The 72,089-nt window shown below is 42.5% G+C and overlaps 1 long non-coding RNA gene across 1 annotated transcript; it reads right to left on the bottom strand.

Annotated features, from left to right (window-relative positions):
• Positions 1 to 20,154: 20,154 nt before the first annotated feature.
• LOC130144947 (uncharacterized) lies at positions 20,155 to 53,261 on the bottom strand. The gene is made up of 2 exons (XR_008820319.1): positions 52,846 to 53,261; positions 20,155 to 25,791 (listed from the first exon to the last, which is right to left on the bottom strand). It is a non-coding gene; the product is annotated as an uncharacterized LOC130144947 (long non-coding RNA).
• Positions 53,262 to 72,089: the final 18,828 nt, after the last annotated feature.

Here is a 72,089-nt window from a genome sequence, read left to right as displayed (position 1 = left end):
TACATCTGTGCAGCATATAGTGAAACCAAGTGCTCCACTGCCACTGAAAAAACTCCCACTTGTTGCTGTTGCCACCTACGTGGCACCAGGGTGGCAGAACCACCTTCCTCCCTGTAGACCCTGCCCAGCCCACTCATCACTGCCAACATACCCTCCTGTGGACACCAAAAGCAGAGGCCTCAAGGCCAGGGGATAGGTTCTGCCTGCCACGAGATCTTCATGGCTCCTCAGAGGAGCACTGCCTGCAGGCAGCCCCGAGATGCTGGTGAGTGACAGCAGCTGGGGTTGAGCAGCCCTCAGGGAAACAGCCTGCTCCCAAATGTGGGGAGGGTCATCCATCCGCAACCCGGCATGTCGTTGCACCAAGATACGTTCTTCTTGATCACTAAGGTAGTTTTGCTTGTGTAATGAAACCAAGCGCAAGTTAGCTCTTCTGTTCAGAGCTCCTGAGGTGTACCAGTGCCTGCTGTACATCAGGTTCATCATGTTAAGCCCTGCCTGTGGTTCTTTTCACCTTTCTTACCTTGCAGTCATATTACAGTGCCCTGGCACCACTGGGCTTTGACAGCAGGATAGCCAGGGGCAGATACCACATGGCATAACCAGACTTTCTGATTGTGGCATGGAGGAGAAAGCAGACTGTAACTTGGAGAAATTTTTAATCTGGAGAGTCACTGAAACAAAACCTGCCAGTGTAATTAGAACTGCTTGGTGAGTCTTGGCATGGTGAGGAATAGATGGTAGAGACTGCAGGAAATTCTGTGGGCTGAAGTTGTGCACTGCAGACAGATGTGTGCCAGCTGCTCAAGCCAACTGGTCCGGTGGTCCCTGCAGGTCACTTCTGTGAGGAAGAAGAATCACTGGACAAGTCAGATATCCTGTGATATCTGCACCTATTTACAAAGAAGATGGTTTCAAACATCCTTGTACCAGCCCTCAGCCATAACAAGTGCTCCCAGCTTTACCTTCCCAGGCCCATACCATCAGTCCTGGTCCAGGCAATACTGGTGCTTGGTTTTTGCCTCTCTCTTTCTCAAGCATTTATTTTGCCTGTGAACAGGGGAAAAAACAAACCCATGCCTCTTTCCCCCTTTCTTCCTCCCAGCATCAGTGAAAATACTATACCCACAACACAAATTTAGGAGTAACCTCAAGTATACTTTTTAAGTTTAGGCATCAATTTAAATGTGTTTTGGCTATGGGCCAAGCTGTGCAGGGAGGACAGGATTCCTCTGACTGCAGATGCTTACAAAGCGAGTGCTGGTATCTACATTAGTCACTGTGACTCCTCTTTATAGCAGAGAGGAGCAAATGTTTCCAGGGAAGGAATCACCTGACCTACTATTACACTGACCTATTATAGGTGAGATTACTCACACCCTTGAGAGGTACTTCTCTCCCTGGCTGCAGGGGGAGATCAGGGTGGTGAGCTCAGCTGCTTTACAGACATCTAAGGTCGTCTGAAATGAACTTCTGCCAGAGAACCAGGCCTCAGATACAGCGGACCTCAGATATCTCTTACCTACCCTAATGATGCTGAGGTGTCCCCTTTTAGTAATTTGTTTTTGCTCCCATAATTTGCTGTGTCTCTTCAGCCTGGTCTGAGTACTACTAAGTTTCTGTTGCTTCCATACTGCTATTTTTGTGTCCTCCTACAGAGAAGGCTACATTTATCAACAAGGTGAAACGTCTGATCCTTACCTAGACAGACTTGTGATGCTCTTGTGGCACATGAGTGTTCCGAGAAAGGGCAAAGCTAGCATGGTGATTACTAATGTATCAGGTAACAGCACAGATGGTAGCAAGGGAGCGATGTCCTCTGTGTAACTAATGACTATCCCTGTAAATAATCCCTCAGGGAAAGGCCCTCTGCACCTAAAGGCTTCTATTTTCTGCCATTTACATTGGTTGGCTCAAGAAAACATACTGCCATTCCTGACAAACCTTTCACTGCCTGCACCCTTAGGCCATCACAGCTGTAATGACAATATACTGCTGCTAAATCTGTCGGATGTGACCACACCCTCAGTGCAGGATCTTTTTCCCAAGAGCAGAGAAGATGGAGGAAGACAGATGACACTCCCTACACAATGCTTGCAAGGGAAAGCATGTGTGGAGGTGATACTGGGGATAACAACTCGGGCTCAGGAACAATAGTGATTACAGGTAGAAACCTCTCTTCACCAGTTAATGCACTCAGAGAATGAAAAAAGAAGAAACACTCAGAGGAAGCAAAATGTAGTGGCAAAGGCTGAGACAGAGGACTTGAAGGAATTGACATGTGGAGAAGCTTTGACACATTTCCATAAACTACAGAAGCTGGAAAACTTCCGCTCAGCACATCCTTTGGTATAGTTGCTGCACTGTGCAAGGCATTGCCAAGCCAAGCGCTACCAGTGCCCACTGCTCCTTCTTTGGGGGAGCATTTCTGAGTGTGCTTATTCACAGCAACATTGAGAGACCCCATGAGCGTAGATCAGTAATGCTGCATCATGTGCACTACACACAGAAATACAGCAGCTCCTGCCCTGGAAGAGCTGTACTAATGTTGCAAGGGAGGGTAATGTGGGCAAGAGAAAGCCCTGATTCATCCTCCCACAGCATCTCCTTTACCATCTGTGTGTCCCAGCATCAGACACCCTCTCTTGTCCCTTCTGCAAGCTGGTCCTTGCTCATTGCTGCAAAGCCTCCCTGGGGTGTGAGGAATGAGGGTACTGCAAGAGCAACATGACCCATTATGAAAAAGTGGCCACAGCAGCTAACGAGATCACATTCCTCAGGCACCCCTGCAAGGATTACTCTTCAAAGAGCAAAACTTTTGAAACACCTTGCAATAAGATGAATTGGAAATTATCTGATATTTCCTAACAGCTTTTTCTCAGCATGCAGTTTGTTGGTTTTTTACACTCTTGATCTTGCTTGGCTATTTGTTTCCATTCTACCAGCAATTTTATTCTAACTCTTCTTGTTTTGAACTACTTCTTTCTGACAAAACTTCTCCCTTGATTTCACTAGATATATTTTCAACTTTAATCTCTAAATGAGTTTGTTGCAAGATATTTTTATCTGCTGTTTTTTGTAAGAGTCAAAGGAGTCAAAGTATTGGGTGTTTTTTTCTGTTACGAAAAGTGCCAATTCAATATAACTAGATCTGGGTTTATGTTTTAATGGAAATCCTGATGTTCTGAGTAGCTCGACAAGAACAGAAGTTGTAATCAGTAGCCATTGAAAATAAATTTTGCTTGTAAATAACATAATCCTAGGTAGATTTCCTTGTCCCAGGAATTAAAGAGAAAGCAATATGCAGTCGTGTCTCCATATACAATGCCTTATTTCACCTTATTTAGAATACCTTGTATAAGTTTCAGCATCTTTATTTCTTCAGCTCTATGGAGATGACAATAAAGCAGCTGTTAGCAGAGCTTGCCACATGTTTCCTGATGGAGTAAAATGTTTCCCTATGTGATGGCTCAGCTTTTTATCATTGGATTTTTTATTTTTTTTTCAGAGTGCATTTGTCTGATTACTTTGAATGGAGAGAGAAAAATTCTCTGCCTTGATAAACTCGATTGCACTCAGAAATGCTGAACGGTGGCCACAGTGGGTGTCATGGTCTTATTCTCATTCTACATACCCACTGTTTTGTGCATCAATAAGAAAGGAGACCGGGTAGAGTAAAATCAGGTATCTGACAAGCAAACTATACTTGGATGAAGAAGACAGGAAAAAGAAATATCATTCAACATTTATTTTATTTAATTGTCCTGCCTCCTACTCATTGATTCACCAGAAATGCTTGCAAGAGTATTCTGATGTCATGGTTGTCCTTGCAACCTTAAAAAAATCTGGTTTTCCAGGAGCTCAGCCATGGGGAGGCAGTAAGTAAATCTGTGCAGTGTGTGTCTATATTCAGCCAATGCTGAAATTATATGCAGTATGACCTCTAGTGCAGTTAGACACAGACACTAGACATGCAGTTAAAAACAGATGTTAGCACTGAATTAATAAAAAACATGTCCAACAAGATTCCTGCCAATCACTGTGTAAGGAACATGGCCTCCAGCAAATTAAAGGTTATACAGCATGACACAGATTCTATAAGGCTGTCTTCCCCCATGTTGGGGAGTGTACACCCCACTGCTTCTGAGCTGGGGATGTGCAGACAGTATGGCCACCCCACAGTGCTCTGGTGGGGTCCTCAGCCCACCCAGACACACAGCAGCACTGTTGCAATATGGAAGCTCTCAGCATTTGGAAGAAGCACCATGAAACTGGAAGGAAAAGAAGTCAGACTGAATAGCTACATCTATTTCTGATGTGTGCACAAATCTTTTATGGTCCTCCTGCCCCAGCTGTATCAGCTGGCCTAAAAAAAAAAGCTTTAAACTCTCCTCAGAGGGCTTTATTCTAAGTCTTTAGTCCACCAAACCTCCATCAATACTGTTGCTCTAATGGCAGAGACATTGTGCATCTTTTTCTAATTAATGGGGATTATAGGAAAGAGTGTCAAATGCCAGGTTTGAAATGCCACTAACACCAGAAATTCCTGAACCGGCCATTGGTGTGGAAAGAGACAATTAATTTGAGACAGCAGGAAGGTGGTGGTAAGAGCTTACAGAAGACTTTCAAGTGTCTGGCAATTTCTGGTGTTTACATTTTTAAAGGGTCCTGATATTAAAAATATACAATTCCCCAACATCCAAATTTCATGAGGCTTTAAAAACTCTAGATGAAATACAGTGAAACTGAAGCAGTGAGAGATCATATCCTTTTTACAGAAAATCCAGTCAATATTGCTGCACATACACTACAGAACAAATGCAGCTTTACTAGCCTGGATAACTCATGCACAGCGCTGCCCTGTGCCAGAGAGACATATGAATTTTTCTCCCCCAGACTAAAAGAGCAAAGTACCTAATACACTGTTGGGGACAGAAGTTATATTCATTTTAGAGCTGAGAAAAGTGAGGTTGCAAAGTATGTCAGTGATGAAATTGGGAACATTCATCCTGACTCCACACTTGCTTTCTGATCTTCTCTTCTCAGTTCAAAAGGCAGCATCCAATGTGTAACTCTTTTTCAGGAGGTGTGGCATACTCTTTACATCTTCCACCACTGTCACACTAGCACATAAACTGTAGCAGCTACATAGCTGTTGTACTGCAAATATCTACCACTGATGTAGAGGACCTAGTGGATGACCATCATCTGACTTCTAAAATACTGATAAATACATTGTGGTTCTTCAGTTACTAGCCTGAGAGAGTGTTGTATAAATGGTCATACCTGCAGGTGTGGATCCTTCAATCATTGTTCCCTTCTCTGTTCAGCTGGATGCTGTGGCTGTGTACGTACCCCATGGAGAGGGTGCAGGAGGTGCAGGGATCCCTGTGCTGAAAGCCCAGCAGGTGCCACCTCCCAGCTGCATAGCTTCTCTGTAGAAGCACTTCGTGGACAGTCTGTGGAGGTCTGCCTGGGCTGTGCTAGCCTGCATAAAGCCCCAGGTGCCCCAGGCAGCATGCCGTGGTCATACCAGGGGCCAGGTTTAAAATTCGCCATTTACATGCAGGGCAGCCTGCTCTTGAGGGCCACACCAGAACCAGAACACAGAAGGCAAAGAAAATTAAGGGAATATTCCCCACCCTCCTAATAATCTTCTTAGGTTCAGTTGGTTGGAAGCTTCAGTGCAGTTACAGTAGTTCATGTCAGAGTGAAGGCAGATGCCTGCTCATACCTACCATACATGCAACAACAGTCAGGGGAACCGACTGTATTCTGCACTTGACAGCTGTAGGAGGAAAAAGGTTCAAAGCTCTTGCCTGACCACTTGGGGATGAACATCAGAACAGACCTCCAAGGAAATGACGGTATCTGCCCTGTGTTGACGGGGCCTTTTGGTCATTATTCTGCTGCAGCAAAAGTATTTTGCAAAAGGGAAGAAGGAAATATCTGTTCTCATCCCTTGGAGGTTGAAGGCAATGGGAAAACTTGACAAGGACATGAAGACACATGAAACAGAAACATGGTTAAGATTTTCCAGTTGAACTGTTCTGAGGAGTGTCTCAAACTGTCTCATCTGAGTAGTTTGCTGAATGATCTGAGATGGAAATGGTTTTCTTTAGTCTTACTAAAGTTTTGGCAAAATAAGACATTTCACTCACTTTTCCTAGAAAGGAATCAACTAGCTCAAGATAAAAGTACAAAAGAGAGAAGCATCCAAAAGGAAAGTTCAGACATATGAATGTGCTTACTGATACTCTGTGGAACACTTATGGTATATAAAACATTTTTTTTTTTTTTTGTAATGGTAGGAAATAGCTTATATGAAGCTGTACCCTGCTGTGTTTGGGGAACAGTTGAAGGTGTAGGAGGAGTTCTTGGCAAGTGAGAGATGTCATAATGGCACTGCGTGGATTTACAGCAGGGACCTTATCTTCACTACAGGTATCTCTCACACTTAATCTTTCCATAGAGACTTCCCACTGATGTTCACCCACATTCACACCAGTGTCAGAGCTACAGAAAGCAAGGTCCATCGTTTTATTTTCAACTTAAGGTTAGGCCATGAAGCTCTTTTATTACATGCTGTTGTCATAAGACAGATATATTGAGTTTTTGCAGCACCCACAGAACTTTGAACATCTGAGTCCTCCAGTCCTTTTTCATATCTGTACGTTAACCAGCCTGCCCTTCTCATGTTTTGATTCCTGTTCAGACATGCCGTGTCCTCATGTCCTTAAATGAAATGAATTCACGTCTGCATCCACATTCACATCCCATCCTGCTAGTTTTTTCAGGCTTGGCAGAGCCTGGAAGAAAATCCATCTGTGGATCAGATTTTCCCTATTCTTAAATCCTCCAGTTACTGCACTGTTGATAACTATGGCAATTAGTTAATATATCCAGAAACGAATAGTGATGGTTTTATTTAATAATTCTACCTTACCATCTGATTAGCCTATTCTTAAAGTATTTCCTTACTAACCAGATTACAAGGAGGGTTACTTAATTTTTCCAGCTGACAGTTAGTGTGTTGACACTTTCCCTGCTTAGTAACAGAAGTCACATGAGATTATCAGGAGTAGGAAGCAAACACATTTCTGTGAAGAGTGAGAGCATGGCTTTGTTAGCAGTCCCAGAGCAGCGTCTGGCCCCTATTGACTGCTCTTCTCTGAGGCTTCTTGCATCAGCAAGAGCCCTCTCAAATTTCTCTACCTCTTCAGATCTGATCTGAAAACATCTTTGCACCACAGCTAGCCAGTTACCATTTTAATCTTCTCATCCTTTCTTTGCACCCTCTCAAGTATACTAATTAAATCAGTAAAGCTTTTGGAGATGTCATTTGAAAGCACAATACTAAATAAAACTGCACTGCTCTTGGTTTCATGCTAAATTAGAAAATTGTGTAAAACTGGCAGTCAAACAGAAGGGTATTTGAACTGCTCTTATCTCAGACCTAGAATAAGGATATCATTAGGGACAGTTGTTGCTGGGAAGTCAGTGCTTGTCCTCATTTTAACTAACAATACACTACAATACCAAATTTGAATGTGCTGAGAGCATGAATGATCCAACAGTAAGAAGGGCACCAACTATTCTCAGTGATCTGAATGGAAATAGCAGGTGTCTGGTACTTTTCTGGCCCTAAGACAGTAATCAGTCACAGATAATTGATTACTTTCAGATCCAGAAAGTGATTTGCAAGGGATTATATTTTCAGTGTACTGTACTAGCTTAACATTAGCTGCACAGGAGGAACCAGATTTCTGAAGGACCAACCACACAACCAGTCATTTTTGATCATTTGAGCCATCCCTGTACCCAGTTACAGTCGTATGTTCAAACTGCTGGGCAAATACTAATTACGCCTTCTAATTGCAACACAGCTGCTTCCATTCCCTCTATTAAATAAACTCTATTCATCCCTTATTATTAAACAAAATGTAGGGCAGCAAAATAGAAAGAGTTTTCCTATGCATCTGTCTCTTTCAGGACAAATTCCTTCCCTGAACAAGTACAGCCATGTCTATAATCATATATAATATAGAGTATCACAAGATTACTCACATTCATTTTGAAGACCTAGCTAGCTAGCAGTGAATTATCTCCTGTTTTTTCAAAACGAGCATGACTCCCCATTAAGCACAACATGACTCACAGGCAGTGTAATATGGAAAACTGCCCTTTTGGAGGCTTATCTAGCCCCACAGAAGTGCCTGGAAAAGAACCTCACCAACTTTAGCAATGGTTTAAGAGCCAGAATCAGTTACCGAGAAGATAAGCACTAACACAACATAGAAAAACGCAACAGGTGATTGAGTCTGGAAAGCAAACAGGAGTCCTGACACAGCAGCACCAGCATGGAGGAGCCCCAGCCATTCTCCTGCCAACCCGAGATGGGGAGAAGTGTTTGTCCAGGCCGCTCCAGGAGCTCTTTCACTCTTTAACCCAACTCAAAATCATCCCAGCAGAAAAGATGGCCATTTTTCTGCAGGTGAATAAGTTAAATCAGTTCACATAAGCTCACCTGTCAGCTCATGTATCTCAGTCAGATACATCTGCCTGAGAGATGGCTAGGTTGTGTGGACAAAGAAGGTGGGGATGTGAAGGAGGGGAAGTGAGACTTCTCCCCCTTCAGTAACAATTAGCTCTTAAATTGGCTGTGCTACGTACCTCATGGCAGCCTCAGTTCTTAATGTAATTAAACAGAGGTAACAAAGACAGTTCTCAATTTTATTAGGAGAAAAAAAACCCAAACACTCAGAACCTGTGAGAAATTTTTTACAAGCAGTAGTCTGATGCTATCTCTGTCCCTTCTCATTGATTTATCTACAGAAATGTATACAAGGTCATTCACATTAATGTCCATGGAAAAGTGTCTGTCCTAAATACATTCATGTATAAGAATTATCTAGGAAGTAATCTTTTATGGAGATGGTGGCCACTTTGTGAAAAATGCCATTTTGCCTTTCTCAGTTGCTCTCATCAAATTTAGGGAATAATTTGTGATGAAATCAAATGCCAAGGCATGTTCCTGGAAAGCCCAGGTTTAACACCAGGGCTGGTCCCTGAAAAAGGACTTGTGTGCCACCCTGGAGAAAATGCTCCCCAGCAGGCAAGGCAGCTGATTTAATCCCTTCCATGTCTCTTTCAACAATGAGGTTTAGAGATGAGCCAGTGCAGACGTTACACTCCTGTGTATCTTCTCTGGAGGGTCCATTGCTTGCTTCTTCAGCAAGGGTTGTATGAAGAACCTGCCACTGCAGAGGTGGGTCCCTGCACGCAGAGGAGGGCTCTGCAGCCTGGTCTCACAGTGGAGTGCCCTACCTGGCATACTCTTTTGTAGGAGGTACGTTTGCATCTCCTCATCTGCTCTGTAGATGATGATTAAATCTAGCCTGTCTGCTCCAACAACCAGCTTTTCATCAGAAACAACCTGGTTAGGAAATGAATGACTTTGTCTGAAGTGGAAAAAATATTTCGCACAGACCACAGACAAAAAAAAAAAAAAAAAAAAAAAGCCAAACAAATTGAGCTGATATGGACTAAATTATTTTTCCCCTCAATTTTTTGGTTCAGCTGCCACACTGAAAAATCAATTATTTTCATAGCTCTACATCAGTCACTCCTATTTATAGAAATTCTAGTTATACAATCTGAGAACAGATTTCCCCTGCTGTTATATTGGCTTTAACTTCCAGGGAAGCCAATGTAGATGAACACTGGGAAAATAAGTCCCTAGAGTAGAGAGGCTGACACTCCCCTACCATGAATAACAAACAGCAAGTGTTAGAACGATTAGTCACAGTGAACAGTTTATGAGAAATAACCACTGATTGAAATTTCCTTGTTTAAAAGAATTCAGAAATCTAACCATTTGCTATGACCTGTTGAAAGAACTTCTTGGTCTTTGACAGTAGACAAAAGTGTGTGCTGCTTTAATTGAACTAAGGGGTTTTACCTGGTGCAACCTCCATACTGAGGATAGTGTTATCTGGTTATACTGGTATACTTCATTCACCTATGAAAAAATGCATTAATCTATACAGGTTAGGCAACTTAAAACCGATGGGTGGTTGGATTTTGTTTCCTGCACAGCCTCAAGTTCAATAAAAGTCAACAAATGCATTGCTTGCCTGTAGCAGCACACTTCAAGCCAGTACCACATAAGCCCTGGTATTTCCAGTGAAAAATTATTATGTCCCTGGGCTTTAGAGCATTCCTGGAAGCGCATTTGTCCACTGGCAGATCTCAATGTTTTGTAGAGCCTCCTGTTAGCCTGGCTGGCCTTGCAATGATGGCAGCAGGCAGAATAGATAGCTACGGGGCCTCTGGGCTCTCCTGCCTCTGAAGCAGCTGGAACTGGTGGTCAGACTGGACCAGGCCAAGGGCTGCTGCCTACCAGAGACAATTTTTAGGCCAAGTACCAAGCCCTGGGGTCATCATTCAAGCTGATCCCAGTTTGCCATAGCAGTTGTTGCATGTGCAGCTGTGTTCAGAGGTGCATCACTGCAAGCTGAATCCTCTCATAAAACCCAACATTTCCCCAGACCACATTTATGCTACTTTATAGCCATGTGGAAACGGCCTAAAAGCCTATGGAGGTGACATGTTGTACTTGTGCTGGTTTTCTATTTGAACTAATCCATGAGAAGTGGCTTAGACCCCATTCTAAGAAAGGCTTATTTTCTATTATTTTCTATTGTTCTATTTAAAATTAAGCAAAAAAACCCAGCAACTTAAACCATGAAACACTCCATTCAGTCAAAGAAGAGTTGATTGATATGGCCTTTTGCAGTGGTTCATGCTTTTAAAAGTCACCTGTTCAGTTTATACTTGTTCACCTTCCTCAGGAGGCAGTCCACCTCTTCTGATATACGGTTGAGCTAAGATCCTCATCACGGGCAGCTCTGCATAGTGGGTAGGAAATGAGCTGCATCCATCAAATGATTTATTTTGTTGCAAGTAGCATACCCAGAAAGCATTATGCTGGTAGTGCCTCTGTTAGTGATTGCCCAGAGGGTTCAATTAGTGCTAGGGAAGTTACCAGCTGACCTTTCATTTTTCTCTACACTTGGATTTTCATTCTCGCTGATGAAGCCACATGTCAGTATAATTTCAACAGCGGTTGTAAGAGGGTGCCTGCTGCAACCTCCACTTTACGTTAGTCTCCTTTCATCTTTGACTGAAGCATGCCACACCATCAAGCCAGAAAAAACATCCATTTCCTTCTTTGATCTGTATCCTCACAACCTGATGAGGACAGTAAGTTTGCATTTTATAACATTACAGCCAAATCCCTTGTGTGGGTAAAGCATTCCCATGGGGCTTTCATTCAATAGGGCCTGACTCATGGGAATTATACCTCACCTACAGCAGTTCAGCCATGCCATGTCTGGGGTTGGACAAATAACTGACAAAGCATGCAACCATAATAATGCAGTCTATCTTACATAAAATGATCAAATGAATTGACAAAATTCAAGTCAGTAGGCTAAGGATCAGTCTCACATATTAAATTATTTGTCATAAAATATTTAAATACAAGCCTACACTAGACTTATGAGGGAAGTATGTTCATTTTGGTTTTCCAGCAGGAAAGAGTAGGAATAACATTGCTGGAAAATATGTCCTTAAAAGATTTTTTTTTTGTCACCCTAAAAATGGAACAACTGAACTGAACAAATTGAGTCAAAGGACATATGGAGTGAAGGGATAGGTCCTGGGATGCAAGTTACATTTAATGGTTTGTCCTTTCTCTCTTAAATTGTCCTTATAGGTTCACTTGAACAGTGTAGGTAGATAGTGAAAGAAGTTGTTGAGGTCTCCTTAGAGATAGCTTCTTGGTTTTATTCTTCATAAGTTATTTACCACCCTTGCCTTATTCAGCTTTGTTTTTTTTTTTCTTTTGGTGTCAGCTGACTTCAGATGGCAAGGCTCAGAATTTTAAGGTTATTTAGACTGTTTTCCACTTAGCTTTGCGAGACTAAGCAGCTTTCAGAGGGATATAGGAGATGAAATGTCTAAGAAATTACGAAAAAGAGACTCAGTTGTCAAAATCACTCAGGCCATGCAATGCTTTTATGATTTGTGGCTTTAAGAGCCTTTGGAAAGGAAACCTTGATTTTACTTTGTGTTAATTACAGCACCCATCAAAAAGGGACCCAAATCTGTGATTGCTGCTTCTGTAATACAATTGAAAAAAATGCTAGCCTATAAGAGGAAAGTTTTAAAATGTATACCTTAAAAGTTCAAGTTTCTAAATAAAGACTAAAACCCAATGCAGTAATATTTATAAATCTTGAGATCTTAAAATTCATATCTCATACTTTGGATGTCGGATTTATGAATTCTGAATGCTTAGGTTTGGCAGTCCTGCTTTGGAGTGATCAGGCTGAGTGTAACCGAGGGTGTTCAAGAGGAAAGCTACATCTAACTGTGAGTTCTGGTGACACTCAGATACAAATAACCAATCCTGCTTTTCCTTGGGTTTTCATCTTTATGTTTTCCTGATGCATCTCTCTTTCTCAGCTGGTCTCAGACCAGCTTCAAAATAACCAAAGCAAATACACAGCCTGAAAATTCAGTGATATTCTTCCTCATCCTTTCAGTTAAAAGCACCTTTCCAAGGCTGTCTTACAGTGCTGTTCACAGAACACCTGAACGTGTTGTTTCAGCTAAGCCAGTCCCCACTCATTCAGTCTAGCCAATTTGCAAATCAATTCTCTGGCCACCACCGACATTACTGCATCTAAAAGTTGTTGTAAAAATCTCTTTGAAGTGGTATCCCTAAGCTGGGGTCTTTCCATAGCTTCAAAGACATGATGTCCCAATCTGAATTCCTTTGAAATATGTAATTTGAATAATAAACTACTCAAGCACCAGCATATTCAGGTTGTTATCAGTTAGCTCTGACCAGTAGAAACTTTGAAGTGTTAATTGTTTAGCTGGACAAAGCTGAAGACTTCACTGGTTTTGCAGAAAGCCAAAATTAACCCTTTTACACTTTGCTGAAGAGAAAAAATTCTAATAAAGGACTCAAAAATCCTAGGCATTATACCCGAGACCCAAAATGCTCAAAAATTTAAATCCACCCATTTTCATTCTTTATTTCCACAGAAAAAACAGTTAGAGCCCATGACCACACCAGAGCCAACAAAGTTGGCTTGCATAGTGACCTGTACATTGAACTTCTTTTTCAGTCTGTACAGCACACACAGCAGGACTAGCTGATATTTACATGACACATACACTGAAATACGTGAAATATGTTTGAACCTGTTCTTGGCTGCACCATTGCCTTGATGGTGACCTTGTGCCTCTTGGATGCTCTTCTCTTTGCCACAGGTTCACTCTCCATAAAACTGAGATAGAATTGCCCTTCCTTGTGAGGCACAAAGACAAAAAAGCTCAAAAAAGAGCTTGATGGTATCATTCATGATGGTTTGAAATAAGGAACTACAGGGGCACACCTGTGTATGTAGCAGAGGGATGCTTCTGTGGAGTATTTCAGTGGGATTTTTTCTTTAAGGGGTTCCCACGTGCAGGCCATCCTTCCCTCCTTCGTGGGCACCCCTTGTGGTTTCCCCCATTGCAGGCTTCAAGCTGCTCCAGGTGAGAGCAGGTAAGAGTAACGTAGGCCTTCTCACAGGGAAAAGCAGAAAACCAAACAAAAACCACTTGCGTGCTGTTCCTTAGAGCAGCTCTTGCTGCCTCCCATCACCAAAGCTGCTGGGGCTGGGGTGGGAGGCATGCCCAGGGCATGCATGGCGGCTGGTGCCTGGGGACAAAGAAATGTGGATCAGTATCCTTGCTGTTATGAGCTGGGCCAGCCATACTTCTGAAGCAGGGCCATTGCTAGTTGTATCACACTTTGGCTGTTGCTCTTGCTTTGTTTTCCCATCTTTATCGACCTGCCTGAGATGGCAGTGTACGCAATTGCCTGCTCTTCCTGGTGGTCACCCCTCACAGCTGCCTTTCATCCCTATGTCCCAGCAGAGCCCCATCACCCTCCAAGATGTCACCACACTGAAATTTTACACCATTTGGTGACATTGCACAATGCCATTACTCACCTGATCTCATCAGGAAACAGTAAACTCTGTCAGGAGTATTGCTCAGACAAAAAATTGGCCTTCCTTTCCCCTCCCTCAAAGTGGTATCATTTATCTTGAGACACCTGATGATATCTTTGTCCACACCAGCCTTTTTCAAGACAATCTGGAGGATTGTGCCCCACCTTAAGCACATCTACTCATGTGAGTAACAGGGAGTGCTACCCAGAGAGAGCGACAACATTTTTGCTACCAGATCATCTGCTTTCAGGGACTCAAAACTCTTGTGTGAACAACACAGCAGCCAGAAGTCAGGCATAACCTGCTTTCTCTCACAACACTGTTACTATTTTTTCTTGCTAAATGACAGGTTTTTTGCATTCAGGTATTAACTCAGGTGAGTCCCAAGTGATCCAGGCTTGGATTTCTCAGCACACCCTGTCACAGCACAGTTGCCAGTTTAACGTGGTCATCTGGCCATATTGGGAAATCTCTTCCTTCTTGCAGGGAACAGCATAGTCTCCCCACTCCCGCGGTGTTTTTGTTTTTTCAGAGGAATGAAAAAAAAAATCATTTTCCTTTCTCTTCCCTCTTTAATACCATCTGACAGGATGTGGAGTTCACAATTCATGACTCGACCTCTGTATTCCCATTACCCGTGGCTCCATCTTTGGGGATTTGCAGAGTTATGCTTGCATCTAAAAGCAGTTTCTAAGTCCTTGAATGGTACTAGTGAAGATTAATGGGAATGTCACTTTCCAGAAATTATCAGAAATCAAAAAGTACCCTTCTGTAAAGGGCTACTACAAGGCCTAGACATTTTTAAAAATGCAAGAATAAACTCAGTTTCTAGTGAGGAATTAAAACAATAAGAGATTTTTCAGCCCAGTGAATGACCTTGAATGATTGCCCACCCGGGGTCCAAAGTTTTTAAACTATTTATTTGGAAAAAATGCATGCTCTGTTTACCCAGGGAACACAGAAAAGACTGCTTTTGCTGTACTCCACAGGCAATTTGACATGTTCATGGCTTGTGAAGGCATACGTTACAGTGCAAGCAGCCACAGAGAGATGCATCTGAAAATTGCCCTGTGTGGCAGCAAAGGATGAGTGAAGAAAGCCCCGAGCGCGCTGCTGGGGCAGGGAGCAGGGCAGCAGCTGGAGCGGCCAGTGGGCAGGCAGGGGCAGCAGCAGGAGCACTGCCGGCGGAAGTCTATTCCCGTTTCCAAAAGCACGGAGCTAAGGAAAACCAAACTGGCTGGCCCAGTGCCAGAGCCGCAAAAATCCTTTCCTTCCTGTTTGAATTCAAAGAAATAAACACAGCTTCACAATTCACAGTGCTGCACTATTATACCCAGTACATTTTTGTATTTGTATTGATGTTTGTTGTATCTATTGGAATATAGTGAACTAACTCTTTCCTCACTCGTATGACATTTTGTTACTCCTGCTCTCAAAACGCTTTGTGTCCACTACGGTCTGGCTTCAATCATCCCATTCAGTGCAGCCAGGGGACTCAGTGGCATACCTCCCTTCGACTTTGAGGGCGCAGACTCACATCTGGGGCTCCACTAGGAGAGTGATCTGTCGGTTCCCTGCCACAATGAAATGTCATCGTGAAAGCGGAGTCCCTTGTAGTCCCTCTGGTCAAAGTGAGTTACCCTCTGCAGCAGAGAGTCTCCAGACTGCTGCTCCTAAACATGCAAAGCCCAGCTCACAGACACAGTCTACCTCTCCCAACTTTTTTGTCTGACAGACCTCTGGGAGAGGGATCAAATCAGGTCACCTGGCAGAGAAGGAGTATATGCTACATGGCAGGTCAAGGGCTTCAGTATCCAAGTTTGCATCTTCTAATAGGCCTGTCTATGTGCTGGCACTTGCAGGTAGCTAAGTGGTGGCTTGCTCCTGGTTGTAGCAGTTCACTCCTCTGCCACTTCAGGTCTCAGTGGACTGGACTCTGGAGAGTAGGGTCATGTCAGTCAGCTGCATCAGCTGCATGGAACCGTGAATCAAGAAAGAAACAGCAGTGCTGCAAATACCTAAGATTTGGCAATGCTTGAGCAGTGCCTCGGCAGGGCCTGTCCCCCAGTGTTTTGCATTTGCACCCTGCATGTGCAGTGCGACGAGCAGCACTGGAAGTCTGGCAGCTGCGCGGTGCAGGGCCCCTGGAGGTGTATGTGGTGTGCTTGTGGGGAGGCAGGAGCAGAGCAGGGTGGGGAGACAGTGTGATGCTGGTTTGGCAGGTGAGATGGAATTGCTCTTATGGACTAGCAGCGTGGAGGTGAGAGAAGGGTAGGGTTAGCAGACAGGGTTAGAGTCAAAGTTTGGCAAGATCTTTGGTTTTAAAAGGAAAGCATCACAAGTTTTCGAGAATGTTTATTGTTATCTTGAAAGGTGGCCACTACACTGTTATGGGGGACTTTTAGTAGAACTTGGGGAGTAGGTTTTATGTCCATACACAGACACTTCCAGCTTTTGGATTATAGCTCCTCATAGTACGTGAGGTGAAAGAACTAATACGAACATCCTAACACATGCAAAACCACAATGCTTCTTTAGCCTGTCTTTGCTTCGTCAATAAAACAGGTTGTGATATTGGCACCTGGAGAAAATGCAAAATCACCATGACAGGGAAGAATGCTGTGTGAATTCACTGCAATGAATTCCCATGGCTTTGAAACCAGAAGTGCAATAAATTTACAAAACCCCAGCAGTAAAGGTATCCCAACAGCCCAAGAGGTGCATCCCATCTGACCTCAAACGAAAACTTTTGCTACCTGAGCTCAAATCAATTCATATAATGACATTGCAGCTTAATCGTAGCACTGTTCCTGGGAGACAGACCTCTCATCTTTTATTACTCATCTCATGTTGTCACAAATGTTTTTGTAACAACTTACTTGTGCTTTAATTAGGGAAAAAAATCCAAGCCTTCAGAGAAGGCTGGCCTCAAAGTGCAAACTACAGTGTGTGGAGATTCACAAGCCCTGCAGGCCTAACAAAGCCAATAAATCAGAGCTCACAAACCAGCTTCGTGCTGACATGATTTATCTTCCAGGGCTGACTTGCTTGGATATGATTTTATAATGAAGGCAACCAGAGATGTGAACAGCAGACTAAAAGAAGCCATTCACACTGGTGAATCTGAGATCGAGTATTTATTTTACTATAACCCCAGCATCAATTGTGAGATAAATTAAAATGCATGCAGGTAGATGACTGGTTCAGGTGAATCAAAGGCCCTAGATTTGTCAAAAAGTTCCTCCCCCCACCCCCCCCACCCCATCACCCCAAATATTCACTCTAGTAGTTAAATATTCTTAGAAGAAAAGTCTAACAAAGAGACATCAAGTGCTGCAATGACTGGAGATGGTGGATACTCAAGCTGAAAGAAGTACCACATGTACTGAAGTAGCTCACCATGGAGTGCTTATGTTGACCATAAGCATCAGTAAGGGGTACTGTACATGTAATTTTTAGCATATTCACCATATTCAGAGGCTGTCTGGCTGTTTCTGCAATGCAGGAGCCAATGATAACTCAGTTTTGAGGGTTATAAAAACGAGTAAGCCACCTTCACTAGGGTCATTGCTATGGAAGCATTGCACATTGTCTTTTTTGAGGGAAATTAAAATAAAGGTGGTATTCTTTAGAAAAATGTACTCTCTCAGTAATAAACGCTTGTTGTTTGTTTTGTTCTGCTTCAAATTCCTTCAACAAAATTTTACTTACGTTGTAGGAATTTGATCTGAAAGTAACATAAGCATCTTGAAAAGCTTAAAATAAGGGATGGTTTTTAAAGTGAGCCATGTAGAAGGGGATTATTTTTTTTCATTAGTGAAGGCAGATCTAAACCACCAGAACCGCAGCAGCACAAAACCCTGGTGGATTTTCAGATCCTTGTTTTCTCTTTTCAGAAACAGAAAAATAAAAAGAGAGAAATTAACACAGAGCTGAATTAAGAAAAACCATAACATTGAACCAAATATGCACTACTTTTTATTTGTGGCTATATTAAAATATTTAATCTTAAAAAGAAAGAGGCAGCAACTCTAAATGCATAGGTTCTAAAAACTGTGATAATTTTCTTTGCAGTGAGATGCAGATGTTTTTACTACAGCATTATGTGGGAATTTTATAGTCCACAGAGAGATGAAAGATTACCCGTGTCACACAAAAATGCATTTCACTGGCATCCTAGAAGCTCCGTGCTACTTATAGAAATGAATGTCATAAATAGGTTTTGAGCATCAGATAAGCACCAACTGTCAAAGCATTCAGATACATTTCAGTAGTCTTTGCTCAAGAGTATTCAGAAACCAAATTATTCATATAAGGAAGTGCCTTTTTACTGCAATGCTCATATTGTTTCACACTGAAGTTTAACTAGTATAGAGCATAGCTAGTATAGTCTAGCTCGTATATATAAGGAAATGCTTTTTAAACAGCTTTACAAATGCCTAAAGTGGCAAATGTGATCAATTAATAAAGTTATCCTTAATCTCCACTTCTGCATCTATCTCAGCCTCTAAGGTTCAGAACATCAGCATAGAACAAGCATCCATGTTAGAGCCCTCTTTAAGGACATTTAAAATATTGCTGTGATTAATGCTTTGGGAATAATTATGAATGAAAAGAAAACCTTAAAACACATTTAACTTGTTTTCTTTCAACACAGTGTTTACAGAAAATTTGCATGCTCCAAAAATTTGTTTTTTCAGATGTACTTGGTTAATGTTTATGTAACCATTTACTTGTAATTAACCACAGAAGTATAGTAATACAATTTGTCTGCACCGGCTGGGTGAAAATACTAACTCTTGCAGAGTAAATGTCCACATGGGTAAAATTCGAATCCAGCATCTGTGAATATTTATGAAGGCAAATTTGAATGTTACCATATTTAATCTGCCTGTAAAATATACAAGCCTAGCTGTCAAAAATACCTTTACAAACTCAAACAAATACTTAAACGATTTTTTTCTTTCTTTGGCTGTCATTAGGACAAAACTGGATTCTTAGGCAGATGCCATTACATACACCAGCTTTGAGGTCTTCTCCAGACCTTGAGCTCTCTGGCTGGACAATTTGTAATTGGGCTCCAGTCTAAGTGATCCATTAAAGAATCAAACTGCTTATGCTGCCATCATGGCTGGCTTAAAGAACATTTCGATGTCAAACTAGTAAGGCTGTTACCCTGCTTAGAAGAGAACAGTGTTTTACCAAAATGACAATCAGAGACACGCTTGACTGGAAAGTAATCTTCGCTAGGAAAAAATCTCCCAATCTTTCTTGGACACCTGGTTTGGAATTGGGAAATTACAAACTGTTTTATTTTCTAGTGAGCAGAGACCATGCTCTATGGTTTTCTAGGAGTCTACTGATTAACTGGCTCGAAGGGCAGGATTATCAAATTGAAAGAATTGTCTCAGGAAGCGAAGCATACGAGACAAGAGGGAAAGGAAATGAAAATGAATGTCAAAACATGTTTAGACAGTGATAGAAGTCCAACATACCTGAAAGTCCTACCATTTATGTGAGCAAATCAGCCCAGGTACATTAGTTCAGGCTACCCCAAGTTTTCTGATTGTGCACAGATGAGTTCTGCATCACCTCAGTGGTGACTCCGATGCCACCAAGATGCAATGAGCAAAATACCCTCTTAGGTATGTGCAACAATCGCAACATGGTCCAGATGCACTGGACATGGTGAATGCAGACAGGCTCAATGTCTCTTACACAGTGAGTCCCATATGTCTGGAATAAATTGGTCTCATTGTGCATGAGATGTGGGATTCCAGGGATGCTAGGCATCCAAAAATATGGTGGGTTGCTATTCAAAGCAATATCCAGAGTGTCAGAGATGGTTTGCGGAAACTGTTGCAGAAATACTAACTAAAGAGAGCTCAAAAATTAAAAATACTACCTAAGATTCCTCAGCTACTCAATGACTTTTTCATTTTCCCCTCCTCAGGACCATTGCCACTTTGTCTTCTGGGGAGTGTACAATGTAGCTAGAAAGCCTGGAAAATGATTGCAAGTCAAAGACCATTTTCACAAAGACAATTTGCAGAAAACAAAGGACAATAACTATAATAAGTGATTGTGATACAAAACCCTGTTTTATTTTCAAAGCCAACACTCATATCTTCTTCCATAATGCAGTTGCTGTCAATTGTATATGGATGAGGAGATGGAGGAGACCAGAAGTGAGGGAATCAAGTACAAAAATTTTGATGATCTTCTGAGAATTTCTATCAGTTTTTCAGTTTGTTTTACAAAAGGCTATGAAATAATTTCAAGTGACAAAAGGCTATATCCTAAGTTAGGGTTGATACTGTACAGCAAACACATAAACCAGAAAGTACATAACTGGAACAAAGAAGATATTCTGTCTCTCAAGTCCTTGTGCCATAGAGATTGCTGCAAACATTGAGTAAACAGCAGCCAGGAATAGCCTGGTCACATGTCAGAGCATCCCACTTTCTTTAACAATCTTTCGTTGTCACTGTGTTTTTTGAATTAGTCAATATTTCATTGATAAGAGAGATGCACTTGGAAAAGTCAAGTAACAAATAGTTGGAAGAAGGGGATACTTTATTCTATGTGCTATTTTAAATAAATATAATTTTACAACAATAAGCTTTCTATATTCACATGTTCCTCTCTCCCCCAGTGGTCATCTCCTGTCTACTGCTGAGGCTGCGGTCCTTCACTGAGCAACGTGCATGGAGATCTTTGTGCTTTCCTGAGCACCCAGTGATTAACATATTCTGATTAAAACATTTCTGACTTGCAAAACCAACCACAGTCAATGATCTGCCCAAGCATATTTCAGTGCAAAATTGGAAGATTAACCTTACTTTCAGGTAAGAAACATGGAGACAATTTTAAATTATAAAAATAGATACCCACTGATATTTTAAAAAACACACAACTGAAACCAATCTGCAAAGCAGCTTAACTGCCTAACTTCTGTGGAAAAAACCTGTGGAAATATCTTAGCAGCTCTCTGTCTTCCATCTTCCACACCCTCCAACTTCCAGGAAATTTGGTATCTAAAAGCCTTAGAAAATCCCAGCTGGCTTATATCTTGACTTTGGGCTTAAAAATATCTCTGAAAGTTTCAGCCATGCATATTCCCATTTGTACAGCAAATAGCAGAATGAGACTTCAGTCCTCTGCTCACAGTCAGTCATTGTTGTGGCGGAAGCCAAAGAGGGAGCAAAAGAAATGCCACTTATTTTAGGGAATGGGGCTTGGATGGGCTCACAGCTGCCTAACCAACAGCTGCAATTGCAATGCAGCTCCGTATGGGCTGGCATGCAAGGCTCAAGTGGCAAGAATGGATCTTGCTCCAGCTGTATTATACCACCAAACATTTTGATATGGGTTCCTCATTAACCAGTGACTGATTAATGGCACCTAATTAAAGCAAGGGACAGCAAGAAGAATGGAGTGGTGGAGGAATTAGATATCGCACAGCGTTCTGTCACGCTGCTTGCCTTGAATGTGCGTTGGTTGGGGTGACTAATAACACAAACCCAGGAATTAACTCTCCCAGCTGATGCTATTGTTTCTGGCAGAAAGCTTGCCTGTCACAAGGATTAATTCAATCTATACTGTTATTTAGTCAGTAACAACAGATGCTCATTCAGATATCTCAGCAGAAGAAGATGGCTCCACTCAACACCAGCACTTTCACGACACCCCAGAAGGGTCATTTCACTATCAGCTTCTGTTCCTCAGCACCCTTTCACATCTAGTGCTCTGTTTATACCCATTTTATTCTGTTTGTATGTGACATTTAAGATAGATATTTGTAAATAACATCTCAAAGAAAGCAGTACCCCTTCTGGGAAAATGCAGAAGGTCATTTTTCAGATAAGGAAAATGGAAAGTCAAGGAGAAACAAGTGATTTGTTCTCCTCCTGCCATGTCTCCCCCACAAAAGCTGCCTGCCCGGCCATCCTGTCCCTTCAGCAAAGGAAGTGGGACTGCCAGCCGCCAGTTTTTCCACCATGGTAAATGTCACTGCCGTCTTTTGACCAGGTCCTCAGCTTCCCTCAATAGCTGGCTGCTGGCCCACCGTGCACAAAGTGCCTGCTCCATCCCTCACCTCCTCTGCCAGCCCCAGGGAAGTTTGGCTTGACTGAAATCTGTGGAGCAAACCCAGTGCAAGCGAGAGAGCAAGGAGGCCTGGTATTATTAAATGAGTTAAAATGTCTCTAGGCCTGGTATTTGAGGCTGCTGCATTTGGTGCCTCAGCTTCAAATTCCTCCACGTCTGAGATGGCTGTGTAACCCTGTGGCTGACAGATGGGATTTTTGTAGGCGATAGTCTGTCTGGCCAGAACCCAGCTCATGAGGGAAATTGCTTGAGGTCATACACTAATTCTTTGTTTTTAATAAAAATAATTCCCAGACCAGGTGCTGCGCCAAAGCTGAGTTACCAGGGGCCTACCATGAATACTGAGCAGCTCCCAGCAAACCTTACATGTTCTCCTCCTTGGCTGGGATACTTTCTGGTGGGAGGAAGCTTTGGGGACTGAGATTCTCCTGCTGAGAAACTATTGGGATAGGAAGGGACAAAACCTCCCACGGGTTTTACTTAGAGAGGCTCTTGCAGACCAGGGCTTAGTTCCCCTGGGAGACACTTTGGTTCATCCGACAGCCCTGCACTGTCTTTGGGAAACCTCTTAGGTGGGTGACCTGTGGATTACTGCCTGCCAGATGGGGACAGGGTGGAAGGAAATTGCAAAAAGCAAAACTGGATTTTTCCTTCCCTTACAGCAGGACATGGTTGAGCACAGGAGAGCTAGAAAAGGTGTAGAGCTCAAGATGTGCTATTAGATGTATGGGAAGGCAACGGTACTAGAAAAGACTGAACAGGTTGGGATTTCTGATGCTGGAAATGAGTCAAGGGAGGGATGACAGAGGTGTATAAATCATAAAAGATCTGGAGCAGATGGGTGGGGAATAGCTTGCCCCTCCTGCCTCAGCACAGAACTAAAGGCACCCTTTGAAATTAGCAGGCAGCAAGCTTAAAACAAATAGAGGAAGTCCGCTTTCACACAGTGGAAATTAAATTGTGAAACTTATTGTTACAGGATGCTGCCAAGGCCAAATCCCAACTGGATCCGAGAAGGGTTATGTGAGGGCTGCACCAGGTATGGCTATTAAACCTCACAGCCTGCCTCAGCTCAACAAGTCCCGGAGGCATAGGCAGCCAGATGCTGCACCAGGAGAGGGGAAGGATCACCCGAGAATGACCTGCATTCCCTACTCCCTTTTCTAAGTGTTTCTGGGAACATTAGGGAACTGCTCATACGGCTCCAACGTACAGACTTCACTGTACCAGAGATGGAGCACGGGGTCACCTGCGCTATTGTTCTGACCTGGTCTGGCCGTTCTTTTGCATTTGTATTACAAATTATGGGCATTGTATTCTGAAGTGAACAGAGCAGGTAAAGATGTTTGAGAAACCTTGCCCTTGCCAGAAATACCTTTCAGGGACTAAAATTGCTATAAGCAATTTCGCCTGAATAGAGAAAATAGTGTTGTTATCAAAAAAACCCAAACCAACAACAAAACACACAAACATGAGGAGAACAGTGAAGTACCAGAACCACCCATGTCAACTTTCTTGAAAGAAATTATTTTTTTTACCAGGAATTTCAGCATGAGCTAAAATCCTGACCTTCTTAAAATTAATTGTAACAAAACAAGTATTCCGTTGAGTTGAACACAGTTCAGGGGACAGGCTTGAGATCTTTCTTTTTCATGTTGCTAAAAGGAAAGAGAGAAGCTATAGTAAGAGGTCAAGTAAGTGTGAAATCCGGTGATTACTTTGGGGAAAAAAAGAGTATGTGCACAGCTCCTTTGTGTTTGTTATTTGTATTTGTGAGCTCCCTTTTTGTGTTTGGAATTACAGTCATGTGCTTAAGTGTCAAACTTTGTCCCATGTTTCTGGGATGTCTTGTATGCGAAAAGTGCCCAACACCAAAAGAACTGTACCTGGGAGTCCATCCCAGCACAACCTGGAAGAGCTGCCGTGGGTGCTCCACTGGTGGAGCCTCCCCATAGGCACAGCCATGGGCACAGGGACACAGGGCAGGAAGAAGCTGGGCTAGAAAGGCTGCACATCTTTAGGCACCGGCAGGCAAGAGCAGGGCCGGCTGCGGAGGAAGAAACCCAGCATCCTGGCACGCGATGAAGTAGAGCCATCTTCACTCCCAGAAGTAGGGGATTGCAGGGATTTCCTGAGCGAGGTGACACTGCAGCCTCCTGACCATCTCCCTCCAGGGGTAAAGACCCCTCCAGGGGAGGCTGCGAAAGGCCACGAAGCTCCTTCCCACAGTATAGGATTTCACAAGCAGAGGGGCTTCCTTGGATCAGCTGCCAGCAGGCTCTTTGATGAGGACATTGCTCCTCACAGCACTTGCGCTGCTGCCCATAGCAAACACCAGGTGTACGTATTTCACGGGGGAGAGGCCAAGGGAACAAAACTTATTTTTATGGAGTGATGAAGGCTGCCAGATGGGCTGCCAACCCACCTGGGAGCCAGCAGCAGCAGCTGAGGACCAGCGAGTGTCTTCTGGGGGTCTGCAGGCATACACTGCGGATATGAGCATCTGGGGAGAAATCCCCACCTTTGCTTTGAAACCACAGAGAGGTGACTGAACTCTTACCCTTTGGTGTGAAAGAAGAACGGTGATAATTCAACCCTCCAGGCAAAAGACGAGTGGAAGGTAACATACATCCACACCAGAAGAACTCCTGAAGATATTCCCATCACCAAAATTGTCAGCTGACTCAGAGCTGTCTGAGCAGGAAGACTCACCAGGGTTTCCAACCCTAATTACCAGCCAGCTGAAACAATTACATAATGAACGGGGAGTGAATCACATTATTGGCCATATCCTGAGAAGAAGAACCAGATGCAAGAAGCATCCTACTGAACTATAAACTACTCTTAACAGCACTCCAAAAGACTATTTACAAACACGCTGCGGTTCAAAGCTGGACACATTGTTTCAGAGGAACTGAGGGAATCAAAACAAGAAAATAAATTACATTGACAAGTGGGTTTTACTATAATGATGCCTTTGTTAAGCCTATAAAGCATCTGTTGGTACCATCCTTTATCCACTGGAAAGTAGGGGATGGGGTAAACTAGTGAAATGGTGGACCGATCCAGGTTTACATCAGCTAGCAATGCCATTTCACCAGAAAACCCAGAAGACTCACAAGTTTAGCCAGCTAATCACGTGGAGCCTTGTGTAATCACATTAAGGCCAAAGGGATGCTTCCATTGACTGCAGGAGGCAATAAATCAGGCCAGCAATTAAGAAGAGCTGTAGCATCTTTGTCATTTGTTAGTCACTAACAACCAGATGAACTTTCTCCATACTCTTCCCCCTTGAAACCAGAGCGCAGTGCTGAGCACTCTGGCTGTTATCCAGCAGAGCACTCTGACACAGGTAATCCAGCTGAAGCCCGCAGGGCAACTCAGGTGTTTAATGGTAAGCACATGCTTAAATGTGTTGCTGGATTAAGGCCAAAAGGGTTAGCACCTTGCAGCCTGCAGTGCTTTGCATCCCAAGGACAGTACTGAAATATACCGTGTGGACAGCAGTTTCTCAGCCCGTGGGTCACTGGTGGTCCCTGAGATACCAGGAGGTCATCTGTAAAGTATCATCTGCCGTGGTTTTGCTTTGAACTGTACTCAGCGTTTCCTATACACACAGAACAGGGAAGCAAATAAAAGAACAGGGAAGTTTAACCTGGTTTTGTTGGTTTGTTTCTAAAGAAGTATGTGACATACCCCAGTTTTCTCAGTGAGGGGGATGTTTGTCCTTGAATTACTATTTTTCAGGCATTTGTTTTATCACAAGTAATTAAAAGTCAAACTGTAACTAATTTCCTGTTGACTGACTTGTCACATGCTGATCAAACCTCTGGAGGATATTTTCTGTAAAAGAAAGAAGGAAGCCTCACCAGATTGTGAAAGCAGGTGAAAAAACCTCAGAATTATTCGTTCTGCTCCCAGAATAGTAACCAGAATTAGACTACAACCTTTCCAGAATGATGGGTGTAATTAAGGAAATGAAAGCTACTGATATATCTCCAAGGAGAAAAAAAAAAAAAAGAAAAAAAAACAAATAAAAGAAAAAAAATTTTGATCACAATTACTTCTTATTATAAACCATGAAAGCCAGGATGTTCACTGTTTAAACTGATGCTCCCTCGGCAAAAGAGGAAATTCACTACTGCACATAAAAAGGAATATGGGGCAAAAAACCCCCCCTGAATGAAATATCAGTTCCAATATAACTTTGTGATGTCTTGGCTTTCGTAGTATTAAAATGTAGAGGTTATTTTCACCTCCTCTGCTGCCTCATGAATTCCCTTGGGGACTGTGATTTGAGCTTTAAACAGGAAAAAAGAAAAAATTCTTTTTTATCGTGGAAGCTGATAAAATGGGCAGAGACAAGAAAAGCTCCTTTTGTTCTGATCTTTCAGGCCTCAAAACATACTTCAATTTATGCAAATATGTACTTAAGCCTCTTACAAAGCAACAGTATACATTCTATTTTCCTTTTTAAAATAATGCATTTTGTTTTTAATATTACATGTATTATTTTCCTTTCTGGTATAGAAAAATGTTGTTTTATTGAGAGAATGTCTGTTATTTCTGTCCTCTGTTATACGTTATTTATTGAATCTTAAGCTATTATGGTCTCTCACATAAATCCTTCTTAGCATATGGATTATTGATCCTATAATCCATAATAATATTGTCTATTCTGTCATCCAGCAGCCAGCCATAAACACTAAAAATACACACACTAAGATTTGTTGTGAGGTTATACTCAGAAAAAATCTGAAACAATTGTCATGGTCAATGAACAGCATTTCTAAATAATCATTGTGATTTGTCTCAAAAAATGCCTGAAGACAACAGTATGTCATATTATTGGATTTACAGTCTCCTAAATTTCAGTTTTAAAACCAAAACAATTCTTCAGTCATGCAGACACCTTTAAATAGTAACCTCATTTTCATTTTGTACTTGCAATATAATTTTTTTCTTACACTTTAGAGGAAAGCACTTCTTTGGCTCAGGTCAATTTGAAGGGCTCAACCAAAACTATAATGTGGGATAGTTAGACTAACCAGGAAAATTTTAGCAGGGCTTCACATTCTGCACCTGGCACTTAATGTATCCCATAGTCAAGAGATACAAGCCTACATTTATAGCATGCCCTGATTTTGAGGCTAGCTTGTGATGCCACCACATACCAAATTTTGGATTGCTCCAGAGCAGGTCTGGAAGACGGCCCAAATGTGTCCATGTGGGCAAATTTTGCCATTGAGGGGATATTGCCTATTGCAAGGTCACCCATAAGAGGTTAGACATCTCTGTTCAAACCTAGTGTCCCTGCAGGTTAATGGGGTGTTGCAACCTGCACATCCAGTTTTCAGTTTGAACTCAAATCTGGACTTTTTTCCAAATGTGGGCTAAATGTAAAGTCATTGTAAAACTGAACAGAATACAGGTTTTGACAGTAAGTCTGTGCAAAATTTCAGCTTCACTAAGCCATCTCCTCATGTTGGGTGCAGCTGTGAGTCAGGACACTGTCCAGCACCACACTGACCCCCCGTGCTTGTGGTTCTCTTAGAGTTAAAAAAACAACCCATGAGCTCAGGGAAAAAAATCAAACCATCCCAGTGAGGACGGGACTAGCAGATAGGCTGTTGTTTACTTGCATCAAATCTGAAAACTGGATCATTTTTGGAAGCCTGAAAGCCTGAGCTGTGAGGAGGCTGCACCTCCCCCATGCCTGGGGCTTTGCTGGGAGGACCTCAGGAGAAGCACTGCAGGGTCGTAATAGCACCTGTGCTGGCAGGTTTGGTTTGACCACTGCTGGACACAGCTCGGGGTACACAAGCCCCCAGGTGCCCGCCAGCACCCTGCGGGCCAGCCTGGGAGCTCCTGACAGGACACAGCTCCTCCGCGCACCAAAGCAGAGCCTTGTGCAAGGGGAAGAGCAGGCAGGGTTTCCGAGACTAGCAATTTCCCTCGGGTTTTCTTCTGGAGAAGTACAGATAGGTAATTTGAAAGGTGCAGTCAACGTTTCAGTAAACACCCAGATGAAGTTCCAGCAGCAGGTAAAACTGAAGAGACTATACAGGTCTACATTCAAGTTTAGAAAACTTATGTATCCCAGTCTCATCTGTAGCAACCTGTGGCTGTTCATAATGCTTGATTCATTCACACTGTTTCTTATTGGCATGGCTGTTATAGTAAGTGCCTCATAAATCCTTTGTGGCTGGGGAAAGTCCCTAAAATCACTTGTACCCTGGAAAAGTTCCAAACAAGATGCCGTTTTTTTCCTGCAAGTAGAGATAACTTCTGGCAAACCTGAACAGCTGGATGAGCTAGTCTTGCCTCTGGCGATAAGTTCATCTCTTCAGAGGTGGGTTTTCCTTGCTCACAAGCACCTCCAGCTCTCAGTGTTTTCCAAGCCAGTGGCTGTCATCCCACTGTCCCTGTTCTCCCGCAGTGCACGTTGGATCTGGGACGGGGCAGCACGGGACTGGTGAAAGACCTTACAGGTGAGACAATCTACAAAAGTTTCAGATTCTTATTTTTCTGATATATTGTGAAATTCATTCATCTTTTTTTCATAGGGAAGAAGGATATCTCTTCACAGCAAATATACGTGCCTGCTCACTCACACTTCAGAACTTTTGAGACCATCAATTTCAGCCATGTTTGATGGGATGGAGTTTGATAAAATAATGATCTTAAATATGTTAATGTTCTAAAAGTTTCAAAAAAAAGGTGTGGAAGGTGGACCGTGACGGTTCTTGCACTGGGAGATGAATGAGCCCAACTTGTATTAAATGGCAAAGAATTGTACAGGAGAGCTATCATGACTGCCATAAATGTCAAAAATGCCTCAGTTAGAAATTGCACTGCATTAGGTACCTGAGACACAGATACCTGGGAACCAGGCATCATTAGTCCTGCTGCTCAAGGACTTGGACATTTGGGAAAGGGACACTTGGGAACAAGCTTAAGGGGGGATGTTCACTGACTTGATTGATTATGTCAAGAGGTTGGCTCTGCTTGTGACAGATGAGCCAGAGGCAATTGATTTAGTACTTTAACATACTATTCTGGTTAGTGAGAAAAATAACACCTGTAAAGAATGTATAGTGGTTTTGGTGGAGACTTTTATACATCTACATAACAAATAAATCAATCACATAAACCACCTGTTCACCATGGTTGTATCACAATGGTTTTGTTGCTATGGAAACATTCTTGTGAAGAGACTATGATGCTCTTGGAGATTAACATTTTATCCCAGATTTCCAGTTATGTCATCAGACTGGATTTGCAGTGGTGTAAACTGACATAACCACAAGAAAATGAAGTAATTTATAACAGGTAAAGATCTGAATTGGCAATTATTTGCAAAAAAACCTTAATCATTTACATGATGGGGAAGCTGAAACTAAAACTGCTGCTGCCCCATGCGTATTTGAAAGGGTGGGTTAAGTTCTGCTTGAATCACCCTGGAATAATTCTCCTAGGATTCAAGAGAACAGCTGGGAAGCACACAGTCTCTGATTTAGGATGAGTTTAACTGGATAGGGTACTAAATGCGGTGCTGTGGTAGGGGTACAGCTGTCAGCACAGACTGCACTGGGGCACGGGTACCTGCGCAGGTTGTCCCCACTGATGACTGTGCAAAAAGTTTCCAGCAAAATAAGGAGCCTTGTGCAAAAATAACTATATGCTTTCGTAATGGTAGTTACGGGGCATCAAATACAGTTGGCTCCAATGGTGTCACTTGCAAGAAATAATCTTTTTAACAATTAAACTTGAAATATTGAAAGGTTTAAGTCAAAGGAACTAGTTTTCCTATTCCGCTTACTCAACAAAACACGCTTCTGCCACACCTCACTGTAAATTATGTCCAGATTAAGTGCATAACATTATTTTGAACATATTTATTTATGAAAAAGAGAACAAGGAGTGGGAAAGTAGGGGAGAATAAACAGAAATTGAAAATGAGGAGAGAAACTGTGACCTTGCCTTTTTCTGCTGCATTAGGTGAAAACCAAAGTAACACAGGAATTTCTTGTGAACTGTGTTGTATATAATTTGCTGCTGTGTCAGGTAAGAGAGACGATCACAACAATATGCCCTTAGTTTCATCTGGAGTGAACGGGGAGTAGTAGGAACAGGGAGGAGACAAACTATTTGTTTTGCAAGCAAAAAGGAATGTTGTGCCAATGCCATGGATTTATAATTGAAATTGCAAAAATGGGGAAAGCTCCTGCCAGATTCTATAGACCACTTCTTTCTGTATAGATTTGTCATCTGCCTATGCACTGAAAGTCTTCTTTCAGTGCTGCCGTTGTGGTGACTCCCACTACAGATGTCTAATTTGTCCATCAGACTGGTGACCTTGTAGGAACAGGGGATACTAGCAGCAGACTCCAAGAGGTTATGGGAAGAGTGTTTCACATTTTACTTGCTTGATTTATTTCCAGCAGCAGCAGTAGAGTTCATTCCCCTCTCCCTTATAATCCTGTAAATTCAATTGCAATTGCTTTTATTAATAATGTAAATAAGGCAACTAATTTTCCTCACGGCCCTGCTCTTGAGTTAAAATTTACATAAACAGATCCTTTTATTTGGGGAGAGCACCCTTCAGTGAGTTGATGAAAAATTATCTGTTTTTTCAGATGCTAAGTGGAATTTTTTTGCAGATTCTTAAAATGACTGATGAATTAAACGGACATTCATAAAATGTCCAAAATATAAATTTAATGATATGGATAATGTGTCCACATAAGGCATTTACATTACTGAAGGGGAATTAAGATAATGGTAATGGAAGCTGTATAGTCTGCTACTTTTACTAAGCTTACTTGGTTTTGAATCAGTGCTATTCTTACCAAATATGGCATCTTATTCCCAACATTTCAACCATATATTTGAAGGAAACAAGTAATTCCCATTAATCTTTGGAATGCACAAAAAAGTCATGAGCAAAATGTTAGAAGGGCTAGGAAATGTTATTTTCATCTTGTCTTTTCTGTATTGTCTGCACTAGGATGACCCCTCCTTCTCACTGACACCGTTGGATGAACTCTGCAAAAGGGCATTTCTGTTTCAATAGTGACTGAGTGATATGGCCAAGCATGACAGTTTACTCCCTGCCAAGTCTGTATTTTCAGCTCAGTGAAGAAAAAGAAAAACCTTTCTTTTCAGCTAAGGTTCTCAAAATATTTGTTGTTTCCAAAATTCAACTAGTATGATCCATGTCAAAGCCATACACAAACTAAAAGATAAGTGAAATCACACACCTGCAAAATTTTCACCAAAACTAGAAATGGGGAAAACACTTGCCTCATATGTGCTGGCATGAAGCAGCTGCTAGAGTGCTCCTTCTTTCTGATGCTAGCACATTTTAGTATCCCTGCCAAGCGCAGAGTAATCTCAAGGGCACCTTGAAAAAACAACAAAAACTTTAAATATTAGCAGTAAAAATACCCCTCTGCCAAAAATAAAAATTGTTACTATTGCTGGAAAGGGTTGGTTTGTTTTCCTTTTTTAATTATTTTTTTAAAAGAAATTAATAGTCTAGGGATTTAAAGGGAAACAAAAATAGGGTTACATGTGCTCACAGTATGACTTATCTTGCCATCTTAAAGATTCCCAAAGAGTTGGTCCCACTGAGACTTGACAGGTCACATAGTTTTAACGCTTCCCTCTGTCTCCTACTGCTAAATCTCTTTTGTAATACCTAAAAATACACATCTTGCTTTCCCGGTATAGCTTTCCCATGTAAATGGACTTGCTGCCATTATCCCAGGACGTGGTGATGTTCTGCAGGGTGGGAGAACAGGAGATGTAATTGCCAGCTGGAAGAGAGACAATTTGTGAATGGGAAGGGAGGATTTCCCTGAGATAATGTTTCTGTTCAGCTGGAAAATGATTGAGGACCCTGTGACTAAATAGCATTCAAAGTGATTTCAAGCACCTCTGTGAAAGGCCATCTGACTGTCTGTCCAGGGAGCTGGGCTACGCAGTCCTTCTGGGAGGCAAGAAAGGGCTGAGGTGTCTGTGCCTGGTGCATTTCATGCTTACATCAGGCAACCACTGGTTAAAAAATTGAAGCAAACCAGAGAATTTGGAGCCTTTACAGAGCACCTCAGGGAATGCCATTCCCTGGAAGGCATATTTAAAGTGTCTGTTCTCATCAGCTCGTTCTTGTTTTTAAATATTTTGAGGACATGAATATCTTGTTCCAATAAAACACACCAGTGACTTTAAAAGATGCTTCCAGTGACACACACTATTTTTAGCACACAGTTTTGCTTTAACTTGTTACTGTTTACAATGATCTTAGACTTTCCAAAGCACACCCCAGGCCTTTGGCAAAACTGTTTGCAAGCACAGAAATTTCTATAACAATAATGTCCGTTTCTCCCCATGAAGATTTAGTACTGTCCTTTGCAAGAGTGTTGCTGGGGAAACAGTGACTCTTAGTCACATTTCACATGATGTGTAGAATTAATCTGTGAGCAATTCACACTGGATAGCTCTTTCACTTGGTGCATCTGTTAGCAAAGTTCTTCACATAGATAATTTACCTACACATGTATTATGAACAAAACAGAATCACATATTAAACCTCACTGACAATTATTTTCCTTGAAAATGATTTTTCATTTAACATGCCCCAAAAGAATTACATTTGGTCAGTTCCTTAGAAGCCATGGCTTAAATAGATTTATTTATATCTTTTAATCTCAGTTAATTTATACAAAAATATCTAGATTTCTAAAGAATGTTCTCTCTCAGGAGTTAGGTTGATTGCATTTCTTGTTTTATTTCCTAAGCAACACACGTGGAGGGAAGGAAAATGTAACAGCTTATTGTTAGGGATGGAACTAATAGAGATGGTGTGAACATGAAAATCAAGTTGTATCCATGCATTCAGCGAAGGAGAGTAACCAGCATTCAAGTGAACTAGAAATTGGCAATCAAGGAAAAGTCAATCTGTGTGAAGTCATCAGCGTCAAACTGAAACTGGTTGTTGATTGTTTTGCTTCAGATCTGAATTGCACAGATTCATGACTGAAAAGACTCCCCGTATTTTAATCTCACTGTGAACCTCGCAGCAAGATTCAGTGGGTTTGAGCTCATCCAAGAAAAGTACACACCAGTTAACTGTTTCTCTGACTTTAACCTGCAGTTTGTCAAAACATTAGAAACTCCAGTGTCAGGGAGCACTCTCTTTCCCTGAGAAGGCAAGCTACCCTGTGAGTCAAAATAGGAAACAGCAATGAGATAGCTTCCAGCAAATGGGGGGAACAGCATTAACTTGGAAGAAGTGATGTGCGAGCTGTCTGTGTCTTAGTATGGACATAAGGGCTAGGGAGAAAGGAGGAAAAGGAATTCTGAAAAATATATCTGTTGAGCTGGAATAGCTACATAAAAACGCAGTTTCTCTTCCAGGTAACCAATAGAAGATGGCCTCGGTAGACCTGAACTTTCTGATCACAGGGACACAGGTGGAATCACCTGTTCTTTCGGCTTGTGACCTCACTCACTAAACCACCTTAAAGTATTCTATAGTCATTCCACTTCACAGCCTGCAGAAGTTGTTCCTGTCAGGTAAGACAAGAAAACTTTTGCAAAGGTTTACAGACCACGCCAGCTTAAAGACATGGTTCACAATCCAAGTGAGGCATCTGCTCTTCCACTCAGGCACTTCACAAAAAATTAAGTACTCTTCCAAGTAAGGACAGTCAGCAGAATGAATCGCATTAGCCTTTCAACTCATCTAGGTAGTTTTCATTATTAAGCAAAGACTCATTAGCCTCTTACTACAAGCATGACATCAATCACTTGTGTCAAGGAATTGGATTAAAGACACTTGTGAACTCCTTGGCTTCCACCCAGTGTTTTTCAGTGCAGTCAGGAGCAGGGAAAATTGACAGCTCATCCAAAGATTTCTCAGTGTTTCAGACCTATGAAATCAACACTTTCCCTACAAGACACTGTTACCATTTTTGTAAATGTTATTTTTAAAAGTAGTATACTAATAATAACACAGTACAGATTAGTAGCAGACTACTCATTTTAGTTCCTTTGTAAATGTCATACACTTTTCCAAATTAGAGAAATTTTTGTCAATCCAGAATAATTCAAAAGGTATTTTGAGCTCATTTGGAGACAGGTGTATGAAAACGGATCTGACTCTACAGTTAAAGGCTAGAAGTCCAGAATTCAACCAGATATAGTCCAGCACTACAAATATTAGAATTTTTTTCTACTGTCTCATTGCAGCTAAATATGTAGATTTAATGCTTAACAAAGCCTACAGAAAACAGTGGAAGTTCTTCCACTGGGCATGTTCCTAAGGCTTTGAAGAATTTAGAGCGTAAGTAGAATCAGATAAAAGGATATGGATGTTGGATTGGGTGAGCATCAGACTACAAAAGAGCATTAGCATTTGCCCTTTCCAAAGGTTAAATTATGTTCCTATCTTAGATATTGCTTTTCCTATTCATGCTCCCATGAGGACGATCCATTTAAGGGTTTTGCATGAAAATGACAAAAGGACTAAAATACTGTCAGAGAGATTTTTTTTTATTTTTTTCCCCCTTGTGTGACACTAGAACTTCAGGGCAGATGTTATTAGAAATAAAGAGCTTAGAAGGTGGTTGAAGAGTCATATGTCATAAGCAGTCCTGGAACAAAGCAGAGTGTTCCATCTAATAATAATTTAAAACTAAATGAAAGTGATACATTTATATTAAATTCTCCAGATTTCATGAAACTTGCACCTTGCTCAGTCCCATTACAAAGCCAGTGCTCAGAGCATCTTCAGTGGCCATTTTTCTGGAGTGTAAAAATCTTTCAAGAGCAACTAATCTCTTCATGCCTGTTCTTTCTTAAGCCACTGTGAAAGCAGATGAAGTAAAATGTTCCTGATCTTGTTTATTTCAATTTGAAACTCAGAGGAAGTTCTGGGATACCTGGAGAGGGAATCCTCCTACCTCATATTAGACATCTGCTGTATGGATATATGACTTAGCCTAGACTTTGCCTGTATTCAGAGACAAAAAAAAAATAGCTCTTCCCCCAACCTCTTTTGAGCAAGTACTATAGGATGCATTGAATATCACCACGGAAGTACCTGATTCTTTCCATTGATTTGTGAAGAGAGCAGAGGCACCTGGCTCCTCTGTAAACCCCCAGACAGCAAGACGGTCACATTGTGTCAGATTAATCCTAAGCCAGGCTGTTCTGCTCTCACATTAACAGCTTTGAGACTTCAGCACTTTCCTGACCTCACACAGGAATCATTTTGCTAGTGATTCAAAACAATTTCCCTATAAAGTCCAATTTGTCAGCTAGTGTGAATTAGCAAAGACTTTACAGATTAAAAAGAATCCCACCCACCTATTTTTATGGGCTACTAGTCCATTTTTACAGCTTCAACTATGCTCAGATTTTCTTGTGGAAAAAATGAGTAAACATAAAGGAAGGGAATCTGAGGATGCAGGTAAGCATGGGTTTGTAATCTCTGCAGAATCAAGGAAAAGGAGATACAGTCAGGTATAGTACTGCAAGTCCGAATTACTTGTTAGAAATAGCTTCAACTCTCATTCACCACAAATACTCTTACACACCATGAATGTATGGTGAATTCCCTGAACTTGATACATTGTTATCACTGGAAATAAATAATATTAAATGATTCTAGATTACTCCCATAATCTCTTTGCAGGGATTCAGAGTAGGAGTCTCACAGCATACACTGGACATCAGAAAAAAGAGGAACTAGAGTATAGATTTCCAGAAATGGCCATTTATGTGCTTACAAGAAACAGGACTGGAACAAGCATAACTCAGTGCAAGAAATCACATGCAGATAGCAGCCTGGAAACATCTGGGGAAAAAAAGCATAAGGGAAAATAAAACCATATTTTGGCACTCAGCCATTGTATCACAGAGACATTCTTTAAGTTTGCATGCAAAAGGAAAAATTAAGATTTATACAGTCAAAGTAGTATGTTCAAATATCCAGTTTTGCCTATTACTAGATACGATCTTCTTTACATGGTTGCTTTATGCTTTTGGAGCAGGCCACTAGATATATTCTCTCTATAGATGTGTGGTAAGTAACCATTATAAAAAAAGATTCTGTTACCGTTATAAAACTATGTATTAAGAGGCAGAGTAATATTTTTTTAATGATAAATAAGTACCTCATAGATACATGAGAGAAGAATATCTGTAATTAACATTGTCCCTGCAAAATAATATAGATAGTGGAATTACAAAGCAAATCAAATTGTTCTGGCATAATGGAATAGCTACTGAATTTTAAGGCCAAATTAGAGTAGATAATTAAAACCCAAGGAGAAGATAAAAATAAAATTAGCAGTCTGTTTATTAAAGAACACATTTGTTAATAAAACAACTGTGTGTAAGGTGGCTGTCAGGTGCCCCCAAAGCTGCCCCTCCTCTAGGCTGACCCAGCCTAGCTCCCCCAACCTCTGCACATGGGGCAGATGTTCCAGCCCCACTGGCTTGGGGGCCTTCCCCTGAGCTCTCTCCAGTTTGTCCATGTCTTCCTGTGTTGGGGGCCCCAAACTGGATGCAATACTCTAAGTGGTCTCATAAGTGTTGTGCAGAGGAGATAAATTAATTCCTTGATCAGTTGCACATACTTCTGTTGATACAGCCAAGGATGCTGTTAGCCTTCATTGCTGCCATGGCTTCCTGCTGGATCATGTTTGGCCTAAAAGCCACCACAACACCCGAGCCCTATCCAGAAGAGCTGCTCCCTGGCTTAGCCCATACCAATGCAAAGGGTTAGTCCATGCCAAATACAGGGCTCTGTATTTGTCCTGACTGAACATCATAAGGCTCCTGTTGGCCCATTCTTAGTGCTGGTCTAGGTCCCTCTGGATGGCCGCCCTGTCCTCAGTCATATTAACTGGTCCCACCAGTGTGGCTTCATCACCAGAATTGCTGAGGATGCACTTTGTCATGTCTTCCAGGTCACTGATACACATATTAAACATCATCAGTAGGTCCCAGGACAGACCCCTGAGGAGCTCTACTTGTAACCAGCCTCCAGGTGGAGTGTGAAACATTAACCACCACCCTCTGAGCCCAACTATGCAAACAGTTTTTCAAACATCTAGCAGTCTGCTCAATTGCTGCTGTTGTAATTATATTCCCTTCAACAAACCACCTCCCTCTGTGATTTCAGGACCATCGTTGCAAATCTGAATAACAAAAATTAAGGTTTGCCACTACTTTTTACTTCTAGTGACACCCCATAAAAAACACAGCTGTACTGTTGAAGACTGAATGGTAACTTATTCTCCCTTCAGCAGCAGGCCCATTCACCAACCTTTCTTTGCTGAATTCTAATGGATATAACTCACTGATGCATTATTACTGGAACTAAAAGCAGTTTAAGACACTCTTGCCTCCTTTCCTACTGCGTCTTAACTTCATTACGACAACTTGCTGCCCCCTTGGCTGTGCTGGTACTGCTCTTGGTGGGACCATGTGAAGGGGCAGTAACAGTGGTGTGGAGATGGAACCTAGAGTGAAGGTGGGACAGAAGGGTGGAAATGTCTGAAACAGGCATTCCACCAGAGAAAAACATACCACTGAATACTAGATACTAGCTTTACTCCTGGGTTACCTGAAACAAAATCAGACAAGCAAACATGGTGTCTACATGGTGATTTTCATCTCCTAGGTTTGTTTTCCAAATCTCACCTGGTGACAGTAAGAGTAAATATGAAACTCCATCCTGAATTCTTCTGTTCCCTGTAGCACCCTTGCAGTAGCATTCAGATCAGAATGAAATACAAGCGCTGGAAATCCCCCCAAGTTTGAGCTAATTTTCACAGAAAACTCCCCAAACCAAATGTTATTCAAATTCCTGAACAGGACTTTGAATAGTGAGGCTGGTGAACACACAAAAAAAGCATGACATCATCCCAACACTTGTATTTGTTCAACTCTTTTGGAGGAAACATTTGTGTTTTTTCAATAGTAAGGGTGCCATGGCTCTGAGGAGGGACAGAAGCTGTTTTCTCAAGAACCAGCAACCGAGGTTCATTTCTACTCTTCAGAAATGCTCTTTCAGTTCCTGATGGCAGTTATGTGCCAAAGGGGCCCAGCAGGCCTTTTTGGAGACTGTCACTGGTGTTTGAGGAATGCTGGAGTATTTCCTTTCCCTCAAATGCCTCCTTCCATTTCTTGAAACTGCTAAATCATCTCTGCCTGCAACGATTTATACCTAGAGCTCATAAAATTATTCAGAGTCACAAATAATTTTCCATCCCATTGGACCAAATTGGACCCAGGAGGAATGATCATATACTGTGGCTATGCTTTCTGGAGAAAAGTCTAAGACAGATAATATTACACTGTTTTCTCAAGCAATCTGTTCCCCTGTATCCCTGCAACATTTTCAGCTGAAGGCCTCTTGGGGTTGAAGTTTCAAGAAGCAAGGACTGTCTATCTGAATGGCTCTTTCAGATGACTCAGGAAGACAATTTCAAGTTCATATCTTTTCTTTTAATACTACACACATTTTGCATCAAAGTGTAACTTTCATTAATATGTGTTAGTGAAATAATGATGACCTTTCCTAAGGGTAAAGAGAGTCAGGGGAAACATGATTTATTTGAGAAATTAAGAGCCCCCAACACTTGTTTCTCTGTCATAAGTGCATCCATTTGTGGCCAGAAGGATTTATTTATGGCCTGAATCTAAAATTTGTTGTAAGAGAGACCTGCTACAATGTTAAAGTGTGGCAATGAAAAGACTCCCCAGCAATGGAAACATTCGAATCAGGGACCAATGAAGATAAATTAAGATTAAGTTGGACGTTGATACACCTTCTTTCAATACAAAAACATGCATCATTTTCCTTGCAAGAATTCATAGGATATAATGAGAAATTCAGCCCATTTTTCTAGTGATTTTCTAGTGATGTGGGAATGTACTGCTTTATGCATACAAATAGAATACAGTTTGTCCAAGGAGTTGCTGAATACTTTTTTTGTGCTACCCCAAATCCTGGAGATGGAAACAAGAAACATCATATTGAAAATGCATGCAAAGGGAACTCTCCTCAGCCACAACCACTGGGTTACACGCAACACATTTGTACAGTCAAACGGCTTGACGGAAGTTGAGCATCAGTACTGTAGATGAGACATTAACTTCCTTGACACTTAAATCCATGAGCCCATCCATTCTATAATGGAGAGGAGAGGGGTGGGAATGGGAGAGGAGGAGGCAGAAGGGGGTTTCATGCCACGAATCTACCAACTCAGAGAATGTAGATTAACATTAACATCCTACCTACCCTCTGTTGCACATCCATGGTGAGGACCAGAACATGGGGCTTGTTACATATTGTAGGGTGAAGAGAGAAAAGAGTGAGTTGGAAAGAAACAACGGAATATCTCAGATAATTCAGATCCCTTTAAAAAAAAAAAAAAAAGGCAGCAAGCAACTGTTCAATTATAGCAATAAGTATGGCTGTGGAGGATGACATCTCTCCATCACACATGTAAATACTACAAGAAGCAATTATGAAGAGCTAGGAAAGCACTTTCAAATATAACAATAGTTTATTAAAGTACATCTGGTGGTAAGTCAACAAGAGGGAGTGTCAGTATGTGTCTAGAGAAAGTCATCAAAACATACACAGGATGTGATGGAGAGGTAAATAATCTAAAATAATAATAATAATAATGCAGAGTTTCATTATTCAGCTTTTCTGGTACAGCAGCTATACTTTGCTTGCTGCCAGCTGCTGTATTCCTGTCCAGCTCGGACATACCCCTGATACTTCACTATAAGTCTTGTAAGGCATAATTAGTCTTTACTAACTGATCAAGACACAGGGACACAAATCAGAAATCTAAGGACTCAGTGGCCATCCCACTGAGGATAGGAGGCCACTAACACCTGACAGCATGGGCTATGCTCCCACATGAAGTGCTGCCTTCGTGGATATGTGTTCTATAGAACCTTTCCCCTGCTTCCCTCATATAGACGGAGGTGACAAGGTGGCACCCACCAGGTCTTCTTGAAGAAGCCTTAAATACCCAAGCACACCTGCAATAGCACCTGACTTTTCCAAATTCTCAAACAAGACAACATAGAAACCGATAGCTGTCAGGACTTGTTAAACTATACCATAAGTGCCCGTTGGACACAAAGAAGAATCTGTGTTTTTCACGTGAACAGCCTTGCAGCTTTTGTTACCCAGCTTCTCTACAGTTCTCATTTCTTCCCCCGCTAGTCTTGGCCAACTGTCTTATGGCACCATTAAAAGAATAATCCTCATCACCCATGCCCAGAAGTTTCTTTTTCTGCCTTTGCACCTTCTCTTAGACTCTTATTCAGTTCTCAGCCATCATCTGCATGGAAAAAAATGTTTAATTTTCCTGTCCTCTCCTTCCACAGTTAGTGTTGCTCTAAAAGTTTTCAGAAGAATGTCAGCTATCTTCAATTAAACCAAAACACACCATCATGGCCACATGTTGTCACTAAAGGAGTAATCCTTGTTGATTAATGGAGATGGATGCTCTCATCTCTTCCTTCTCCTGTGTTCTGCTATTGTACGTTTTGTCAAAATCCATCTCTTTTCTGGCTTTATGGTGTCCCAGCGATACTACTTTGGCATGTTGATCATACTGCCTGGGATCTGCACCTGCATCCTTTCTGGTTTTAGAGAGACAGATGCAAGGAAAATGGTTTTCATAAAGCAATGCTTACATCTGGGTCTATCCTGCTTAGAACAGCAGCAGCAAACATCTATCACCAGCACTTTAAAGCAAGTGTGCTGCCTCAGATGAAATGTTGAAAGATTGTCTAAAGCTCAATAAATCCACTACATGAACAGTAAATTAATCTGGTAATTAAAAGCATTTCCAGAGATGAAAGACTACAGAAAGTGTCTTCTACTGAGTTAATTTTCATTCTTTTCCACTTAGATTCAGCTTAGGGCAGCCAAAATACAGATTAAAAAGTGGACATAGAGGGGAAGATAAGTCAAGAAAGAGGTGGCCAGTAATGGGCCAATTCTGCACTGACCATTCACAACTAATCAGTGTTTATTACTCATTTTGAAACCAGTATATCAGCTTCAGTTCCAAAGCTATAAATCAGATTTTCACTTTAAAGATTTCTGAAAACCACAGTGTAAAAGTCTATCCTCACCATTAAAAAGGTAACTAACAGACCTATCCTGAGACACAAATGCAGCGAAGTCAAGGCAATTTTAGTTCTAGCATGAGGCAAATTTGCCAAGGTAGGCCTCAAGGCAGGAGCACAGAGCTGATCTTGTTGTGATAAGTGCCTTCATTGTGCTTTTATACCATAGTAGTTCACACATGTTAGTTATCATATTGACTAAAAAAAAAAAGTATATGAAATTAAAGGCAGGGGGGAGAAAGAATCATTTATAGCAGAGAAGCCCTAAGGAGCCGCATCACAAATGTATTCTGGCTTAACTTGCTGGTGGTTTTCCACTGCTCCTTGCCTCTGTTAATTTATTTTCCATCCATGGGCCATCAGAGTGTATCCAGGGAGCTGCACGTGCCTAGATCTACCCCAGCAGTCCAGTAGCAGTAAAACAGTTAATAATGTGTTCTTTTTTTCCACGTTTGAGTGACCTACGATGTTTGGCAACTTTGTATTCATGATTCACAAAAAGATATCTGTCCAAGGAAAAGCTATTCCCCTTCTTCTTGCTTCATAGCACATCTTAGATTTTCTTTTATCATGATTCTTTTCCAAACAGTTTTCAGTGGGGGTGGAGAGGGTGGGAAATTCTGTCTGAACGCCTTATGTTCGCTGAGAGATCGTTAAGGCATGCCAAGATTTTGCAGGGGTGAAAATATTCCAGGAAGTTGTTATTTATCAATTCCCAAGGAAATTAGCTCACAGAATACAAAAATAAGCTCTAAGTAAATGAAAGTAAACAAAGTAATAAATGCCAAGGGGCATGTCATTTTGCTTTTGTTTTCTATTTCTGCTACACTAACACAAAAACCATCATCAGTTGTTGTCCTCTGTCTCGTATGAACCCAGAACTGTGCAGGCTGCTCTGAAAACCCTCAAATCTGAGTTGTAAACATGGAGCCTAACAGCTCCCACAAATGTTTCTTGAACAGTTGGAAGTGATCACTGCTTTTCATCCTAGTGTTACTGCAGTTACACATGAACTTGGTGTTCCCTCATTTTTTATCACTTCAAATTGCACTCACAGTTTCATTATGATGCTGGAGCAGGGAGTTTCTAATAGTTCTTTTACTCAAAGCTCCTTTGAGGACTATTTTGGGTTCATCAAGGGCATGTTTCTCTCTTTATCTTAAGGTTCTGGCTCAAGTTCATGGAGCAAACAGTTTAAGCACTTAAAAAGTCCAGCACTTCACACTTCTTGTTATTGCCTATCAAGTCAAGGCAACGTGTCCACAAAAGAATGAATAGTACTCAACACATACCCTCACTGTAAGCGTGGCTCAGATATTCCATTTCACAGTCTGGTCTTCTTTTATCAGCAGTTTAAACTAATCCACTTGAACATCAATCGCTGTACCTGCTGGGTGTTCTTTACTGGTTCTACAGGTGTGTTCTGGGAAATGTAACACCAGAAAATATCTTGGAAAAAGTTGCTAGAAATCATCCTTCTTGTTGGTAGCAGAGGGTTGAGAATGTTTTACCTTGCCCCACAGCATATCCCTACTTGGCCATCTTAGAGTCATGGTCTTACACTGATATAAATGTCCCTGCCTGACACTGTATGCATTTTACAGAGTCCTCTTGACATGGACTTGGTTAATTTAGGGCAAAAACTCAGTATATTTGCCTTCCAAGAAAGTAAAAGAAAGAAAGGTCCTGGAAACTGTGGCCTGTTTTTTCAAGATGTTCTAATGGCAATCCCCATGTGGGAATTTAGCTGGCCAGAGATGTCCACGCAGCCTCTTGCCACGCTGCAGGCTGTGAGATGAGTGGGCAGGCCAGTCTCGCCCCTGTGTGCAGAGAGTCCCAGCAGGGACAGCAGTCATGGTGCAGGGGACCGGTTCACCCCTTCCTGCAGGGCAGCACCCTCTGGGATGCTGCTGCTCCTGGCAGGAGTGGCACATCCAAACTGAGATGAAGCGGAAGGCAGGACTGTCACCAGTGCCTGAGGTGCTGCTGGATTAGAGGCTGAAATTTGCTGCTGCAGTACAGGAGGCTGCTGCAGACAGCACCCCGCTTGCCTCCTTTTCCTGAGAGATTAAAAAGTCATCCAGTACCTGTTCCCTGTGATACACTCATGGAAACAGCTTTGTCGATTCTCAGGAGAGAGAAACAAGCTCATTAGAACAGGGATTGCTCAATGGGAAAAAATTTCATCCAGGGGAAGTGGAGCTGGAAGAGAGGATGAAACTCTGTCACTGCTCTATCCTTCCTGCAGAGCTTTGTCTTGTCAAGACTATAAAAAAGAAATGCCTGCTGTGGGAAAAGTGATGTAAAACAGTTACACTTCTCCATCTTGATTGCCTACCACACATGGGTGGACAGATGCTTCAAAATAATAGTGATAACATCTTGTTAATAAGGCTCATATCTCCTAAATATCCCTAAAGTGGGTGATTTATGAAGTATAGAAACAGGGAGCCAAAGAACTTTTAATTTGCTGTACTATAATGAGCTACCTGGGCTATGTGGTTAGCTATGTGATAGCAGCACTATTCAAAGGATAGTTTAAAGGTATTCAACAGCTTAGCAGAGCAACAGTAGTCATAGCCGAGCAACAGTAGTCATAGGTTTCCAGATGATACACAGAACTCAACAATTTGGATGAAACTATTTGGGGAGGAAAATACGGATGCAGTAACACAAAGCAATGCTGTGACTACATTTTCAAACAATATTGACAAATACCAAACTCTTCAAATTGCACTGGAGCCTTTTGTTTCACACACTGGAATTTTTCCCAGTTTTTCCAAGAAATATTCACAGAATTTATTTCAGTTCCTCCAGGATGTTTCTTATTTATTTTTCAGGCAGCGTCAGTAAACCAGAAGAATTAATTTCTTGCACATTTTGAGCCATAAGCATCCTGTGAGGTGCCAAGTGAAAGCTATGGGTATTCAGCAACTCATAGTACAAACCCCTGTAAGTGTCACATTTTTGAGTGGCTCCTTTTGGAAACTTAAGAGTTTTTCCTTGTGGTCACTGCTGGGAACATGATAAAAAGTAAATTAATGTCAATGAATAAAAAATTACCAAGTCAGCATGAGTCCTTCCAAGACTTTGGGTTGGCTCAGCTGTAGAGTTAGAGGAGCTGGGCAGAGCCATTTGTCAGAAGTGAGAGACAGGGAGGAGGCTGTGAGCTACATGCAAAAGCTCTAGGGAGAAGAAGAATGTCAGACAAGGAGAAAAAAAATAACCTCACTGGGAGGTGGAGAAACTCAGACCACTAGAGGTTTGTCATTAACTCAGAACAAGCTGTTATCTCATATCAGTCTTGTGAGCTATGTCTTTCCTTAGTTTTGTCTTGAACTCTCCTTCTCCTTTCCTAAGGATGCAAGCAGATCTGTTAGTGAGGAGATGGTTTCTCTGGCTGAATAAGTGGCCAAAATTTCTAATTACCTCCACATCCTGTGTTACCTACCTTGGGCATGAACACTGATAAGATACTGGCATGAACATCACTCAAGATGATTGTTCTCCCCTGTAACCAAATGATCTCAGATTACCCACAAGGTAATGGTGTTTTAATAAGGGGCATATTGTTTACTATAACCACCTCTTGCTTTGTTTCTCACCAGTTTTTACCAGAAAAGCCATTACCGCTACGGAGCGTGAAACTACAGGAACTTATGCAGCACCATCGCTTAGCACAGGGACTTTACACTGCACCATGCTGCAGGTCAAAGCAAGTGGTGGAGGGTACCGCAGGGGGCCCTGCAACAGCATGGGTGGCTCCACCTGAGCAAGGAGCCCTGGAGAGCGGGAGTCTATCCTTGAGCCAATGCTATGTCTCTCCAAACACGGTGAGAGAGAAGGAGAAAATATTTTTAATCAGCTAGCAAAATTAAGGCATCATAAAGCTAGGAAGAGAAGTGTGCCCTGCACCCTTTACATGGGCATCAATATTCCTTTCCTGTTACATCCTCCTGAAAGCCAAAGCAGATTTTCTTCTGTGGTCAGCAAATGCAGCTGAGGATTCATAGGACTGTGTGGGCTCTGCACTTTCATGGGTACAAGCACATATGCACACCACACACCTTTCATTTTTTTACATTAATACTGCATAAAACTCGCAATGCAAGGTGCTGCTGAAAAGCCATGGTGTACTCTAGTGCATACAGCATATTCAGACATCTTTAAACACTTTTACTCCCGTTACCTTAGTAACAGCCCAAGGGAAATCCCTAAGTAATTAATCAAGCTTCTTAGCTGTTTAAGATTTCTTATGAGGGAAGCTGTTGTCTAGCTTCTTTCTCATTGCTGGAAAAAATTCTATATTTAGAAAAGAAATGGCATGTGGGCTGATTTAGGGAGCCTCCTTTGTCTGTTATATGAGGGAAGGAGAGTGAGTGCCCCATGTGTACCTTCTTAAGCCATTTATTTGGCATGCATGTACATGCTTAGTAACTGATACTGCAAGTAGTAGCTGAAGCATGAACCTCAAAGGATTTAGAGGTGCAGATGGCAGGCTGGATTTTTTCATATCTTTTCATTTTTTCAATGTCTTTTTGAAGAGACCATCCTGGTTTATCCCTCCAGTGCCATGCTCAGAAATCACTTCCAGGTTCACTAATGCATAACTGAGTCAGGAACCGCATAATGCATAACCGCAAGGAACCACTATGACCATTTAGTTTGAGTTCCTGTACAACCCATCCTATAGAGATTCACTGTTTTGTTTTCATTTGGGGTTTTTTGTGCAGAAGGCGGTCTTCTTCCTTTGTACACCAAAGAGCATAACTGCGGCTGCTAGATTGTGGAGATCATAAAGCCTGCCTTAGAGAAAGACATACCTGTTGATCCTTTCCTCTAAACACTTAATTCAGAGACACCTGGAGAAAACTCTACGGGATACGGACTGTCCTTTCTCCTTTTAGGATAGCAGCTAACATAATAATGTCAACCTTTTTCATGGCATGAAACCCTAAGGATTTTCCCTTGGAGCTGTGGTTCTCTGCAGAGTGACTGCAAACCAATTTGCCTTCCTAAGTTACCTCCCAGCATCACACAGAGGAGTAGTCCATGGCCATCACAACAGTGTGACTAGGTCATGTCACTAACTTTTCAGTACAGTACTCCTTCAAGAGGTACACATACAACAATAACCACAACCAGTCCAAAATCTTCATAGAAACTTGCATCTATGCATTTTCCCTTAGCTAGTCTTTGCAGAATCTGCTGGGCAAGAGGCAGATCCCATCTGGTGACAGCCCTGGAGCTTACGGCACTGACCAGGGAAGAGGATGACTGCAAGTCAAGCCCTTGCTTATCCTGAGCAAGCTTAATGCCTTGAACTTCACCACTCAGTAGCTTTTCTCAGTGCTCTCAATCTGGTATCAACAGTGATACCAGCTAAAGGGTCTCCCCCATGTGTCATAACAACCTTTGAAAGCCATGCATTGTCTTTGTATTGAATGGGAAAATTGTTGAACTCTCAAAAATGCTCACAGGAGGAGATAACAGCAGCAGATGCCCTTCTGTGGCATATGCCATGCCAGAGGATGCTGTTTAACCTCATTCTGCTTGCTTTGCGTGCTGACAGTACCAGCCCCCACACTGACTTGCATGCTCTGCTCTTTAAGGCTCAGAGATTTGCATCTGTTTCACCAGCAGACACCATTTTATTTTTGGATTAGTCGACCCTGGAGTAGTAAAGAAATTTATGCCTGTTAAAGATAATTTCTAACATCAACGAAACTTAAAGAAATTTACTCTAATAAAGCAGTGGACATGTGAAAAATCACAGGCAAAAGCTAGTAAGCAGGAAAAAGATATGCCAGTAAAATGGAAATGTTAATTACACTTAAACATTATAGCAGGTTTCTCCTAAGTGCTTAGGGTCTCAGCTGACCTGACGGTTGGGCTGACTGCCCTCTGTCCCCCATCTATGTAGCATTTTGGCCGCCCCATGGTTCCCTCTTAAAACTCTTTCATGGCTTTCCTCTAAAAAAATACAGCTCCTTATATTAAATACTGCTGTGGTGACTCTCAGTTTTGTCCTCCTATTTTCTGAGAGATTCACTTCTGAAATACTAATGGTGAAAGCAAAACATGGCATATTTTCCTCTCCCAGGACTTTCTCTGCCTTAACACTGCTATGTTGTACCTGAACCAGAACATTTCTTCTACTCTAGCCAGTCTTCTTGCTGGTTATGACTTTTGTGGCATGGCAACAGCTCTGTGGAAACATTGTAAGAAGGGTTGATTTTATATAATATCTCAGGATAGGGTTCATTCAATTTAATTTTATCTGTTTCTAAGTTAGGTACCTAGTCTCAGTCATCAAAGTGGAACAGAGACCTGGATGAACATGGATGATGCACCCTTTCACCCTTTGCCTGTTTCTCTTCTCTGACTAGAGGAGACGTTAGTGACTGAGGCATAAAGAGCACCTATATTTCAAGTCCTTCAAGTTAGGTGAGATGAACCTCACCAGCGAACCCCAGGGCCTTTAGGAACTTTCCCTGAGACCACAAATTGCACCAGACACGACTTTCAATTATTCCACACTTGCCTCTCAAGGATTTAGTCCACTCTGTTCCACACCAGTGCAGTTACAGTAGCATAAAAATACACAATTAGTATTAATTATGATGGCAATGGTTTTGATGTTTGCGTTTCATGGTCCAGCTTAAGGACAGTTTTCTCACTGTGGGAGTCATTCTTGGAGTAGACTTTTCGTCCATCAGTCTAATACAAAGCTCAGAAACCCATGAGTTTTCAGACCTGCAGTCATTTTACTGTCACCTGAAATTGGAGAAATACATATTCCTGACTGGGTTGTGTATTCCCACTGACTTCCCATGTATTCAGGGATGTATATACACATTCACAGAAGTAATAGTATGGCAATGCAGAAAACTGTCTATGATTAGCAGTACCTGTTGCTGTCTGCTAAGGGTGGTTCACCTTTGCTCATACTGGGCTGGCTGCCAGTTGTCTTGAAAATGAGTCTCCTTTGCCTTTTCCTTTCCCTTTTTCTTTTGTTTTAATCTGTGTCTCACAGAAAGTGAAAGTGCTTGCTTTTGCACTCTGCAAACAAGTACTAATGAGGTCATTAAACTTTGATGACCATCCATTTAGGTGGCACACCTTTGGACAAAGCTACATTGTGATTCTGGGTAAAGGCAGTTTTTCAGCTCCTAACGCCAGACAGGTTGTAGCCAGGCAACGCTTTGCTGGGCAGAAGCATCGCTCGATGAGGCTGATTAGGAATTCACCTGATGAGAGATTACAAGGGAAATTAAGCCTTTTGGAATGAGAGAAAGAGGAAAAAAGAAATTGAAAAAGAAAAAAGCACCAGCAGCAAAGACCTCTCTTGCAGGAGCCAGCAAGGTACAAGGGAGAAGTCAGCAGTAAATAGGAGGGAGAAATAGGGTGCTGCGCAGGCAGGGCTTTGCTCTCAACGTGAGAAAAGCCCTGGCCCACTAAGGAAACAGAAATAAAAATCCGTGTAGGTTTTATCAAGATATCCACAGCTCCTGTGTTAGCTGCATAAAGAATGATCAGAACTTTGGCAATTTTTCAGAGCTGGTGTGTCTATCTGCTTCAGTTAGCACACTGTCAGAGAGGGGTGGCTTGTACATCAGTGCTCCAGAAATCACAAACTCTTGCAAGAGAAATTGGGATGTCAGCAGGCAGGAGGCAGATGCACCCTAACGTCCTATTTCTGTGAAAGGGTCACAGGCAGACGGACAGTGTTCAACAGTCGGGCAAGGCAAGAAACAGTGCTCAACAGACTGCAGTAGTCAGGGAGTTAAGAAGTTACCTAATTAGGCACTCTGGATTTTCATTTAAAGCTCATTGGAAACAAATGATCTTTGTTCTTTTTCCTATAGGGATCAGAGGATTAGTCCCCATACATAAACCGTGCCTTTGACAAACAAAGGAAAAATCAACACATAACATGACAGGTGTCTCACCAGTAGAATATGAAAACATGGTGCATCCCAGCAGAGGCTGCTTTTGCAGGAGTGGCTAGCCATCAGTCTTTGCCATCCTGCTCTCAGAAATGTGATTTATGTTGTGAGGCTTATAAGGGAGGATCACTAAACCTCTTGATTAAAATAAGAATGTTTATTTCTTTCAAGACAGAGTTCAGGGGAAAAGAGACTCTGAGCATCTCGAAATGGCTGCAGTTTTCCTCCAACCTCGCTCTTACAGACCTCGCCTATGTGCAGTTCACCCCACAGTTGTTCCACTCATCATTGATTTTCCTTTTCTCTTCTGAATGTAAATCAATAGATCTGCAGCTCGAAGTAAAATCACAGCACCTCTAATGAGGAACATGGGAGAGGCTGAGTTCCTGAATCCTAATTCAGAAAACCCCTTGAAAATATCCTTAATTTTAAGCATGTGTTAAAATATGTAGCTGCCAGTGACCTCAGTGAACTGTGCACCCTTACAGAAACCACGGGGTTTTGCAGAACAGACCCAGAAGGAAGTCCTGGGGAAGCATCAGCACCAGTGCCACACAGGCAGCTCCGCTGAATGTGCATGTGCCCGGTGGTGAGACACTGCTCATACTGCAGCTGTGCAACAGTGATTCACTGGGACAGGCTCTGTGTTAAAGATTTTTCCCCTAACTAAAGACAGACATCCAAACAGGAGTTTTGAGCAAGTCAGGCTCTTTGCTGTTCCTTCTAAATCACAAGGAGGGGCTTGTGAAGCTGCTGAAAAAGCATTTCTGTGAAACTCTTACTGTATCCTCTCTGATAAAGGCTTTCCCTTGCTGTTAAGTAAGTGGAGTTCAGAGCATATCTTCTAGGTGGTGGAGGACAAGCATAGCATCCCAACACCAAAGAGCTGCTAGCTAGTGTCCCTAGTCTATGCACCACCAGTAAGTAATTGTAGCAAAATAACAGGCCTATTTAAATAATACCCACCCCTACATCCCCATGTAAGACACATAGTTAAGTAATACTCCAGTCTTTTTCATTTTACAGCATTCTCACCTACAGGCTTGGAAAACCAGTCTGGCTGGAATTCCTGGTGCATCTCAATCTGTACACTGACCTAAGACATCATGCCAATGGCACCGTCCACCAGTGCAATGCATTCACATCCACATACTTGCTATGTGTGCACTGGGACATTACGAACTTTACCTGTGGAAAGAGATGCTGCAATAAAGGTACCTTAAGGGACAAAACTATTTCCATTCTGACTCACCTGTTGAAAAACATGTTCAGAAAAACACAGAGGTCTGATTTGCACACAGCCAAGTGTGAATTGTACAGAAATCATTTTAGGAGCCTTAGAGTGTGACAGAGAGCAGAGTCAGGCAAGAAGATTGCAATGGTCAGCACATGTGATTGCATCTTGGGAACTGTGTGCATGTGTGAGCTCCCAGCTGATGAAGAATGGATACACTACAGGGAAGAAAGGCCACTGTAGAGGAAAGGGAAGAGCAGGTTTTACGAGAATCAAAAATGCAGAAAATCAAAGGAGGCTCCCAAAGGTGCCTTAATAGTAGTTGAAGACAACAGTAATGAGCAAAAGACAAAAAGAATGTGAAGAAGCAGAATATCCAGGTGAGACTCAAGTTTCTGAAATCAGTCACCACTTTTGTATTTGATGTTTTCCATATTCTTTAAATAAAATGACATGTTTGACAAAGTACTCATCAAATCTGCAACAACCTCTACATTTGTTTATTTGCACATTCACTGTTTTATGACTCCAGATGTTTTCATCTCACAGATCCATACATGGGAGTCACTACTAAAGCTGCTGGTGCTGATTCCCAGCCTGTACCTTCACCTGCCCCACCAGGCACCTGGGCCAGCAGCAGCCTGTTCTGCCTTCACACAAACAGGTGTAAGAAACTGCTCCCTGTTTCCCCAGTACTATTTTCCCTTTAGACAACATCAGCCACGAGACCAAGCATCAGCTCTCAGTATTGCTACACAGATGGGGAAGGGGCTGGCTTCCAGGCCACTTCCCTTGGGCCACTTGTGGCCACAGCAAATGGCATCTAACTCTTCCTAGACACCTCCTAGTTAGGAAGCAATTCAGACAGTTAAACGATAGCAGCCAGTGACACTGTAGATACCATTTTTGGTCTGAGATATTCAAATGGCAAATACAACAAGGAATCTACAGAAGATATGGGCTCTTTTGGAGATGGAGAAGATAGGTTATGACACTAAAATAGCATTATATGCCCACATTAGGCTGTTTCTTAGTGTCAAGAAACTGTCTTTGCCCCCCTTTTAGAAGGAGGAATTAGTTTGTTGTAAATTTATCTGACAGGATTTTGTATGTCTTCTGCAGCAAGGGCCCAGATTTAGCAAAGATGTCACAGAATTTCTGTGCTGTATTCACTGAAAATGTTGATTAAAGGAAAAACAGAGGAGTAAGAGAGAACTCCTTGGAGAAAATTGAAGTTTTTCAGCAGCCTGTATTTTGTTTATCCTGATATTAACTGCCATGTATTTAATACTGCCCACATTCTAGGTTTGCAGAGTGCTACTGATTTTCTCCTTGATGAGATACAATTACATCTAAATTGTCTGGTGGAAAGACGTGAGTTTGTGCAGCTGGGCTTGAGAGCACGTGCAGACACGAGAGGCAGTTTGACACCATGGAATAAGATAGATGCATCATCTAAGTGATCAAAAGTAAAATAGCTCATCATGGTTCTACTTGAATTGCTAGCTCTAAACTCAGGAGGTAATAATCCCATTGAGATGCATGAGATTGTTCACTTCCCAAAGCTATGGCTTCTGCAAATTCGGCAAGATATTACTGTATTGGTTTCACTCAATTTCCACATAATCCACAGGGAGGGAGTTGGAGCACAGTTCCATGGCAAGGGGAGAGTCATCAGAAGCTCCTCTATGTGAAACAAGAACTTAATAGATGTGTCCCATTGTCTGTCCTGGCTGTCACAAGATGTACCATGTCCTGCCTGCCTCCGACCCGCAGAGGCCCTGGGGTCATTCTCCACCTCCATGGGTAAAATCTGCCCTTGAGCACAGCTTGGCCCAGACTTGCACAGCATCACATTGGGGCATAGCAAGGGGCTTCCGCAGGGGTAAGGCTGCCCATCACCATGATGGGTTGAGGCTCTAGGAAAACCCTTTCTAGCAATTTTCTGAAGCTAATGGGCTTTTTGCCACAGCCAGGTTTCCTGGGTTCTAGCCCTCCCAAGGACATTTCCTGGGTCCTTATAGGCAGCAGACAGATGAAACCTCATCTAACAGCAACAATGTGCATATTAACTCCATCCTGAATCCTTGAAAGGACCTGCTGGGTGTAGACCCTGTGGCAGCGCTGCTGCCTCGCTTCACCAGCACTCTCCACCAGCTGAAAATACAGCTGCAGCTAAATCCGAGGTCACTGCTGCGGTCCTCCGGATGGGTTTGTCATGACTCTTTGTTGTTGCTGCTGCTGTTGGCAATTCATTTCCTCCCCCAAAAGGTGACCACAAGACATAAATTTACTGTACCTGTTAATTCACTGCCACTATGAGGGCAAGCATCCTTCTTCATCTCCACACCCACATGTCCCAGTTGTGGTCCATCTGTGTGACTGATCTTCTTCTGCCACAGCCCTAGTATCTGCTCTTCCTACTATAGTATTTCTTACTTTTTTTCTACAAAGAAGAAATTGTCTTCCTGACACATTCAGGAAGAGAACTTTCTCGTGTCTGCCACCTCCCCAGCTTTTACTCTCCCCACAAAGTAAATGCACTTCACACTCCCCCAGAAGGGCACAATAGCTGTTGAGGAAATGAGTTCTTTTTCCTTAGGTTTGGCAGTCAGATACTATAAGTACTTGCATCTGTTTTTTCCCCAGTGAGAAAACAACTACAAAGTGGCTAAAGCTGCTGTGACAGCTAGCCACAGCTCATGGCTTACCCGCATCTCCATTTCTAATTGGATGGGGTTTTCTCAATGAGGTTACCAAAAAAAAACCCCACAAAGAAGCCACAACCAAAAAAGCCTGCAGAAAGAAGAGGAAGTGTTCATGATTTAAGGTTGGGGGTTTTTTTTAGTCTCTTTATTTGTGCCTGTTTCTCTGCTTCTGGTGACAGGCTGGAGCCATCTACAGTCACAGTGGTGGAGAGGGCAGCACACAGCATCACCACCGTGCTCCTGGTATGTAAGCAGAAGCAGCGGCTGAGCAGGGTGGAGGCTGCAGAAGGAGTACAGCTGCCTTCTTTCCCCCTACATACCTGACCCTGTGCGTGGAAATGCAGGCCTACAGCAGGGCAGGTCATAAGACTTCCCTAGGGAAACCCTAAGGTAAATGTGACGGTTGTGCTCTGGTCTCACCCTCGCTTCAGTCCTACCAAATAACCTTGGTTATGTCCAGCCTCTTCCTCTCCTCACACCTATCTCACCCGTTTGGCCTGCAGGCTCGGCAGAGAGCAGCTGTGCTACAGCCTGTGTCATTGCTGTGGTGCAAATCATTAATACTTGCAGAAGCAAGAAATCTCCAGGGATTTCTGTTTCTTTGCTCGTGTCCCTGACATCTGTAAAATCTGGAGGAGGTTCAGGTTCTTGCCAGGGTGTTTGGGAGCACAGAGATGCTGAAAGATCATATCCTTCACTCCATTCTGAAAGGCTGTGGCTGATGGAATTAGCTTTTAATGACAGGCAATTGCATTTAAAACAGGAAAGAGGGAAGCGTTGTTTTCCCCTGCAACACTAAGAGCTGCTGTTGGGCTCATGCTAATATTTTACAACCTGTTTCATCAGCTGCACCCTGGTCTGAGAGCAAGGGAGCCATCCTGTGCTGTGCCTGTGGGGCCGGGACATGGAATATGACCTTTATGGACCAGCTGACTTTGCCTTTTCAAAAAGGAAACTATAGGCCTGCTCTAACACTTCTAATTAACTTTTTGTGCTCAGAATTTTTCAACAGACTTTGAAGGATATAGGCCAGTTTACACAAGTGGTAAATTTGGTCCTAAGAACATAAACAGTTATCTCAAAACTGTCAGTCTTCAGTATTTTCTCTGGACATGCCCTCAACAGTGAACCAGACAACATCAGAAATGATCTCAGCCTTCTGAATGGCAGTGTGGGTGATGAATTAATTATCAGGAATTGTATGAGCTTTTGTTAAGCATAAAAGATTATTTACAGCAAGCTATTTTAAGTTTGAGCTGTAATGGGAACAGGCTGACTCACCTGCACTGCCTCTTATAAAATCAATCCAAGTATCTAACATGGTCATCACCTTTGTAGATGTTTTATGTGGAGGAGGAATACTTTTTAAAACTTGGCAACAGCAGTTATGAGCTGTGAATATGATCCTTCTAGGAGTGTTTGTGTACTGAATTTCTCCAGGTGGTTTTAAACTTGGATTAACATCTTCAGCACCTACATGTGCGTGTTATGCCTGTCTTTATCCAGTAATGCAGCTGCACTTCTCATCCTGGTCTTCAGGTCACGATAAGTCTGCACAACCAAGTTAATAAATGTAAGTGGAGTTACAATAAAGCAATATTCACATGATGATTCACAATTTAGGGTATCAACTCACTTACTTTGACAGTGCCATTTTCAAAGACTAGTCAAATGAAAGCTATTGCTTCTGAAGAATAAGAGAGATGATTTTGCAACATTGTTTGATGGTTTTGATATTGCTATTTCAGGAAAACAACAGAGGACATTTAGTCAAGGTGTAGCTTTAGCCAGTCCCTGCCTCCTGTAAATCCTGAGCACTGCTCAGCCCATTGCAGCCACAGGCCAGGCAGCAGCACACAGCGAAGCTCACCACGCACACGTTTCTGTATTTCCTGCTTTAAGTATGCTCAGTCGTACACATCTGGTCTGTCCTGTGAGAGAATCCATATGAGTCATCACAGCAATGAGCTGCAATGAAAAGAGACTGGCCTTTATTGTGGATGGTAATTCTACTTAGAGGAGAGAGATACAAGAGCCCTTCATGGTCCCATATTTCAAAGGGAATCTCTAAACAGGAGAAGAAGGAATCTTACAGACACACTGAGCAACTATAATTTTTTTTTTCTAAATTACCTAGCAGCGTAAGTATTGGCAGCCAGAAATATATTAAATTACTCTGTGTTCCCCAATTCTTTCTGTTATTAATCCCATACAAATGAAACATATGTACATAATCCTGCAAACATCTCATTTAATTCAAAACAGTATCTGTTTCCTTTTAAGGCAAAGTGAAATATGTGCTAAAGATGCAGGACTAATTTCTTCTGTTGGAAAACGTCCTTTTCCCCAGGCATGCAAGCATTTTAGTTGATAATTTTTTTTCCTGCTTCAGTATGGCATTCTTGCTCAAGTCTAACTTTCCTTCTTTGCGTAAAAAGCATTATACACAATGCAAACAGATGACAATTTTGCCTTTCAACTAGTTTTCCTATCGACCATTTAAAAACACAGTTTCTCTTAATGACCATCTCTGTCACCCAGGAGCATGGTTCACCAGAACGGTGCTAGGCAGTCATTTCCTGAGAGTCATTTCTGTCTGTGTGAGAGTGCTCACCCTGATTCTGACATGCAGCCATAGAAGCCCAGACATGTACACATTTTTTTATTATCGGGTCCATCTGAATAACGTTGCAAGAAAGATGCTGAGCATCAGGAGTATTGCAGTCATGAGAAAGAATGACATCCCCAGTCCTCAGCAGGATTCAGCTGCAGGGCCTCTGCATTAGAGAAAAGGGAAGTGTAGCTACAGCAGTGTTTCTCATTAAAGCCATGGCCCTGAGAACAGCTATTTAACGTAATTTATTTTGGAGAGCAAAGAGATCAATAACTCAGAAACATCTATTTGCTGTCTTTCAAATCTCCCCTCCAGTCTGGGAACATACTTATTAACCTGAAGCTATTTAAACAAAAACCAAACCAAAACAAAGTCTACAAAGTTCTACCCAACTTTATTTTCAGGAATCGAGAGGCATCTGTCAAGGGAAACGACATCTGTTTTGAGCTAAGGAAAGGCATGTGCTATGCATGAGTGGAGCTTGTCAGCAGCACGTGACTGAAATGCTCTGGTTTGGTTATCGACGCACATGTTGGTGCATGCACACACAATGCTGGCAACCAGAGTGCTTATAATGGAGAGGAGAACATATAAATATTCTTCCTTTATGTTTCACAAACCACTTGGGCAAAAGAAAAAGAGCTTCATAAGAGAAAAGAAAGCAGAGTAAGATAGGAAGAAATTGCCAACAGAACAGAGTTAATAGCACAAGTTGTCCTTTCTTCTCCTCTGACAGTGCTGTCTTCTGTTATTTGCAGACAGGAATCAGAGCAAGCATAAAACATCAAGTAAGATTACTATACACTGCGCCTGATGGTGTGAATTACACCTAACCTCTGGGCTGTCTCAGTTTTCCTAGTACAAACCAGATCTTCACTCTTCCTATTTTAAAGGTATCATTGGGCCATTGACAAAAACATGAGCACTACATGTTCTTATCTGCTACAGCCCCTCTTCTGTTACTTATAATAAAGTTTATGTATCCAGGACATCTGCTCTTTTAGCAATTGGTATTTGTAGGGATAAATGCAGCAAAAAGGTGTTTGAGAGAGAGATTTCACATTATTCCCAAGTGTGCAATTTCTTCTTTGAATGCTGGAAACTGCACATAAGCAGCTACTGTTAGAAAAGCTACAAGCACAAAAGGATGAGAAAGGGCAGAGTAGAGGTAATTAAAGTTGATTCCTTGTTGCTTTACAATGACAGACAATGAGAAATCAAAGCAGATACCACCGGCAACTGGAGTCACCGTGGACGAGGTAGATTCCTTATAGACACTGTGCCTGGGATGGACATCATCTCTATGGATAAGTGAGGGTAAACCTTGATGTAGTAGCTGAAGATGATTTTGGTCTTCAGCCTTCTGGTGATTCATCACCCTCTACCCATCTGCTCCTCTCATGGCAGGGCTGGCAGAGGTCCACACACACTAGGGTCTCAGGCAAAAATTCAGTATTAGACTGAAGCAGCTCCATCAGTGTCTTGAGCTCAGACACAGGATCCCGTGGCCAAAGACTTCCTTTCACCAACTCCAGGACGATGATAATCTCTGGCAGAGGAGCAGAGCAGGCAGCTGGCAAAGACTTTTTCTTAAACAGCCACTGCAAGATTTCCCACAGACGGTGGGTCAACACCCAAACACACTCCCCCCAGCTCAAGCCCTGGTCTGCCTGCCCTGATTGAAGGGAATGGCTTCTTACCCCCAGTGTCTGAAGTCCATAGGCCATTCCTGAAAAAGCACAGAATATTTGTTGCTCCACTATAAATGTAACCTGAAAAGCTGAAATGCAATTCTGTCACGTTGAGCTAGGTCTCAAAAACACCAGGTCCAGTCCAAAGCCTGTGAAATAATAATAACAAAGAGAGTCTTATAGGCTTTCACTAGGTCTAGAATTCATTGCAGGTTGTTATATATGGGATCAAGCTATTGAAAAAGGAAGGGTAACTCCCCTGCAAGAACAGTTTTGTCCTGATCATCTGATTTCCTGGACCTTTTCAACCAGTTCAGTCAAACATTTTGCAAAAGTTGTGAGGCAAAAGGTTTCCTCCCCACAGCTTTGACCATTCCATGCCCACAGACAAACCCCTTGGAGCCCCCAGGCACCCCACACAGATCCCCAGCTCTGTCAGGTGTCTGGCTGATACTGAATTGGTGGCTGCAGAGCCTCCTCAGAGTCTCTGTGTTTTGATCAAAAATGGTTTTGATTTGCCCAGTTGCTAAAATAAATATTTCCTCTCACCTCCCCAATATCCACTAAAATGGAAATTGGACTGAAGCCTAGTATTATGTATAATCTACAAAAGGAAAAGCAGGCTTCTGAAATTATTATACTTCCTCATTTTGAAGTGTTATGCCTTATTTCACACCACAATCAAGTGTACGCTGCTGCTTCAAATTTCAAGAGTAGGTTGAACAACTTAAATACACTTGCAATCTGTATTAAGTAGGAGGAGAAAAAAAAGAGTAGATTGTATATTTATTTATCTTTTTTGCTTTCAGCTTATTGCTGGTGCAGGGATACTGACTTCAGCATCTAACATGTGACTTTTTGCTAATAGAGCTGTTATTTTACTTCAGCTGTTCTCAGTACTTGGGCTATATTTGTGATGAATTTAATGGAAAAAGCTAGGTATGTAGATGTGTGTGTACACGTGTGCATATGTACATGTTTGTATGCAACCTGTACCCCACCTAAGCAAAGGAAGAAAAATGGCTTGGGTTTTTGGGGTTTTTTTTGTTGTTTTTTTTTTTTCTGTGAGGCTGCAGTAATTAGAGCTATTGCAATTACAAACAAAACAGAGGATGCAGGCCTTTCACGGGTCAGACACATCTCTGTGGCTGTCGTATGAGCACAAAAACAGCAGCCTCTGGAAAACAATAGGCTTCTCAGCTATGTACAAGGCTGTTTTGTGTCAGGCCAGTGCACAGCGTGCTCTGCACAACAGGCAACCAACAGCTTCTTCTTCCCACAGATTTGGACTTTGTCTAGTATCCTGATTGGCACCTTAAGGCATTTTCCTATTAAATAATGTTGTTGATGAGCACAGGTTCCCTGCAAGACGAGCACTGTTAGGGATATTATTCAAGGGTAGAAGGAGAGGCACAATTGTGCAGTGGCTTAACCCTCTCTACTGCTCACTTTTACTCCTTCTCCCCTTCCCTAGTTCCAGCATGAACCCCAGTGGGACCTGGTCAGCCCAAGACTGTGCCCACACCCCAAGGACTAATTAAAAAAACAAAAGGCATAGTCACAAGATGTAATGGATCTGCTAGGCTTTTTGGTACAACAGAGCACACTGCCATCAGAGCTGTTCCTTGGGGTGCAAATGGAAGGAGGAAGAAATGCACCTCTTTTTAGATTCAGGTTGTAAAAACCCACCTGGGGGGTGGGAGCCTGTAGGAACTGTGAGTGCGAGTGTGTTTGTAAAGGTGGGGAATGTCTGCCCAGATCTCCTCACAGCAGCCACTGCAGGGCTGCCACACAGCCCAGAGCAGTCCAGATCCCACTGACCAGAGCTGCCAGCTGGTCCCTGCAGTCCTACCCCACCTTGGCAGAAGAAAAGCAAAGAGAAGCTAAGGGAGACAGGCTCATCATGCACCACTGTCTGACTGATAAGTCCAGTAACAGCCTCGCTCAGGTAGATCTGTTTCCCCACTGTGAAATGTAGGCAGAGGGATATGTGCAAAGCAGTGTGAAATACACCTGGGAGGAAAGACTTGCTGCCACTCTCAGTGCCATGCATGCAGCACAAATGTACGAACAGCACAGAGGTGCCTGTCAGATGCATAATTTTCTTGGAGTCATGAGGAGGTATTACGTATATAAACTACAGTGTGCAGGGCTATACCTGCCCCAGAGGTGTAACTTTCCCAGTGGCTGATTTGTGTGAGGTAGTTTGGGGTTTTTTTCTGCAAGTCCAGCTCCAGCTTTCTAGTTGAATTTCTGGTTTCACTTCTTTTAAAGTACGAATTCTGTTTTGGTTGGAAGGTAGCTTTACCGGCAGTGTGAATGATGGCAAGGGGAAAAAAGACAACTTGGTACTGCTAGTTTGAGATGTAACTAGGAGCAGGACCTCCCTGTTGGGTGATGCTTCTGGGAAAGATTGGGTGACCAGTCTGCCCTATTCCCTGGGGCTGCTCATTCACACCGTAGAGTAAATCCACACCTGTCTCAGGAAGCAGTCCGGAGACTGTTTTTTTTCCAGCTCCCAGCTCCCAAAGGGGACATCTTCGCAGGCAAAGTCAATTCAAACCTAGGGATGAGCAGGGTGGATGCACAGGGTGATGGGGCTAAGAGAACCTGCCTGCAGGTGAAAGACCCGGCTGACTCTCTGGAGGAGTACAAGGTCCAACAAAAAGGAGGAGCTCTGCTCCAGCTGGGGATGCCAGACCCACAGCTGTCACAGCATCATTAAGTTGTTGAGTTCTGCGGGCGTGTGCGCGTGCACACACACACACACACACACACAAAGACACACAAACTCTCGCTCCCCCTCACTCCAATTTATTTTAGGGAAGCAAAGACTAAGAAAGCTTATAGGTATTTATATTATATTTTTATAATACATATTATAGTAATAATCTATTAATAGAGACGTCATTTGAGTGCTGATTTCCTTCAAATCTGTTTATCCACTACTAGCATTCAGTAAAGAGAGATGCTTATAATATTTAAAAGGGACAGCTGTTATTGTATTGTACTGGAGGGAAAGTTTGTTATATGCCATTAACTGCTTGTCTTGGTTATGTGTTTTGAGGTAGTATATGGCGTGTAAGGCAATATACCTGAATCTCTGGGAGACTAGCAACAACTAAAGACTTGGCAACACTCTCAAAAACTCTCAGTTTAGGTAGTAAGAGTAGTCAAACAAGCCAACAAAACTAATGAAAATCAAATATGAAGTTTGAGCTTAATTTGAACATGTTTTTTCACCTTTCTTTACCACAAACGTAGTGTCTGTCCCAGTCCAGTGCCCGGGATTTAAGAAGGCTGCTAGCAAACTAAAAAAGTTTCAGGGAAGAGCTACAAAAGTGATTCCTGGACGTGTGCCAGAAAGGTTAAATTAAACTCAGTCTATTTAGTTTGTCAAAGAAAACCTTTGCAGGTGATTTGAGCAGCGGCATACTTACAAGGAATGGGAGAGGACTAAGAAGGATGGACCCCACTTTCCCCAGCCCTGCCTGCCCCACAGGAGTTTATACACACCCAGAAGGATACTGGGCCATCCCACACACCTCTGGCCACAGGCAGCTGTTTTCTGCAGAAAAGCTGTGGGACAGAGGATCAGCAGTGACTGCGAACCCAGGCACTAATGTAGCAAAATCCAGCAGCTAGAGTCTGAAGACAGAAAATGTCAGACCATGAATAAAGTAAGTTTTCCAACATGAGCAGCAACAAGCTACTGGGGCAGCATAATTCTTACAGTTGCGTAGGGTTTTCTGTCCCTTTATTACCATAAATCAGGCTTGTGTTGCTTCCATTAAAGGTACAAGCATAATCAGAAATTATGGTTTAGACAAAATAGTGATTGAATGAACATTTTCAGCCTCTGTCATGCAGAAAGTCAGCGTAGAGGGTTGTTCTGGTCTGTACAGCCTGTGAGTCTAAGGCATTTCTTCATAACAGCATAGGCGGGTGCAGCCAGGACAACACACAGCATATGACCAAAAAGAAATAATTTATTCTCTGTGATACAGGATGAATAGATTTTCACACCATTCAGATCCTTTTTTTTTTTTTTTTAACCATCCACCATATGCCAGGAACTGGAGAGGAGTGTGGAGAGTGAGCCTGCATCTGCTTCCTCCTTCATGCTGTGCATGCTTTTTATAAAAGTCCTTCCCTGGAAAGCAGCAGAAGGCACCGCCAATAGCACTTCCCAGGGTCTGGGTGAATACTCATGCAGGGGATGCACAATGGTGGGAGTCAGTGCAAAAACACAAGAAAGAGATGCAAGACCATGGCACAGATGATGTGTTAAGTGTGTCCCAGCATAGCCAGGAGAGGGAAAGTTGACAAAGATGAATGTCTTCAAAAATGAGAAGAAGATGTTCCTCTTGCTAATCCTCTTGTGTGGGAATAAATATGTACAAGTCTTCACAGGGAGTTAGTTGGTTCTGGATCCAGACAATCCACCTTTCTCTCACTGCTCACAAGCACATTGTAAGAAAAGTAGAGTAAAGCGAGTTGTGGCAAAGGTCAGCTTTTATTACAGCACTGTTTACTGCGCTGGCTATATTAAAATTGTAGTCTCATAAACAATACTCACAGCTACCACCTTTTTCTTGGCTGGAGTATTCATCCAGCTTTACCCAGATCTCTGCTTAGGGTCAACTGGAAGCCATCGAACTATTAGACTGCACTGTTTATTCAGCTTTTAGTTTCTTCAGCTTTTATCTCATGTCATTGGAGCTTATGTCCAGCAGTTTTTATAGGGTGCTTGCAGTCAACACATTTGTATGTGTCATAGTTGTTTTGAGTAATGATGGTGCATTGCCGTGCTTATAAAAATTAGCTTGCTTGCAAAACTGCTTCAAATTTTACTGTCAAAGAACCTGGCGACTTGCTGGGTTTTTTTGTGAAACAATGACGGTATTAGTACAGCATCAGCCAAAGGAGGTGTATCATTCATAGCATTCACACTTAGCTCAGGTGACTAATTATAAATGATAAATTCTCCAAAATCAATTTGTCACAGACTTATGAGCACCTTGTCTCAGAGCTACAGCCCATTTCCCCTGGCACTTGCACAACATCAGAGAATGGGAAACTCATCACCCAATAACTCTGCAATTACTCTTCAACCAGATCTAGAATTACTACTTAAAGTGCATTACTGTTACTATACAATAGATAGGATTAGGTCATCAAGTTTGCTTTCTGTGTCTGGCATTGCACATATGACAGGGTTCATTTTCTAAACAAAAGACTGTCAGTGTTACTTTTGCTCTAACACATGCAAAGCCAACTGTATAAACATAGAAGTATTTCTGTACCACCTAGCTGCTCTGTGGTGCTCTGAAGCAGAGAGGAGACAGTCCTCTCTCTCAGCTCCCAAATTGCATCCAGCAAGGCAGCAATTCGTGCTGGAAAGCCTAGCCCAACTTGTCATTTGTCAGTCGAGAGAGTATTTGAGGGGAGTATTTTGTGTCATAATTTGTTCAGCTAAGTTTTTGGGCACCAAGACAGCCAGATGGTTAATTCCACTATTTATTTTTTTAAAAAAAAGGAGGAGCAGGGGGGAGGGAAGTCCCTTGGCACAGGGTTCTGGCGCAGCAGCAGTTGGGATTGTTGACCCAGTGAATGTGCCCAAAGATCCTTTTCAGCCACACAAAACCGTTCAGTTTTGCCATTAGCATATCAGAGGTGGAGCGGTGGTGGGAAATGGCACAGGCAACAAAGCCAGGAGCTCGGCAGCTTTGTGTGACCGCAGCTTAGGGAGGCAGGAAAAAAAAGATAATTGGCCATTTGCTGCACAGTGACAGACAGATGTTGACATTTTTCTCCCTTGGCTGATCAAACCCCACCCTCATCGCCAGGTCCGGAGGAATGCTGCCGTCTGCCCCATTCAGACAGGGGGCTTTCTGCCCACTGTCCCGAGTGACAGGGCCGGCATTTGCATACAAACAGGTATAACTCACGCAGAGAAAATGGAGAGTGTGAGAGAGATTGCCTCTGACTTGTTTTTTTCCTTTTTTTTTTTTGTCACACTCTAAATCGGATCTCAAATAAGGTTTTAATTCTGATTAAAAAGGGCAGGCCACATACATCAGTTAAATGCTGCACCCTAGATCACCTTTGCCCCATGGAAAATCCATGGGAAGAGGCCAACTTGCCTCAGACAGCCTTCCTTCGCTTCCTTGCCAGAAAGAGAAGTTTAGGGGCCCCACAGACTGCACAAAGAGTTCCCACTCCCACACACTGTGGAAATCCCAGAGGGAGAAGTTCTTGAGCTGCGTCAAGCCGGGGTCTGTAAATGTACCCTGCTGCTTTCAGCTCTGCTCTCCTTCCCGCTCAGAGCATCATTGATGCAGCTTCCTCCAGACTGGCCGCATACAACACGGGGACAAGGAGGAAGCGAGATCTGAACTGGCAACATATTTCTTGGCACAGCATTAAAGTCAGCCAGCATACTCTAAGGACAACTCTGCATCATTTCCATTTGTCATCCAACTCACAGATCAATCCCTGGAGGCAGAGCAACTGCCAGGTCGTGGCATGTTAGACTTTTCCTAGAGCCAACCAATATTATTTTTTCTGACATCTTAGTTGCACTGAATATCTTATCTATCATTTTTCTGTATGAAGAAAGGCTGGCCACCTCCATGGCTGTTTTTCTGCACACCTTTCTCTATGCAATAGCCCTTGCTTCTGTAGCAACACTGGGACAACGCGCAAGGACAGTGTGTGCAGTCATGAACTCTGGCTAGGAAATCTCTGTGTATGCCTGGTAGTGTCGCACAGACAAACCTGGCTGGTCAGAGATTAAGGCCAAGCCTTGTCTGGCTCCAAATTATGCAATCCAGGCAAGGAAGACTGCGGGGCAGATACCAGCATCAATAGCAAAGGGTGACCAGGCAGTGTATACTACTGACATGGAGCTATTTCCCGTATAGTCATCACCCTTCTGCTCTCATTGATCAAATGAACTTCCAACAATCTGGGCTCTCACCCAGCTTTTGCCTATTTCCAGTGACAAATCATGATTTCATAAGGTTTTGGTTCTGCTTTAAAAGGCCATCGTGAAGCCAGTACCTAATGTATCTGTTTAGAAAACACTTATGAGGGTAATGAACCTATTAAATGCTATCTAGATGCAGCCTGGACCAGAGAAAGTGAAGTCCATATTTGAAGTCCACAGCTGAGCTTGGATTATAGAGTTTAGTGTTGTCAGATTTAGCTTCTTATGAGATCAAGGGCCTTGTGCTCAGCCTGATTGCTGTGGAGGGGATGCAGTCTCACTCCTGCTGGCCATGTTTCCTTAGGGGTACAGAAAATCTCAGCTTGCAGAAAGGGTCTTTGCACCACTCTATATTTCAAAGTCAATTGACTTACCCAGCCTGGACAAAGAAACCACAGAGAGCTAAAGCTCTGCTAACTCATGCCTCAGGCCAAGCTGAGCCACTTCAGAGGCGAAAAGGCTTAAGTGGCCCCAAACACCCAGGGGCAGGGGGGATCAGGCCTGTCAGCACACAGTTCAGCTCCTAGCTCAGCAGGTACTGGCATCTTGGGAGGGTCTTGGGATTCAGGGTTAGAGTCTAAGCCCACATTTAGCTTCAAAGATTTATGCGTGGTTTTTAAGTCCTTCATTTGTTTACAGGCATAATGCAGTAAGTGAATATAAAACTAGATTTAATATGTTGGATAAATTATTTATTGCCAGTTCATTGTAGATTCATGTAGTTCCTAGTAATTAGCCCAATCAAAGTGCAGTGGATATGAAGAGTCATCATTCTTCTGCCTTGTCCCAAGGGGAAGCCACAACCACAACTGCCATTCACCATGGAGCATAGATCTTACATGCACAGTATTTCTTTACACATACATCTACAATCACAGCTGGGAAATGAGCTTTTATTTGCTTCAGATGCACAGGGTCCTTAGAGAAGTTTATTCTGCTTTATGCTTAGTTCTCTCACTTCTCGCTAGGGCTCTGCAATGCAAATATTTCCCCATGAAGGCATTACCGTGTTTTAGTTCTTTCTACACCAGAATATATGCTCTATGGCAGGGGTCCTCAAACTACAGCCCATGGGCTGGATACGGCCCCCCAGGGTCCTCAATCCGCCCCTCCCCGGTATTTACAGACCCCCCCGCCCCCCCACTGGGGACTGGGGGGGAACCAAGCAGCCGCAGATGACGGCCTGCCACTTCATCCACGCGCTGGCCCCCTGGTTAAAAAGTTTGAGGACCCCTACTCTTTAGCCAAAAGGGCCCCTTCTCAGCTGATTCAAACCCTGGGTTGGCTCAGATTTACAACTTACCTCATATAAATAGCGAAAATATGTCTTGCTCTGCCCTGCAGCACCAGGGTTATTAGATTCTCAGACAGAGTCACCCGTTACAAGAGGCTTCATAGTAGTTACAGGGGTCCAAATTGGTCTTGCAAAATTTTGACTGGAAGGAAAGGCTTGGGAAGGAAAGAGCAGTCTGACTCAAACCCCACAAAGAGATCGGTAGGCTCAGAAAGGAGTGGGAAGTTTGAAAGGTAACCTGATATCCAGGGCGCACTGTACCTAAATCAGAACACTTTTCAGCTGTGATGGAGTCTGTTATAAACAGGAAACACTATCCCCCTCCCCATTGCCAGCCCGGTAGAGGTACTTGAAGGGAACACTTACATTTTCCATTTAAACTCATAATCTTAAGAGTTCAGTCAGGTTATGTTCTGTGTTGGGATGGGAATATTTGTACTTACACAGTTTATCGATCTGGTCTTAAGTTATTGCACTTAGAAAAATAATGAAAACGGGCTTTGAAAAAATAGAGCAAGTAACTTTTAGCAATCATTAATTTTAAAGCCATATCAAAAAATTCAAATTAGCAACGATGCTGGTCGGACACCTAAATGTAAGCTTAGCTAGAGATTTACACCTGCCTTCTGTTTATAGTAACAAGCCAAATTTACACTCAAGCAAACTGAATGCCCCTATACAGACTCAGACGCTGCAGCATCTACTTGTTTTTTCTGAAAACAGCTGTAAACAAGTATGAGAATCTGGATTAAAAGACGGTTAAGAAAACCTTCTTTCTAAAAGATCTTGCAATTGTTGAAATTAATGTACCTTCCTTTTACACCTGTAGCAATGCAGTGCAAGAATCCCTTGCTTGGTATGTGCAATAAAGAAATGCTGTGCTCTTCACATTTTAGTGTCAAGGTTGTGTTATGACCTTATATTCATTGTATATGTCACCTTGCTGCAAAGGAATTAAAAATAAGACTTTCTAATGAGGGTAACAGAAACATTAATAGCTGGCTTGATCTGAATTTAGATTAAGGAAGGACAATGGCTGATTTTTAAGTAAGCAGCTGCTAAAGAAATCCCCAGATCAGCTCCTATGCTTGTAGGAAATCTCTTAATACTTGGAAAGAGGGAGCCTTGGAGATCATATAAAATGTAGCTGCTTTTCCAGGCCTCACCTCAGTCACACAAGGCTCCTCCACTGCAGCTGTGTGTGTACCCAGACCTGTCCACCTGTCGTCTCTCCCTCCCCACCTCTGGCATTACGCGGTCTCCTGCTTATGGGGAAGTGCCTGGGGAGGGTGTCTCTGATACTTTTCATAGGACTTGTCTTCATTTGGCAACTCCTCCAGCAGCTGCTTGATTTTGTCAGGGAGCTGGCTTGACAGCCTGTCTGCCCATTGTCTTCCCCCCACCCTTGCCCTCATATAATTCCACATTTCACATACAATCAGTGGCAACCAGGATGAAGAGTGTAGAGCACTGTTTCTTTTTAAGGTGACCACCTCAATATGCATTTTCCAGGCACAAAAGCCTATTTTTAGCACAGGATGCAATCTGTGGCTTAAAAATGCTTGCTTGATCAAACCTCTTCCTTTTCCTTGTTCATGGAGATGCAGCATTAGGAGTCAAAATCCCTTAACAAATTCAGTGCTAGAGGGCGGAAAGGCAGTAAGCACACTAGCATGGGAGAGAGCACTTGCTATACTTGATAATCAATGCCCAAAGGCTGATGGAAGACAGCTAAATTATCACACACGAAATTCCCGTCTCCCTGGAGATGAGTGTTTCTGCTGATGAGGTAGTAAGGAGCAGTCACACTCTGAAGCGTTTCTGGTATATACATGGATGAGAGTGAAATCTGCACAAGGAGGACTCCTGCAGCAGAGAGATAAGTGATTTCCACTGCAAGGCACTGGGCACAGGCAGGCTTTGCTGGTCAGGCCCTTGCTAAGAAAGCCTCCTCCTGGACAGGACAACAGGGGCCTTCCCATTTTCTATTTTCTTCCTGCTGTACTCCATGAGAGACCACGGGTACAGGAAAGATATGATGGCTGAAGAGGAAAGACCCAGACAGCTCTTCTCAGCCCCATGCTCCTATAATCTTCAGCAGGAAGGTCTCCAAAACTGAGCTGCTGAAACAGTGTGGTGATGGGAGGAGAGAGGTCTTGCTTTGCATCCCATCTACTTGCCAGCCTTTTTCTTAGAGGTTCCTGCTTTATAGACATCAGCCCTTGTCTGAACCACAACTGACCAGTAATGCTTTTCTTATTGTGTCTGATCAGCATTTTCCCCTTCCTGTTTTCTATCATGCTTACAGAGACCTGTGACGTGGGAGATTCTGAAGTCCATAGAGCTGAATTGTGAAAACCACAGTCTGCTGGAAAAAGAAACCCTTGCCAGCATAACTGTACTATTCCCCTTTTGGCCAAATGGGTGAGGAAGTGAGAGCTGCACTTGTTCTGATGGCAGAGATCCTGCAGGTGCCTCGGGGAGGATGGGAGGACACAGAAACCCTGCTCAGGCTCCTTTCTGAGATCCCAGCCAAGAAGGAAGACCTCATACAACTGCTGAGGCAAAGAGCACATCCAGATTCATTTGTCTTCATGGCAGCGTCTGCTAGAAAATACACGGAGAGCTAAACCTCAGCCAGGAAAAAATATTTTTAAAAGTTGGTGAACAAATGCCACCCATTCCTTAATGACATGTGCCTGTTAGTAACTTCTGGAATAAGAAGTGTTTTCATTCTCAGTCTCTGCATTTTCTTCCTCCCTTTTGAGTCAACAGGAATTGAACCTGTAAGTCAAAATAGCTTTCTGTCTCCAAGCAGACTGAGTCAGTACTGTAGTTTTAAAGAGAGAGTGGAATGGTATTGGCAGTTATGAGGCAAGAGATATAGAGAATTTCCTGAAAAAAAAAAATGGATTGCAATGCCATATAACAGATATTGGAGCTTCAGAGCTTATCTTCACTTAAAGAAAATGTTACTGCTGTGTGAATCAAATGGGCTGTTTCCACAGCCTATACTGCTGTGAGAATGTTTGCCTTTAAAGATGTAAAATGCTTTCTCACTTCATAGCTCTTGCACACGACTGTTGCAAAGGCAGAATGAAAGTAATGTTCTGCCTTAGTGTTTTGTACTATTAGCTCTCCTCCATAAAAAGGTAGATGTTCCCAAACAAACCTGCTTACTGCCACATTTGTACCTATGTTTGAATCTACCATGGGTATAATAAATGCATTTACATACATGGATCTGTGCAGAGCAGTTTTCGTGACATATCTAACAGGAGAAAGATTGCCAACACCCAAAGCATCACTGCTAATTTGTCTACATCGTTCTTCAGAATGAAGGTTAATTTTGACACTGCTCCAACAGATTGTGGAGTCAGTCAGAGTCTTGTTTGTTCCACTATATAAAATGGCCCAGAGGAGGTGTGCAGAGACAGTAATCTGTGCTGGGACTATGCTTATGGCACTGATGTCCGGATCACTCAGCAGCCAGCGCAGCCGTGCCTGGGGTTGGCCTCACAGAGGTGACATTTCCATTGCCTCAGCTGGCTGAAGAAAACAGGCCAATTAGATCAACCTTAAAAATGAGGGGAATTTAGCAGTGAAGGCAACATCTATTACACAATAAAGATATTCAAAGGAGCAGTTTGGAATTTGGGGTAGAACAGTTTATTTTTCCTCACTTTATATTCTTATTTATTCCCTGCCATCTATAAAGACAAACCACTCTGGAGAGCCAGTCACCCCTAAAAAAATTAAATCATGGAACAATGTGAGAGATGGCATTTCTTTGGGGTCAGAAGAAATGAAGGTAACAAACTCTAACACTGAGTAGCCTCGGGGCAGGCAATGCCAACTGGGTTTACCTGGACATCAACTCCTTGCACCTTGCTCTGGTCACTGGACGGACCAGAGAAACAGCATAAGCCCACCCAAAACACCCCAGCTGGACTCAGAGAGCAAGAAAACCAGCAAGAAGGCTGAGCCCTCTGGCCTCCACCCAGACAGGGTGGCTGTGTGGCAGCACTCCTGTATCCCAGAGTGAAGTGGCTGGGACGGTCAGATGATCGTTTTTTGGCCAGGTGGGAAAGACTTTGGAGGAGCTCCCTGTTGCTTTCCTGTTCATGACCATACTCCAGAGCTGTCTTCTCCTTTCCCCAGGAGCACAGCCCTGCTCTACTCAATCTAATTTTATCAGTACTGAATGAAATCACAGCTGGTTTAGATCTAAGGACCTCACGATGTGTCTGGAAGGCAGACAAGATACTCAGCAAAAAAACCTGGTAAGGAGAAGAGGAATCCAGAAGCATCAGAAATGCTTAGGATGCCTTATTTGATGAACAGACGGCAGCCTCGGGCTTCAAAGAACTGCCCCAGGGCTATGGCAATCCCTCAGTCACCTTATGCTGGAAAAAGAAACCTCACCCATTTTGATATGATTCAAGAAAAGGTCCAGATGCCACTTTAAAGAGAAACTTCCCAGATGGAAATATTTCAGGAACCCCACATTGATTACCAAATTGCACTCTGGGTGATGAAATGCACTGAAAATCTAAAATTTGACATTATTACATTATTTATTGTATCTATTTTTCTCTGCTGCCATGAGGTTAGGCAATTAAACAAAACAGTTTATCGTGGCGTTTCAATCAATTTTGTTCTCAGGTTCTCATGCGTGGAGATTATGTTGAAGTGCTTAGCTTGTAAACACTGCAGGGTAATGTTTATTTGTTTTAAAGTGCTTTCATAAAACCCTGGAATGCTTTGTTAACCCTAGATCACTTATGAACAAACAACCATCCTCAAACTATGTCTTCTTCTATATATATACTGTTGCTTAATCCCATACTTAAAAGTGATTTTATAAAAAGTCCTATGATCCTTCAAATGCTTCCACTAATTTTTTTTTTTTTTTGCTAACCAACACACAGAGGTCACCTCTCTTCCTCTGAAGTCACTTTTCCATAGAATCTACTTCCCTCTTCCCATTTATTTTTAATACTAGCAGTTTCATCCACAGGAATATATTTGTTATAGAAACAAATCCCCATACTGGTGGTAACCAGAAATGGCTCTGAAAGGCAGTTGTGCCGGAAGAGCTTCCTGTCAGAAAATAGGTGCAGCTTTAGCAGCAACCACTACTGCACAGTGGCTTTGACGTTGTTGGGATTTATTTGCTTATTTTATTTTTTATTCATATTTATTTATTCCATCATGCTGCTCAGCTGTCTGAGACAGCAGCGGTGTTATGTCCATGAGGGCTGCCACCATGGCTGGGCCCATGGGTGCCTTTACCTTGCTGGGTGGTCAATCATCCATGAGTCTGTCAGCTTGTAGGTAGATAGGTAGGTATCTTCTGAGCTGCTTCTTTGTGTCCTAACACATCCTTGTCCACTGCTGCTGGCTTCTCTTAATGCCAGAAAGTTTTATAAGAAACAGAATTGAGATTTGGCTCGCCCCATCATGTATTTTAATGAACGCATTGGAAAATTAATAACCTTGAGATCTTTCTGCCAGCTGCAATTAGCCAATGGATATAATGAAGCATACCTGCTCATACAATGTACAGCAGCAGGCTGATTCTTGCTCGGAAACCAAACTAGAGATAGATGCCATGATTCCGAGCCCCTCAGCTGGTTATTCCCTTCACATATTCAATCCTGCCCCTCTCCTCAGAAGACTCTACAGCCCTTTTTGGTCCGTGAAATGAAAGCCTGAGGATTATCCCTTCTCAGCCACTCTCCTGAGGCTTCTCCTCCTGCAGATGTGCCATGCAGGAAGGAAGACACTTCAGCTGCCCAGTGACACAGCTGTGCTCCGATATCACAGCAGTACAAGCTGCCAGACGGCTTGGCTAAGATGACTGATACTATCTCCTATTGATGTCTTCCTTTCAGAAGGAGGATCCGAGCAGAGGTGAGGCTCACGAACCCTTCTAATCTGGCATTAACCCACAGTGCTGCTGTTAATCACTGTCAGGGAATGAGGGCACTGGGAGCTCAGCTGGGAGCAAGAGCTGGCTCCTTCCCAAACCAGCAAGCACCCTCTGAGGGAGCCCTCAACCACTTGCCTTGCTCCTAGATGGCCACTGCTGGGACTGGACAGCCGCCTGCATTAAACTGCAATACACTGTTGAGGAGGCAGCGCCAAATGGACACAAAATCACAAATTCAGATGTCAGCTTCTTTTCTTATTTGCCTGATAAAACTACCACTGTGAGGATTGACTGCCCGTTAGTTGGTGAA

This window comes from Falco biarmicus, chromosome 2 (assembly GCF_023638135.1).
Source record: "Falco biarmicus isolate bFalBia1 chromosome 2, bFalBia1.pri, whole genome shotgun sequence".
NCBI lineage: Eukaryota > Metazoa > Chordata > Aves > Falconiformes > Falconidae > Falco > Falco biarmicus.
This window is presented reverse-complemented; position numbering and strand designations above follow the sequence as displayed.